Genomic DNA, 67,515 nt, shown 5'->3' with positions numbered 1-67,515 from the left:
CGCGCCCTCGAAGATGATGGAAGTTAGTGACTCCAGAGAGAGAGTCCATTGTGGTAGGGTAAACTGAAGTCCGGGAAGGTGAACCCCGAGGTCATGAAGGCTACCGTATGGTGGGGCAGTGGAGGGGGGGGGTGAGGGGGGCGCGGGCGGGGGCGGGGGCGGGAGGGGGGAGGGGGAGGCTTGGGAGTAGGGACAGTGCTTCTGATTTTGCGCTTCCCCTAGGGGCAAGCATGGGTTACTCATTCCCCGGGGCTCCTGGTCTGCATCTCCCATCACCCTTCCTTCATATATATATATATATATATATATATATATATATATATATATATATATATATATATATATATATATATATAAAGCCGGGCGGTGGTGGCGCACACCTTTAATCCCAGCACTCGGGAGGCAGAGCCAGGCGGATCTCTGTGAGTTCGAGGCCAGCCTGGGCTACCAAGTGAGCTCCAGGAAAGGCGCAAAGCTACACAGAGAAACCCTGTCTCGAAAAAACCAACCAAAAAAAAAAAAAAAAAGCCCTAGAAAACCAAGGCCACCCTGACCTCAGAGCTTCAGCACTGTCTGGGGATAGGGAATTAGTGGGAGAAGGTGCCTCTCTTGTCTTCCCCAAACGGGAGCTGCCCTAATCCTGGCCCAGGCGAGTTTGTAGGTCCCATCCTAGATGGGACAAAGGAGGGTGGGCCAGGACAAAGGGTAGCTGTGGAACTCTGGGGCTGGAAGTAACGCGAGAGGGCGGTGTGGACATGGATGTCCTTTGGCATCTCTGGACACTAGAGTGTCTCTTTGAGGATGTGGGTTCATGCAGTGCGCCCAGATGGGAGGGACCAAATGAAATACCCAGTGGACGGGTGAGGGAGCCTCCAGACAGAGGCTGAGAATTGAGGTGGCATGCACAGACTGTGGGCATGGGGAGAGTTGGGGGCTCACTGGACTTGGCAGCCACTTGGAATAGGATGACAGCTTTGGTGCTGCGGGAGGAACAATGGTCCCATTTTCTCTCTTTCCCAATCCCTTTCTTCAGCCTCTATCAACTGTCACGTCTGTGAGCAAGAGAACAGCCTTAACTGCACGAATCCACAGACGTGTCCTGAATCGAAAAAGTACTGTGTGGTGGTTGCCATTCGTAAGTGTTACTTTGTTCTGGGTCCTTCCTACGATCCTGTGGACAGGACAATACATGCTGTCAGGAATAGGAGCTGTTGGCCGGTGATCCCAGCACTCGGGAGGCAGAGCCAGGCAGATCCCTGTGGGTTCGAGGCCAGCCTGGTCTACAGAGCAAGATCCAGGACAGGCTCCAAAACTACACAGAGAGAAACCCTGTCTCAGAAAAAAAAAAAGGAACTGTCAATCAAAAGTGACCTTAAATAAATAACAACAATAACAAACAAACAAAAAAACCAAACCAAACCAACAAACACACTGAAAGGGAAATGCCCTGAGAAGCAGGTGCAGGCCTCAGTGCTGGGAAGCACAAGCCAGGCAGAAAAGTATGCAACAACAGCTATCAGTCAGCAGTATTAGGATGCTGGGGGAATAATAGAGATTTATCTTTATCTATTTTTATTTTAAAAAAATGATTCTCGAATGATGTCAGATGCCTTATTGAGACTAGCACCTATGTAGTTTTTTATGAAGGACAGTTACAGCTTAATAGATATTCTCGGAGAAGTGGCCATGGCTTGGGTATTTGCAGACTGATCCACTGCAGAAATTCTGCATACAAGAAGGGCTTCCCAATGCGGATCCAGGGAAGCCATAACATTCTACCTGCAGTGAGGTGTTTTGTTTTTTTTTTTTTTTTCCGGCACTTGAGCATTCAAATTCAGTTCTCACCACCACTACCACACACATATTCCTGGTCTCTCTGTGTTCTGGGAAGTTGGTAGGATGGTAAAGCACTAGACAGGACTTGGCTCAGCTAATAAGAGCTTTATTCCTTAATATAAAATAAATATATAAATATAAATAAATAAAAAACACTATTTTTATTAAGGAATTTTTTTATTAATTTTACATACCAGTCACAGATCTTCCCTCCTCCTGCTCCTTCAACCTTCTCCCCCAACCCCCACCTCAACAATCCATCCCCAATTCCCTCCTACAACAAGATAAGGCCTCCCATGGGAAGTCAGCAGAGCCTGGTACATTCAGTAGAGGCAGGTCCAAGCCTCTCCCCCTGCCTCAAGGCTATGTGGGGTGTCCCACCATAGGTAGTGAGCTCCAAACAGCCAGCTCATGCACCAGGGATGGATCCTGATGCTGCTGCCGGAGGGCCCCTTAAGAAGATCAAGCTACACAACTGTCTCAATTATGCGGAGGGCCTAATCCTGTAGAGGCTCCACAGCTGCTGGTCTAAATTTCATGAGTTCCCACTAGCTGGGCTTGGTTATCTCTGTCGATTTCCCTCTCATGATCTTGATGCCCCTTGCTCATAGACTCCCTCTTCTCTCTCTTTGACTTGACTTCTGGGGGAAAAAAATTATCTTGTGCAATGAAAGATGCGGTTGGAAGACAAGCCTCTCAGCTGAGTCTAAGCCAGGATGGTCAGAGGTCCTTCCAATATGCTTCTGTCTGTTTCAGTCACTTGAGTCAATTTTGTGTTTTAAAAGTTGAGGATCAAGGATCCTGTGTTTCCAAATAAAGGCACAAAACCGCATAGCATGTGGAGGACCACACAGTCCACCTTGAAGCAGCCTGGCCTTTTTTCCTCTTGTATAGTGGTTTCTGCCCTCTGATGGATGCTCTCATTGAGTAAAGGTCTCTGACAAGGTCTCAAGGGGTACACATAATTTAGAGAGGCTCTGGTATCAGGACTTCAAACTCATAATATCTTTTTCTTTCTTTCCTACTAGGACTATTTGAACGTTTCTACATTTCATCAAAACAGTGCACCAGAAACTGTCCAGTCACTCCATATTTCCCTTCTTCCCCTGAGGGAAGTTCTAATCCTGCACCGCCCCAGCCTAAGAACTTTGTGGTCCAAAAACCCTTGCCCTTCTTATATTCAAGGTGCTGTAAGTGGGACTTGTGTAATCAGTATGGGCCACACCTCTTATATTACAAGGAGCAGCCTGGGAAAGCCAGTGAGAGGAGACACAGATACACTGAGCTGTTCCTGCCTGGCTTCATGGTCCTTATTGCTACCGGGCTCACAGCCCTCAGCCTGCAGTAAGTAAGCTACAGATGGACCTGGAGCATGCCTTGTGGGGCATGAATTTCCCGTACCCTGCCGGACCCTTCTAAATAAATTTGTTTCCCTTGGTTAGCCTCTTGGCTTGATTCCTGTGGTCTCTGGATGGGCATGTGGGAAGCCAGGCTCCATAGCTGCCAGCCCCAATGGCTCTCTCTTCAACTTCCAGAAGAGCCAGTCGCAGGCCTGGCCACAGTTTGGCTGGCCAGTGCCTCTGAAGTTAAGCCTTGCCCCTCCCTTTTCTGTTCCACTGCCTCTGAGTGCTCTGAGTTGAGGGGGAGGAAGCCCGCTTCTCCTCCACAAACACAACGTGATCCCCCCAGGATCAAAGGGAAGCTGGACTAACCGGAGGTAACCATCCTGAAGGAGAAACTCGGCACCATCTAGCCCTCCATCGGACCCGTGTGTATCCGTCTGTGAATTTCCACCCATGGATTTTTCTGGCATTAGAAGGTTAGACCAGATAGATGACAGCAGGTATATATCCTCCATGTTTGTGAGCTGCAGTCATCCATAGGAGGTGACCTCTACCAAACAAGGACTTCCTGTCAAGGATTTTACCTACTGTCAGAGCAGGGTGTACTTAGGTGCATTTCATCTTCTTTCTGGTCTTAGGTAGCTGGGCAGAGAAGGCCTGGAGAACCTTCTAGAAAATCTCTGTACTATTCCTGAGGCATCTCTGTCATAGGAGTCAAAGTCTATTTGGAGGACAGGAATCAGGAAGGACCCTTCAGGGATGGACAGTATCTTCAGGACTGGACCTCTAAATCCTCTGTCTCTCAAAGGCTATGAGTTCACACCCTGCCTTTGACCCACGCAGTAACAACAGCCAGGCCATTACTATGCCCCTGGGGTAAAGTTTAGGCATACTGCTTTTGTTAGGGCAAACAAAAGTTGAGAACCCTGAAGAAACAGGTTGGGGGAGGGAGTGGTGAAGATATAAGAGAATTAATATGATATCCTGATAAGGGTTTTGTTTGTTTAGTTGGTTGGACTTTTTTTTGTCTATGTGTCAACTTGGAAGAGAAACACCAACTGAGAAAATGCCTCCATCGGATTGGCCAGTGGGCAAGTATGTGGAGACATTTTCTTGATTAATGACTGGTGGGTGTAGGAGAGCCCATCCCACTGTGGGTCCTGGGTTGTATCAGCAAACTGGGCAATCCATAGGAAGCAAGCTGGGAGGCAGACATCCGGATTGGCTTCTGCTTGAGTTCCTTCCTCTAGGTTCTTGCCTTCCCTACATGATGGACAACTGTAAACAGAACTTCACCTTTTCCTTCCCAAGTTGCTTTTGGTAATGGCCTTCCATCACAGCAACAGAGAACAGACTAGGTCACACGGCGAAGTGCTGCTGGAGTTTATTTAAGTCTTCAGTGGAAAACAGGCCTGTGAAAGTAGACACAGAGTAGTCTTCAAGTTGAGACCTAGGGGCCTCCAGCCACATTAGGAAGGACCCTTCTCAGCAGCTTAAGTGTGGTTGTGATTGTCCTGGACTGGCATAGGGATTTCTAGAAGGGTCTCCGCAGAAGGAAGGGGATGCAGAAGTTAGTGTTTAGGAACGCCGGGGACCAGAGTGGGCACTACCTGATGTGAAAGCTCCTTAAGAGCAAGTAGATACAGCCCCGTTGGTACAGGGGCAGGCTTTTATGCAGACTGGGTGGAATGGGGACAAGTCTTGAGCCAGTGACATTCTCCCATCAACCTGGCAGAGCAACAGGAGCACACAGAAACTTCCAACATGGAGGGGTAGGTGGGGGGGGTGAGGGGGGTGGGGGGGTGATGCTCAGTAAATGACCTTGTTAAACTAGATATCTGGAAAGGGGAGAGAATCCCCCTTCTCCTCGAGATAGGGTCTCATTCTCTACTTAAGATTGGCTTGGAATTTGTTATGTAGCCCAACATAGCTTCAAACTTGTGACCCTCCTTCCTCAGCTGCCCAAGTACTAGAATTACAGGTGTGAGTCACCAATTCCTGGAAACTATATTCATTTCTGACAGCCATGTCTCTCCGGTTGTCTCAGAACAAGAGTTCAAACAAGGCTGGTCTTTGAGTAGCATGATAGCAGACTGGAACATTCCTTAAGGCAAGAGAGAAGGGAGGTCACGAGGTAAGAGGCAGGGAGCAGTCAGAGGGGAACCCAGCACCGTGGATGTCACCGAGTACAGACTTTCCTTGGTAACAGTCCATGTACGTTAGTGGGAAACCAGGTGGCTAATGTATCTAACTGGGAACCGCTCCACAAGGCCACAGAGTAAGAAAGAACTGCCCTTGGTTTCAAAAAAGTAGCCAAATGGGTTGGATGTGAGGGTGTAACAGCTAATGCTGTCGACTTGACAGGACCCATGATCATCTAGCAGACAAATCTCTGTGAGAGATCTTCTAAATTAAGCTAATTGAGCTAAGAACTACCTTAAATGTAAGCAGCTCTATTCCATAGGTTGGGGTCCAGGGCTACCATAAAAGGAGAAGGCAAGCCATGCGCCAGCATCCATCTCCCTCCACCCCCTGACTGCGGATGCAGCGTGACAGCCGCCTCACCCGGCTACACCACCTGTTACCTCCCGGGGTCAACTGTATCGTCAAACCATGAGCCAGGATAAGCCCTTGCTTCCTTGAGTTGTTTTTATCCGGTAGTGTTGTCAAAGTAATAAGAAAAGCAACCAATACAAATCAGGGGTAGAGTGCTTGTCTGGTACGTGCTAGGCCCTGTGCTCAGTGCCCAGAGCCAGACAAATTAGTAACTAGAGAGCAGTTAGTTGCTAGACTGTGGAAATATGGCTCAGTGGGCAGAGAAGGAAGTAAAAGCCATGTGGTGGCTGACATAACTAAAGCCAGTCGCTGGAGGCTGAAGGATGGGGGTGGCAGACTGTAGTGGGTAGCCATTCCAGCTTTGGTCTGGAAGTTCCAACCCCCAGTGAGGCTTCGGTAACTGTCACGCCTACAAGGCGGGGCCAAGAGAGGGCCCTGAAGACCCGAGATTGTGTCGCGCTGCCCACTGCGCTCTCTTGTTCCCTGGACCTGGATGCGAGAGGAAGACGAAGGGGAGCCGGACTGCGCTGCGTCTTTTCCAGAACCCGCCACCTACCTATCCCTATCATTTGTAAGTTACCCACTAAACAAATCTTCCTTTTAACTACGTGGAGTGGCCTTAATAATTTCACCAATAGCAGACCCCGTAAACTGTGAGAACAGTAGTGTGAATGAGCCAAGGAATGGACCGTCCAAGACAACACCGTGCAGCCCAGTGGCTGCACTGCTGCTAGAATGCGTGCGCTGTGACAGGACAAGCCACTCCAAGCCATGGTGACTCCAACAAGGCTAAAAGGTGGATTTGCTAGTAAAGGGAGCAAGGAGGTGGGCAGCTGAGGATGGAGTGGTCCTGTTTGAAGGACCTCTCCTTGGACACTCCTGTGGTCTGAAACACACCCTGAAGGCAGGAAGGTACAGGTTCTATAAAGCGCCATTATTCTCAGCATTATAAACTCTCCAAGGAGAAGAGCCCCTTACCAACATGTAAGTTTCCAAACAGAGGCAAGTGTACACTGGGCACAGAGGCATCTGTAGGGAGAGCAAGTGTCCGGAGCCCACCAGTCACTTTACTGCTCTACGGATGAACTTAGAACCTCGTAGCCACACACGGGAAGGATCCAGAGTCCTGAACTGTGAGCAGTCAAGTGAACCACCCCAGGACGCAGGTAATAGGGTTCATAAACTTCAGGCTCACAGGCTCTTGGAGCCTCCACACTGTTGAACAGACATGCTTATCAGCCACAAATGCTATTCCCAGTCAGGAGCATTCAGAAAACTCAGGATTAAGAGACCAGGCTCCTCTCTTCCAGAGGTCCTGGGTTCAATTCCCAGCACCTGCATAGCTGTGGCTCATAGCCCAGCCATCTGTAACTCCAGTTCCAGGGGATCTAGAGCCCTTTTCTGGCTTTGCATGTATGTGGTGCACAGATACATGCACGCAAAACACTTAAACATAAAACAAAAATATGTAAATCTTTTATAAAAAAAAAAAAAAAGAAGAAGAATATAAGAAAGAAAACTATTGCCCGGCTGACTGTGGTGGTGTGTGCCTTCAACCACAGCTTCCAAGAGAGGAAGCATGTGGTGGTTTGAATGAGCATGACCCTCATAGACTCATATATTAGAATGCTTGGTTCCTACTTGGGGGAACTATATGGGAAGAATTATGAGGTGTGGCCTTATTAGAGGTGTGCCACTGGAGGTGGGCCTTGATGTTTCAAAAGCCCCCGCCTACCATGCTGTCTCTCTCTGCCTCCTGCCTGTGGATGAGATGTAAGCTCTCAGCTCCTGCCCCAGCACCATGCCTGACTGCCTGCTGGCTGCCATGCTTTCCACCCTGATAGTCATGGACTTATCCTCTGAAACTGTGAGCAAGCCCCCAGTGAAATGCTTTATTTTATAACTTACCTTCATCCTAGTGTTTCTTCACAGCAACTTAGTGTTCTTCACAGAACAGTAACTGTGAAGACACAGAAGAAGGCAGATCTCTATGAGTCTGAGGCCAGCCTAGTCTACATAACGAGTTCAGCCGGGCGGTGGTGGCTCCACACCTTTAATCCCAGCACTCAGGAGGCAGAGCCAGGCTGATCTCTGTGAGTTCGAGGCCAGCCTGTGCTACCAAGTGAGTTCCAGGAAAGGCGTAAAGCTACAACAGAGAAACCCTGTCTCAAAAAACAAAAACAAAAACAAAAAAACAAACAAACAAAAAGTTCTAGGCCAGTCAGGGCTACATTGTAAGATACTGTCTTAAAAAACAAAAACAAACAAACAAAGAACAGAGGAGGATGTCGTGAATTCCTTTATGTGACTTTTAATGTGAGAGAACTAAGAGCTGAAAGAAATGTCAACAAAGTAATAAAAGTTACCCACATGAAACCTAAAACAAACACCAGAATTAATGATAAAGGATTAAAAAATGATCCACCTAAACCCAAACCACAATGAGCACATCTGTGATCGCCACTGCCACAGAGCATTAAGATGAAGGACTTAGCCAATAAGAAAAATAGAATAAGAAGTATAGAAATCGTGGGTTGTTGTTGCTATTGTTTCCAACAATGTCTCACTAGATCGCTGCTTGAATCACCTTGGGTTACTGTACCAAAATACCTTGGGATGTATAATTTATAAATAATAGAAATTTATTGCCCACAGATCTGGGTCTAGGAAGTGGAAGATTGGGGGCAAAGTTCAAGACTTGATGCCTTGTTGAGAGGTCTCCTTCATGGATATCACCTTCTAGGTTTCTGCACATAGTAAGAGGGGTCAATGGGCCCAGGCTACTCCCTTCATGCCTTTTATATTGGCATCCCATTCATAAGAGATGGGCCTACCCACCTACCACAGACTTCCTCTGTTTAGCCCCTTGGCCATGAGATGGACTTCTGCTTGAATTCTTCGGAGATCTAGACATGTAGACTGTAGCAACAGTTGAGAAAACACCTGTTGTAAATTGCCAAAGAAGTCCAATGAAGAAAATTTAAAATTCTTTCCAATGACATGCCAATCTATTCTGTGCATGTGAGAAGCATAAAATAAAAATAAAGTTTAAAATGATAATAAAAAAATAAACTTTCAAATGATGAAATATGAATTGCGGTGCCTGGCCCTGGTCACTTCCCTCCTGAGGCTGGCAGCTACCTCCAGAGAGTTTGCTTTCTCTGGCTCTGTAGTGTCACATGGAGGAGAACAGGGGCCCTGCTCTAGAAGATGAAGAAACTTGAGTGAAAGCATAAATAAAAACTTTAGGAGGAGACATCCCAAGTTAAGCAATAAAGTGAGGGGAAAACATACCATATACAGAGACTCAGTGTAGGTTATGCACGAGAAAACAATTCACAGAAGTTTCTGTTGCATGAATCCTAAATGGTCTTATAATAAAAACCTGGAGCCAGATATGGGGGCAAATGCTAAAAGATCAGAGAGAGAAAGAAACAGGCCACTAGAGAAACTTCTCACCACTACCAAATCCTCAGGCCAAATGGAGGCGAGATCCTATCTCCACAAATCCTCTGACTGAATGCCTCTGAGTTCTCAGCAGAAAGGCTCTCTAGTTCCTGTCTCCTCATGCCTTATACACCTTTCTCTGCCCAGCCATTTCACTTTCTACCTCAGCCTTCCTAGTGCTAGGAATGTTTGCTTCCCAATGGAAGTTGGGGTTAAAGGTGTGTGTGCCACCACTGCCTGGCTCTGTTTCTCTCCTAGACTGGATCACTTTCATGTAACCCAGTGTGGTCTTGAACTCACAGAGATCCAGATGGATCTCTGTCTTCCGAGTGCTAGGATTAAAGGTGTGTGCCACCACTGCCTGACCTCTACATTTAACTCTGTGGCTGGCTCTGTCCTCTGATCTTCAGGCAATCTTTATTTGATACACAATATATCACCACAAGTTTCTACTGAGAATCCAGAATAATGTGTGACTGTGAGATTTCCATTTCCTGTATTGGTTCAGTCTGATAAGTACAGAAATAAATGTAGACACTAGGGAGATGGTTTAGTGAGTGTATCGGTCCTCTACCTATTGCTGTGATAAAAACCGACCAAATCAACTTGAAGAAGAAAGGGTTTCTTTCACCTTACAGCTTACAGTCCATTTGGAAGGGAATTCAGGGCAGGAATTCAAGGCAGGAACCTAGAGGCAAGAACTGAAGCAGAGATCTTGGAGGAAATCTGCTGATTGGCTTGCCCTCCATGGCTTGCTCAGTCTGATTTCTTATGCATCCTAGAACCACCTGCCCAGAGGTAGCACTGCCTGAAGTGACCTGCCCTCCCCCATTAATCATTAATTAAGAAAATGTTCTACAGACTTGCCTATGGGCCAATCTGATGGTGGCACTTTCTCAATTGAGGTTCTTCTTCCCAGATGACCCTAGCTTGTGTCAAGTTCCCAAAAAATTAACCAGAACAGCAAATAAGAGCACTTGCTGGGCAAGCGTAAGAATTTGATTCAAATTTCCAGCCCCCAGTTAAAAACAAAACAAAACTACAGATGTGGTATAGGCACCTTATGTCCACTCCTGTGGTGGGTGGAGACAGAAGGACCATTGGGGCTTGCTAGCCACCAGCCTAGCTCCAGCTTCAGTGAAAGACCCTGTCTTGAAGGAGCGAGACAGGAGAAGATTGACATCCTCCATTGGTCTCTGCATCACACACACACACACACACACACACACACACACACACACACACACACACACACGGAGATGCAAACACACTCAATTAATCAACTATTGAAAAAAATAAATGTAAGTAGGTGATGAGTTGTTCTCACTCTGCAGACTTGAGAAGGCAGAATATGTCGTCTGGAGTTCCTTAGATGCTCTTACCTAGAAATGACAGAATCTACAGCACACAGCTACAGTCTGAATTCGTCCCCAATGTGCAAATGTTGGAAACTCACTCCCCAGCATGCCAGTGTTGTGTGTTGGGACAGAGGTTTCAGAAAGAGCAGTTAGGTCTGAGGCTCTCCCTCGTGAATGGACCAATGCTGTTATTGCAGGGATGGGCATGCTATAAGAACACTTTTGGAAGCTGTAGAAATGGCTTAGTGGTAAGCATGCTTGTTGCTCCTCCAAAGAACCTAGGTTGGGGTCCCCAGCATCCATGTCTGCCTGTATCTTCAGCTTCAAGGGATCCAAAGTCTTAAGCACCTGCACTCACATAATTAAACATAAAATAATTAATTAAAAAACACTTTGGCCCTCTCTGTATCCCTCTCCTCCTCCCTTCCTATTCTCTCGCCTTTTGGCTGTGGCAGGAGAATGAAAAACAATGAAAAGACCATAGCAATATAAACAAATACAGACTGTATACGCAGTAATAAGGTCTTTCGGGACTTAATCTAGTGTATAGAATTAAGGACTTGTGCAGCACATTTAATAGTGAAAAACCATGTGGGCCTGGTTCATGTATTAGCACACAGGTAGCAGAAGGAGGATTTGGTGTATGCTCATGGACAAGCATTGTACCAAGTGGCCACAGTCATGAAAGGCAATAGACATAATTTGTTCCAATAAAGCTTATTTATAAGACATAAAACTTGGGTTTCACACATTTTTTTCGTGTTTTTTTTTTTGAGACAGGTTTTCTCTGTGTAGCTTTGGAGCTTGTCCTGGATCTCACTTTGTAGACCAGGATGGACTCAAACTCACAGACATTCACCTGGCTCTGCCTCCCAAGTGCTGGTATTAAAGGCGTGTGCCACCACCGTCCGGCGGGTTTCACACATTTTAAGGAAGGTTTATACTCAATTCTGAGACAGTTATATTAATAAAATGCCATTGAGAACCAACATTGGGAATCAGTCTGCAGGCTACAGTTTCCCTATTCATGTCCATCCAGGAAAAGTAGCAAGGATGCGTAGACGAATTCATCAAACTTGAACCTTGGTGTTGTCCAAGAGGCTGGGCCTCTGTGGAGGAGGGCTAGCTGCAGCTGGGGTCAGGTGACCTATGTCACAGGGATGGAGTCTGAGGTATAGGAACCCAGGGTGGATGTGGGCAGAGAGGGAGCCAGGGGTGGAGTCTGGGCTGGAAGGGGCTCAGGTGGGGAAGATAAAAAGGGAGCCCAGCTTCTAAGCTATGCGGTAAGAGGTAGATTTGGACCCTGACAAGGGACACAACTGTGGAGTCTGAGATGGAGAGGTCCGTGGTAGATCTCTATTCTAAAGAGACAAGTCTAGAGTCTTGGGGGTACTGTGAGGCCAAGTCTGGACACTTGCAGACTTCTCTCAATGAAAGAGAAGAAAAGAATATGTTGGGGGATCAGGGCTGGGGAACGGAAGGCAAGGAGCCGCAGCATGCTCCCTGGCCTTGCCCATCTCTACCTTCACCCAGGGCCTTGTAGACATGCTGTTTGCTTATCCTGGGCCCATCATGTGGATATTGGAGGGTGGGATGAGGAGATGGAAGTGAGCCAGCTTAGCGTTTGGCACTCTGTGTAGCCATTAAACGAAAGAAGTCAGGTAGAGTGTCTGCCATCAGTCACGTGGCTGCAACGGGAAGCTTTGCACAGTTGCCGAAGAGTCAATCAAGCAGGGAGACGGAAGCCTACACGTGTCTGCACCAGTTCACATCACCCCAAGATGTGTAAGGCAAGCATTAGCAAAGATGGAAGGGTCACATGGTAGATTTCAACATACAGCCCTAGGATGGAATGAAGCAGAAAATTAGTGAAGATGATATGTAGCATTTGAGCATCCCATGAACCAAGAGATTGACCAAAAGATCTGTCTCAAAACAAGTACAGAACTTTTACCATGGGAACAGTAGCAATTGACTCTTGGGTGTTTATCTTAGAGAGAGAAAGATACAGTCATAGAAAACCCGTACATGGATGCTCACAGTAGCAGCATCAGTAATTGCCCCAAACTAGAAAAGAGCAAGATCTCCTTTGGTGAATGAGTGAGTGGCCAGACCAACCATAGCCCTCTTACACCATGGATAATGAGTCAGCAGAGTGCAGAGGACCCTTGGATGCCTGTGATGGTCCTGGTCAGCATGGGCCTGCTAGCAGGGCAAAAGTACCACTCTCAGAGGCATGAGGCCTCCCAGGCTCCCTCCTTTGTGACTGTGCTAGTTCTGGGAGCTGGTAGAAAAGCTAAGTACTTAAGGTTTAAGCACAGAGAAGCCTCTAAGCTGGAGCAGGTCTTGACTTTGAGGAGGCAGGGCCGGGACCTCAAAAGTACCATGAAGCTGAATCTAGAAACCCAAAGTGTGAGTTTTGTATGTGTGTAGTTGAGTGCATAGTTAGATTTCCTGTTGCTGTGAAAAGACACCATGATGAGGGCAACTCTGATAAAGGAAACCATTTAATGGGGTGGCTCACAGTTTCAGAGGTTTAGTTCATTATCATGGCGGTACATGGTGGCATGCAGGCAGACGTGGTCCTGGAGAAGGAGCTGAGAGTCCTACATCTTGATATGCAGGAAGTGAACTGTCTCACTGGGCATAGCTTAAGCACAGGAGACCTCAAAGCCTACCTCCACAGTGACACACTTCCTCCAACAAGGCCATACCTATTCCAACAAGGTCATACCTCCTAATGGTGGCCCTCCCTTTGGGGGCCATTTTCTTTCAAACCACCACAATAGGTAACAGTCAATTGTGTGTAAATAGGAGTATACCAGTTTGAGTACATGTGTGACTGTGTGCATGCCTGTGTGGATGTATTACATGCGTAGGAGTTTTTAGATATTTATTTATTTTTATGTGTATGTCTGTGTACCACATGTGTGCATTACCATGGAGATCAAAGGAGGCATCTGATTGCCTGCAACTGGAGATACAGATGGTTGTGAGCTGCCATGTGGGTACTGGGAACCAATCCCAGGTCCTCTGGAAGAGCAGTCAGTGCTCTTAACCTCTGAGACTGAGCTATGTCTCCAGTCCCACATGTAAGATCGTGTGTGTGTGTGTGTGTGTGTGTGTGTGTGTGTGTGTGTGCATACGATGTGGTGAATGTGTCTGCATGTGTGAGTGTGTGGTCAGGTGTGGATGAGCAATTGTGTGAAATGGAGAAGAGAACTTCACCCACCCCCATGGGCAGAGATTGATGGGCAGAAGACAAGGTGGGCCTCTCCCTGCAGAAGGCTATGGAATGTCCTTCATGTTAGTTCATACCAACTTCCAGGATTCAGCTGCAAGAGCATTTTGGGAAAACTTTTGTGAAAGATGGGAGGGTGTGAGAGTGAGGTCCATGGGGCGATGATGAAGGTCTGGTGGATACAGGAGAGAGGTCCCTTGGGGGGGGGGCATCTGAGATGTTGGACAGACCCCTGGGGCTCTGGCCAGTTGTCCACAGATGGTTGCATGGCAGTCATCTGCTCAAAGTTTTGAGGGGGCTGCTACTGTTCGGATGCAAAGTACTCCCCCCGACAGGCTCATGTGTTAAAGCCGTGGTTCCAGCTAGTGGTAGATGGATTGGATCTCACGAGGATGCCAACTTCATCAGTGATTAATCTGCTGATATGTTCACAGTTGAATGAGCTGTTAGGAGGTCACCAAGGGAGCAGGTCACTGTGGGTGTGCTTTTGAGGAGCCCCCAGACCCTTCTTCCATATGTCCCCCTACTTTCCTTGTTTCTACAAGGTGAGTGGTTTTCATCCACCATGCCTTTCCACCGTGATTTTATCTTGCCACAGACCTAACCCCCATGCATCCATCTGACTCGTGACCAGTGACTCTGAGGTGGTAAGCCAAAATAAACCTTTGCTTTCTTGAGTGGTCAGTTTGTTTTGGGGTTTTTGCCACAATGATGGAAAATCAATTAACACAGCACTTTGGGGATAATGGGCTGAGTTCAAAGGGGCAGTAGCTGGGATTTCTGGCCACTTTGCTACCAAAGCTTGAAGAGCCATAGTTGCCCAGTCAGTGTGCCAAGCTTGATTCAGTTTTTCACCTGGCCTTTGGACTCAGGTAACATTTCTACAAACCATGCTTCTGCTTGGCCAGCAGGGGGTGCCAAAGGGAGCCTGTACGCTGGTGACACCGCCTGCCCCTCAGCTCTGCTAACTAAGCAGGAAAACCCAGCGCCCTGCCCAGAAGGTGCCAACATTTTTATCTGGCAATGGGGGAAGAAGCATGATGAGTACCATGACTTGAGAAAGGAACTCAGGCGAATGTCCCCTAAGACACAGCTTCATTTACCAAATTCTCTGCCCTGGCTGGCGAGTTCTGTTTATTAACTTCCAAGGCTCCGAAGGAACAGCCTATGTATTAGGCAACTGTCAGGTCACCCCAAAACGTGCTGGGAACTGGGATGGCAGGCAGGATGCCCTTGTTTACACAGCTATCTCCTGCGAAAATACTAGCTGCTTCCCAGTCAGGAGCAGGACTGGTACAGCCAGTCGCCCCAGGCACCCGAAACGAATTATCTGTGTCCTTACCTCCCCACCCCTGTCTCCCCATCAAGAGCCAGCAACGCTCAGAGAGTGGGCAATCAGGACATGCCTGGGCAGGCAGGAGTCAGTATAGCAGCTGTAGCACTGAGTGAACCTGGAACCAAGGCAGGATCCCCCAAGATGGGCTGGGGGAAGCTGGTGTCCACCCTTCCAGGAAGACAGAAGGCAGCCAACATGCAATGCATGGGAAGGAAAGGAGGGGATGGAACAAGTTTGGCCAGGAATAAGCATCCAGATCCCCTCAACTGCCTACCTTTCAACCAACCTCATAATCTACATCCCAGCTACCTTTTCAGTCCTTTGTGGGGTGCTTTACACACCTTTGTTTCTCCCAAGCTCTGTTCTGAGATCTGAGATGACATCTCTCAATCTCCATGACCTAGGCCAGGGCTCTCTGTGACAAGCATAAGGGCCAGTATGTGACCAGGATAAGAACTCAGAGTATGACCAAGGTCAGGGCTCAGCTGTGACCAGGATAAGAGCTTAGGGTGTGACCAAGGTCAGGGCCTGTGTGAGCAGGTCCCAGGCTCAAGCATACCTGCAAGTCAGGATATTCATTATGGATTAATTAGTGATGGCCTGAATTGTGGCCTTCGTTCCATTATCTCAACATCTTATCTGATAAAGCAAACAATTTCTTTGCCTTCTTCGGGTTGCTGGAGAGATCCCATACTGCCTACAAAACAAAAACCACTCCAGAGGCATCTTCTGGCTGCCAGGCCACTCCCGCTCTAGCCTGTTTGAATACGAGAAAGGTGGCCATTGCCCCACAGCTCAATTGAGGACACAACACACCTCGAGTCCCTGGCCTTCCATAGGCATTGCGATATTTTTAATGTCAACTTTCCCTTTCGTAACAGTTGTAGATTCACAAAGAATTTGCAAAAACAGTACCGCTGCATGGTTCCCACGTTCCCCACCCCCAGCTTTCCCTACCTCCATGTCTTAGATTCCTGTGGTCTGTTCATTAAAGTTTAATGACTCAGTATTGGCTCATATTTTTTATGTAATTTTCTTTGGTTTTCCCCTAATGTCCCTTTTCTGCTCCAGAATCCTATTGAGGGCCCCACCTAACACTCTGTTTAACCCACTCTGTTTGTTATTTGTCATTTTGTACAGTACTGGGAATTGACTCCTGGGCCTTGTACATGCTAGGCAAGTGCTCTGCCACTGAGCTATGTCCTGGGTTTAGAAACATGAGCCTCCCAAGTGCCGGGAGTGGAGGAACAGGCCACCACACCCAGCTTTTTATCATTTTCTTAACTGCTGTTCCCTCATGATGATGCATAACTTCATGTGCACAGTGTGGCCCAGTCCATTGAGGGAAGATTACTCTGTTAGAAAAAGGGCTGGTGTGCTAACACATGCTGCAACACGGGTGAACCAAGGTCCACGTGTTGTATGATTCCGATAACATAGAACACCCAGAAGAGGCAAATCCTTAGGGATGCAAAGTAGACCATGGGTTTCCAGGGGCTGAGGTGGGGGACTGTCGATGGGACAGGGTATGTGTCTGGGGCAGACATAGATGTTGGTGAGAGCTGTGGCTACCCAAGGGACTGAAGGGTGGGCATGTGAAGGACATCTGAAAACGGACGTCCGAATAAAAGTGCCTTGTGCTCATCACAGTCTGCCCTGTCTGCCCTCTAGATCCGTCATTTCTCTCAACACAGAGCAGTATCCGGAGTCAAGAGCACTGGGAGGGCTGCTGCCTGTTTGACCAGGTTATCTACCAATCTCGCTGTCCAGTCTGCAGACCCTAACTGGTAGGTCCTTCTATTTGCCATCAGTATTATTATTGATCTTGATCTTTCAGAATACAAAGAGGGGTTGGGAAAACTGGGGACAGACCCCATAGTGTGGGTGCATGTGAGCTCAGGTCTCTGACTGTAGGTATCTCTCGAGACTCTATCTCTCCCCTGAGGAAGAGCCTAGGTCTTCTGATCTTGCTCTGACTGATCCCAGTATAGGCCTTGCATTCCCAGGCTATCCTGCTTTCCTGAGAACAAGGGTACTGAGAAGTTGGCTCACTGCCTAGAGCAGGCAGAGGTGTCAGTTTTGCCCACTCCTGATGCCTCTGCTGCTCAAGCTCCTTTTTTTCTCTCTCTCATACAGAGCCCCATAGCTTTATGGGTACAGGGATAGAGCACTTGTACCTTGACATAGGACCCCCACCCCACGCCTACCTTCTCAAGTCCCCATCCCAGGTAGTCAAGACCTACCTGCTAGCTGAAGGTCCTGACTTCAAGTCCTGATTTCTTGCCCTAACTCACTCGGACTCAGTTTACCCCTTGTGACGGGAGCAGGAATTTTGTGCTGACTCAACTCCAGATTTTTCACTAACTAGACAAGGTCACCCTGCTCAGGTGCCCACTTTCTCCTTACTGGCTTGTTGGCTATGCCTGAGAGGGGACCTGGCAGGTCCAACAGGTACAGAGAGGTCCGGGAGTGTCTTTGGGGCTCAGGGGGTAGCAGGCAGAAGACCTGTGGGCATACAAGAGCCTGAGTTGTGGTTTATAAAGTGCATTTGGCCCTTAGTATCTGTGTCCACAGACTCTACCTCCATGCATGCAACTCACCTGGACCAAAACTCTACGGTGTGTGTGTGGCGGGGCGGGGGGGGGGGGGGGGGGAGCATATCTGTCTCAACACCCACTCTACGGTGTGTGTGTGGCAGGGGGGGGGCAGTATATCTGTCTCATCACCCAGACCTCCTTCTTTGTTACTGTTCCCTTAACAAGGTATAACAATTTTTCGCAGTGTTTACACTGGATGGGACATTCTGAGCAACTGAAGGATAATTTATTGTGAATCAGTGGGCAGGCACGGGTCATGGCTAACGCCATGTTATCTAACATAAGGGGGTTAAACTTTTGAAGCTAGCATGTGGGATGAAGCTCTGGGTGGTTGTGCTGGATCAGCAGCCTGGTTCCCACAGAGTGAGTTCAGACACCGTGAGCAGGCTACTCTGCCAAGTCCCAAGCAGGCAAGGTAGGAGGAAGCCAGGGTTTCCAGACAGAGCATCCAAGAACAGAGCTAGGCCCTTGATTCCCAGGGAGGTCTTGGGCTCTTGACAGGGACATAGGATTCTTTTGAAGTGGGCTTGAACTCCTCAGGACTATCAGGGATGGCTAGCCTATGCCAACTTCTTTCATCTGCCCTGCACTTCCCAGGAGTGGGAGCCCTGTCCCCTGTTGGCATCTGGGAGTGGAAGCTAATGCCAGGCTAGAAAGATAAATGTTAATTATGGGCCAGCTAGAAGAGTCTAGGCTCTAACTAGCACCCATCCAGCTGCACCTGAGTGGGATTCGGGTGGCTCATTACCTTAACGAGAGGCCATCCCAGACAGCTGCAGCCCCTGCATACTCCAGCCCAACCCCAGCAGCTCCTACCCTATGGCTCTCCTCTTCCCGTGGGTGGACAGTGTAGCACCTCACCCAATGGAGGCCACAGAACCTTTGCCCCTTAAAAGCCTTTTGAAGGCTGGTTGGGGTCAGCATTCATCAGTTCCCTCTTAGAGGACACACTGTCCTTGCAGATCTCCAAATTAGTGACCCTGACTCAAGAGCCGCCCTGGTCAATCCAGCTGACATGGCCAGCACCGAGCTCTTGGAAGCCATGAGATCCTGGCCTGTTTTCCGAGTCGCACTGGCAAGCTTTCTCCTTTCAAGATTCCGTTCACACTTTGCAATGCATATGCCTTGCAGCTTCTCTAGGAAGTGCCACTGGCTCCCGGCCCAGCTGCCATCTGACCGTGATCACTTCTGTTAATGTGGCTCCCCACCACGCATGGGCACACGGGCGCCATCACAAGCCCCTCTGCTTGCATTCTGCATCAAGGGTTCCCAGCCTGGTACTGAGAAGTTGGCTCACTGCCTAGAGCAGGCAGAGGTGTCAGTTTTGCCCACTCCTGATGCCTCTGCTGCTCAAGCTCCTTTCTCTCTCTCTCTCTCTCTCTCTCTCTCTCTCTCTCTCTCTCTCTCTCTCTCTCTCTCTCTCTCTCTCTCTCTCTCATACAGAGCCCCATAGCTTCATGGGTACAGGGATAGAGAGGCTAAGAAGCAGGTCGGTCCAGGTTGGGAGGAGAGAGAACAGGGTTGTCCTATCAAATCACTTGAGGTGGCAGTGGCAGCTTACATATTCCTGGAGGTAATATGTCTCCTGCTCTGAGGTGCCCATCTGGGGTCCACCCATAGGAAATGTTAAGCCTGTGGGTACAGCCTTGGGCCTACCTCTTTTTCTCTAGGGCTATGACTGGGGTCCAGGCACCCTGTTTTGTCCATCACACCACTCCTAATGGCCTGGGCGGCAGAGTAGGAGACACCCAGACTTGGCAGATAGCTTGATGATATCCCAGGAGGCTGAGTCCCAGCTCCGGACCAGGGACGGCTGAGGCTGCTGTGTGCAACTGGGCCCTGGACGCTCGCTCACAATCATTCCCACATGTAGGAAGTCCCAGGCTCAGAGGCAACGTGAGCTGGTGGATGTGGATAAGCACCAGGGGTCTCAGCCAACACCACCTCCGATGTGCGGGCTATCGAGGCCCTTGTGGCATGGAAGCGGCCAGAGACCAGTTCCCCCCGCAGCCCTCACAGGGCACTCTGACAGAGGTCAATTCCTCTTTGCCATTGGAAGCTGAGAAAAGTGGAAACAAACAATGCCCCAAACCATGGAGCTTCTAAAGAATCCGAGAAACCATTCGAATAAGACTGCAGAGCTGCCTGGGGCACAGGGAGCAAGGTCAGATTCTGACTCTACAACCCTGGTGCTGAGGTGCGAGTCACTCCTCCACACTCCAGCCTCCCTTCCCCGGGTTTGCAGCCTCACCTCCTCCCTCTGCTTGACCCGTTGTCACTCACAGCCCAATGAGGCCCCCAGCATCTTTATCCAGACTCGAGGAAGACAGAAAAGAGCCCCTTGGGCTAGGATATGCACCAGGCTGGCAGTACACCTTTGCCCTGACGAAGTTCCGTGATCCAGATCAGCCTCTAAGCAGGCAGAGCCTCAGCCCCGACCTGCAAGTTAGAATTAACCTTTTGACCTGGTCCTCAGGAACTGTGCACGCATTGAGATTGAAGGGGCCATATTCAGCCCACAATACTTCAGTTTCTCCCATTAAATTGGGTTTGGTGTCTCTCCGACTGCCTGATGTGAAGGAGAAGGTGCGCGGGGGAGGGGGTGGGGGGGATGGGGATGGGGACGGGACCATGATACTCAGAGAGAAGCCAGTCTTCAGACCCCCAGGGGAGAGCCACGTTCTTCTCAGACTACAAGACAGGGCTGTCACGGAAGACCTCCTTTCTTTTCCCTGGTGTCACTGGGGTCTCTCAGTAATTGCCGGAAGTGGAGGCTTAGAAGACTGGGGACAAAAGGGCAGGTCAAGGGGCACCTTGGAGGTGGGGCTGAGGAAGCCTGGGGGACATGAGTCAGGCCAGCCCTGCCACCCCAAGCTCATCCCCCAGCCAAATTACCAGGTTTCCCCAGGCACTCACTGGCCTTATAAAGGCACCCTCTCCCTGGTGGCTGCCAGTTGCTGGTGGACATCCAAGATGAGGACCCTCCTGGTGTTGCTGCTGCTGGCTGTTGTGTGTGCTTCTCTGGGTAAGGCACTGGCTGCCCCTGGTTTGAAGGGAGGCAGGCAGCCTCTAGGAAGGGGTTCAGGAGCATGGGGGGTTGGGGCTTCTGAGCTGAGCGGGTACCATTTGGGGCACTGGCCTGGTGAGGAGGCTTCAGGGAGTGAGGTGGAGGCTCCTATGGTGGCTTCCTGCTCAGCCAGACTCAGAAACCTCTTCCCTTTAGATATTATGTGGTACCTTTCTGGCTCTGTGTGTGTGTGTGTGTGTGTGTGTGTGTGTGTGTGTGTGTGTGTGTATGTGTATGTGTGTGTGTGTGTGTGTAGGGGGTTAGTATAAAAATTAGGGTGAGAAGCCAGAGATGCATGAAGGGGAGGTACCCTGGGTACCACTTGTGAGTACTGGGACCTGAGATTTATCGAGAGTGGCCCTCTTCCCAGGATGAGCTGCTCCTAAATGCAGGATTCTTGGTGCTAAAAAAAAAGGGGGGGTGGGTGGGTGGGAGGGAAGGCCATGGACAAGACCGGCTGCATGGGTCAACCTCTCTAGAACACTCTGCCCTGACCCTGGTGACCTGGTTTAGGGACAGAAATGAGGCGGGGGAGTGGGAGGGATGGACTTCAGCCTGTGATTATCAGTGGAATAATTATCATCTCCAGGATAATTAGCCCCATCAGCTTCCCCTGAGCGTGGGGAGGGGGCGGAGGAAAGGAAGAAGGGCCTTGGGCAGCAGTCTAGCCATCAGGTACCCATGTGGGAAGGTGGGGGGACAGTGGGAGGGGCCTGGAGGCTGGCCTGGAGAACAGGGAGGAGGTCTGGGTCAGGGTCAGGTTGGGGTTATCACTTAGAAATCACGGAGAGGAAGATACTAGCGAGACCTCAGATCAGGGACACCAATCAGAAACTGCAGTGCCAGCTACCGGGCAGGAGGTTGGAAAGGCTGAGTCAGAAGGTGGAGACACTGACTGGCTGGGGCACTTTTGTCCTCAAGGCTCAGCTTTCCTGAGAGGTTGAGCTTATAGCATTCTGGCAGAGCCATGCCTGCTGGAAACTCGTTGGGGCTCTGAACACTTAAGGAGGAACTCTCACCAGCTTGTAGGGCAGAGGGTCTCTGGGGACCACAATGAGGAAACTGAGGTACTATGAGGTCCTTGTCTAGAATAACCTAGAAGTGTCTCCCCAGCCAAACAGGACCGGAGACGAGTATGCAGAGGTACTGCATGGGGTAGGAGAGGATAGTCAAGAGACGTTGCCAATGAGGAAGCCATTTTTCCTGAGAGTTCCAGAGACCCTGTAACCTGAGAAATGTATATCTCTTATCCCAGAAAGGAGTGCCGCAGACACCTCCCAACTCTCAACACAGGGCCACCACAGCTTCAACACTGATGATTCTTATGTGGGAGGTGTGATCATCTAATTCCAACCAAGCAGGTGTGCATTGCCAAGGGCACCTGTTCCCTGACACCCTTACAGGAAAACCCCTCCAGGACACTCCCCTGTGTGACACTTCTAGAGAACACATCTGCTATTCAATGCCCTTAAGTGAAACTCCTACAAGACACTCCTTACAGGACACCTCCCAAGGCCTGGCCACAGAGATATCTGTCTCCACAGCCCAGCCTCTTGACCAGACCCCCTAGCATGTCTTGAGGCAGCTGAGAGGTCCTTGCAACCCTCCAGGCTGGCCTTGTTTCTGCCGTTCCACACCTTTGGCCAATGCAGCTGTTCCCAGCCACACAGAGAAGTCCACCCGTGTGGGCTCAGATGTGGGGCCCTGCCCTACTGTTTTACAAACCATGTTGTCTCTCAGGAGTCACCATGGAGTAATCCTGGCCTTCTGCCCCAGCCGCCCTTACAGGAGTTTCGCTGCCTACTGAATCAGCCGTGCCTAGGAAGCCTGTGTTCTTTCCAGGGGCCCGTCAGTTTTTTGTGGTTAGAAGCTGTGGCCAGTGACACAGCATCGGCCCATCAATCACCCATCTCTGGAGTCTGCCCACTCACTCCCTAGCACTGGCAGCCTTTTGCTGAAGCCTCTGCCTTCAGCCTGGAGGTTAGGGCCACCAATAGGCCTTAGGTAGAGTGGGGCAGGGCCAGGCTGTTCCTTCCCTCCAGATGAACAGCTCTAAGTACCTAAGGATGCTTAGAGACACAAGTCATTAGAGCCCGCCAGCCCTGGCAAGGAAGCCAGCTGTCTATAGCCCTTAAAGATCCCTTCAGCCCTCTCCTAGGAAGGAGGGGCTAGGAGCCATGTGCATTATGAATTCTGACATTTTATCATCCGAGAAAGCCAAGAACACTATTATTCCCATGTTATAGGTGAGGACGCCATGGATCGCAGTTGGGATAATGAGAATTAGAAGCTCTAAATCAGCCCTCTTTTTATTTCTTCCTTCTGCTTCATCCCTTCTGCCATCCACCTCTACTTCTCCATTCATGCACCTAGCCATCAACCCACCTATGTGTTCATCTAAACATACATCTACCAGTGAACCCACCCATCCATGCACCCTTTCACTACCCAACTCTTCATCCATCTGCCCATCCACCAATCCATCCATTTCTCTGCTCATCCACTCACACACATGCATCCATTCACTCATCTGTCCATCTAGCCATATAACCACACACCCATATCTGTCCATCCATCCATTTGCCCATCTGGGCATCCATGCTTCAACCCATTCATCCTTCTACCCATCCATCTATCTACTCATCCAACTGTACATCCATCCATCTTCCCATCTGTCCATCCACTCACCCCTTCTCCAACCCACCCATCCACACAACCATCCATCCACCTACCCACTCATATGTACATACATACACCCGTCTGCCTACCTGTCTGATCTCCCCTTGGTTTAGCCGACAAGGCTCTCCTATATTCACTAATGTTCTCAGTCTCCTTGACAGAGAGATAAATACAGAGCAGAGAGGCAGATAAGTGTGGGAGTTCATAGGTGCCAGGGAAGCTTTAGGCAGAAGGGCTTTGAGTCTAGCCTGAGGGTAGCATGCCATCATACCCCACACTTGCCTGTCACTCAAGCTGACACTTTGATACTGACACACACAGGGCCAGAGGGGACAGAGGGAGGAGCAGGTCTGAATCACTACCATGGAATTCCTGGCTTTATCGGACCCTCCCAGAGGACTGGGGGAACTCCTGGATGGAGAGGAGGATCAGAGAGTATGACCTTGTGTGGGCCACTAGGCAGGCAGCTGGGCACTTGGCCCCAGCCCCAGCCTCAGCCCAGACTGATGGCCTGTGCTTCCCCCCAGCCCGGGCCCTGTACTGCCACGTGTGCTGTGGGCACGAGAATTGCGAGTCTCTCGTGGAGTGCGCCTTGACGGACAAGTACTGTGTGATCACTCGGGCCAGTGAGTACCCTGGGCCACGCAGGCCCCATCCTGCCCCAGCAGCGCCACACAAGCACTTCCTGGCCCCCTTTCACCTCTGTCCACCCTCCACGTCGGAAGCTCTCGGTGTCCCCACTCCAGATTCTAGGGACACCACCATTCTCTGGTTCACAGTTTAAACTAGGGCTAATCAGGTGGGAGGAGGGTTGGATACAGGCTGGCATGTTGAAGATACTGACGTCACACCCTGGTATTCCAGGCCCCTCTGGACCTTTCCTGCTCACCCACATCCCTGTCTCCAATCAGCTGACCATAGCCTCTGCCCCTGGGTACCCTGCCATGACTCTAGAATTCAATCCTGCTGCTGACCAGAGCTCTCTCTTCCCTGACCAGGCCCTCTCCTTTGTGTCCCACCGTGCACCTGGTTCTCTCCGGAGCAGTGGGGCTGAGCTGGGGCCTAGAGCTTGTGTGTTGGGCTGTGATGGGGTTCAGGCTTGGTGCTGGGGTAGCTGGAGGCAGGGAGTCACGTACTTGAAGTGGCCCCAGAAGAATGCATGGGCGTATCAGACAGGTTGACGAACCTTTCTGACTCTAAGGACAGTGTCACCTCTAGGTCTGGAAGGGTTTGGGGGAACTCTCTTTGCTGCTGCCATTTGGAATTGGATCACGAGACCACTGGTTCCGGTGAATGGGAGTTGCTATGGTCACTAGGCAGCTTGCTCCAAGATCCTATTCTGGGAGGAGGGGAAGGAAACCAGGTGGCTTCACGGTGGCCTGGTCTGTCCATCAGAACACAGTTGCCCACAAATCCCAGTGGTAACCCAGGCACTTCTAGCTCAGACTTGGAGCCCCCCTAATTTATGAAGAGGCATTGTCCTGGTAGAATCACGCATTCACCCAGCCCAGACCCTGCGTGATACTCTGGTCTGCACCCTGGCTGGTTCCTGTGATGCTCGGTCAGGGGCTCTAGGAGGAATCATCAGCTACTCCTCCGCTGCCTCCAGGACCCTCCTTGCTCTGCAGAGGAGCGTCCTGCCCAGAGGTAGCTGCTGTTAGCTCTCCATAGTAGTGTGCTGCAAGAGACGAACAGCTAATGGGATGCAGGCCCAACAGTTGCCCAGGGCACAAGGCAAGAACAGTGAGGATGGGATCTTTGCCCAGCAACGGGTGAGTGCCACATCAGGAGCCAAAATTCAGCAAAAACCCGAGCAGGAGGGGGGGCCCTGCTGAGGCAAAGATGGTCAACAGTGAGGGTCAGCAGGTAACCAGCGCGCCCCATGGTTCTGTCCCTGCTCAAGAGCTTGTCTCCTGGGCTCCTGCCCTGTCTTTGTCCTTGCTGGCACTTGCCCCTTGCTGAGCATGTGTCTGTCTATCCAGCCTGTAGTCTGTCCATCCATCTCCCCAAGTGTCTGCTGAATGCAGGAACACTGAGATATGTGGGGGCATTCCTACTGAGCATGTGTCTGTCTATCCAGCCTGTAGTCTGTCCATCCATCTCCCCAAGTGTCTGCTGAATGCAGGAATACTGAGGTATGTGGGGGCATTCCTGCTGAGCATGTGTCTATCTGGCCTGTAGTCTGTCCATCCATCTCCCCAGGCATCTGCTGAATGCAGGGACACTGAGATATGTGGGGGCATTCCTGTGCTCCAGGACCTCAAAGGTCACAGTCAAGCAGAGTTCAAAGATAGCCCTCAGAAGGCAGCAGGAAGTTCTCTGGAGAAGCAACATGGGTTGGCCTTGGGTAGGAGAGTCCACTGTGGGTAGAAAGAGGCTTCTGTTCCTGCCCCTGTCCAGTGAAGTGACAATGGGCAGACCCAGGATCTCCCTGTCCCCGAGGTGAGGAGGGAAGGGGGACACAATGACATTAGCAGCCTGCGGCAGGCCCCATGTGTGAGTCCCCTGGGGTTAGGAGAAGCATCTAGCGGCTGAGTTTCCAGGGAGAGAGACCAGATGGAGTACCAGCGCCAGAACCTTCTCTCTAGACCCTGCCATGGCGTCCATATCTCCCAGCCATTTTTCACACACAGCCACTAAGGCTGCTTCTCTCCTGCTTCATCTGGGATGGCAAAGGCCCCTACCTTAGACTTGGGCATTTACCGTAAGATGTGAAGAAGTCTAGCGTCCCTCTTGCCCTAGGAGGAGGCTGTGTCCTTACAGTGCTTCCTAGGTCTGGACGAGTCCCAGCCACTAGCAGCATGTGCCCATAGGGTTAGGTTCTCTTTTGTCCAGGAGCAGCTGTGATCCACTCTGGACCTCCGTTCCCTGTGTTGCCAAGGCCAGGGAAAGACTATTCGGAGGTGGTACTGAGCTCGGCCACTAACTACTGCCAACTAGTGACTAACATGTAGCCATACTCTCTTCACGCCAGCACAGCTCTCAAACAAGCCACAAATTCCTCATTACTCCAAAGAAGGGCTGGGGCAAAGGCTAATTCCACCTTTGGTCTGTGTTCTCCAAGTGGGGAAACTGAGGCATAGAAAGATCAAGCATCCTGAGTACTTATCTCACCTCCGTCATACAAGTGTCTGGGCTAACTGCAGGGTAGAGGCCCCTGCTCACAGGTCTGGAATCACAGCTCCCAGGACCTCTGCGCAGTGCGGATTAAGGGAAATTACTTGCTTTTCCTGGGGCCGTGTGTTCTCAAGAGTTCTGCTGTCCCCACTGTGTGTGTGTGTGTAAACACAAAGCAACCCATCCCTCTGATGAGCATGCAGACAGAGAACAAGTCTTGCACACTGGTACTTCCCGAGACAGCCCCAACTCAGGTCAACTTCTCCTCTCCCAGGGGCCCTTGCGAGCCCTGCCTCTGACTTTCTCATGGATTGTGAAACCTAGGGGCTGCCATGCAAGCGTGGGAGCTTTATGGTCACTTAGCCTTGTCCAGGGCGTCCCAGTCCCAAGAGGTGTGAGAGCTAAGTGGGGCCCAAGCCTGTCTCCTGGAGGAGATGAGAAGGAAGGGGTGGGGAAAAGAGAGGAGAGGATTGGAGAACCAGATATCTCTCAGGAAAGGGAAAATGGAGCTGAGGGACTCAGAGACTGAGGGAGGGAGGGAGAGAGGGAGGGAGGGAGGGAGGGAGGGAGGGAGGGAGGGAGGGAGGGAGGGAGGGAGGGAGGAGTCTTCAAGTCAGTCCCTGGCCTCCGGTGTCACAAAGTCCAGTCCATCATAAAGAGGATATGTCCCCAGAGTCACCGAGGAAGGACACTCGTTCACAAGGTCCTTTGAGACGCCCCATGCTGCCACTTCAAACACTCAAGAGTTCCAGGAATTACCTCCGAAGCATGTGGCCCCAGGCTGCGGGTCCCCCAAGAGCTGGCTGGGCAGCGACAACTGTGGGCACCGTGGCCGCGACACCCATGGCCATTCCTCCTGTTTCCACAGCCAACCCTGGTGGCATCCTGGTCATGAAGTCCTGCGCACCAACCTGCCCCAACAGCACTGTGTCTTCCGACGGCCGCGCTCTCTCTGTCTTCTGCTGCGAGGGCAACCATTGCAACCGTAGTGCCGCCTCAGGCCTGACCAGCAGCCTTGGGGCCCTGTGGGCCAGTGCCTCTGCCAGCCTACTGTGGGCGCTGCTTCGAGCTGCCTGGTGAGGGCCTGCGTGGCCTTTCCCAGCTGTCGGGCGCGGGGGGGCGGGGGGGCGGATCTGTTTGCAGCCTCAGAAGTATCCTACCCCCGCCCAGCCAGGCTGTTAACCTCTCTTCCCATTTCCCCCAAGACACACTCAAGTCTTCCCTTCTCTCGCAGAAAGGAAGTAGCAGCATCTGTCCCCAAAGGCTCCAGCTCTCTTCCTTTCTCAGGAAATGTTCCAACAGGGCACAAGGACACACCTCCCCAAGAGCTGCCCCCCCCCCTTCTATGAGACCTCAGCCCTTTGCTGAATCCTGGAAGTGCCTAGCAACCCTCAGTTTGAAGAGCCGCTGTTTCCCCAACTCCCTCCACCCACATTTCAGGAGCATCCAACAGATATTAGGCTTGGCTTTTGTATTACCCGCTCCTTGCCTGAGGACCCTGTACATGGCCATCTGGACCCCTGGGCCTCTTCTATGCATGAAGTGACCCTGGTATGGACATGATTGTAAAGTTTGGGCACTGGATCCTTCCAGCTCTTTGTACTCTATGGCCACCAATATTCTCTCTGTCCATACAACCATTTACTCACCCATCCATCCTTTCATCCATCCATCCATCCCTTCATCCACCCACCCATCCATCCATCCATCCATCCATCCATCCACCCACCCATCCATCCATCCATCCATCCATCCATCCATCCATCCATCCATCCATCCATATATACATACATCCAAGCATCTAGTTGTATAATCCAATCAAAGTCTGCCTACTAGGGCCTTCCAGGGTCTCCATCTGTTAGCCAAGTTCTACAGCCCAGGGACCCTACTAGTTCCTGTCCAACTGAACATAAGCTTTTAAAAGGTCTCCTAACTGCCCATTGTGTGTATGCGGGGGTGGGGGTGGGGGTGAGGCTGGTTACCTTGGGCATTGGAATAGGTGTCCATCCTCTCTAGGCATGGGGAAATCACTTTGTCTCCCTGGAAGCACCATCTTGCCAACCCTTAACTGATGCTGTCCCAAGAGAAAAATAAATGTGTCAGTCTGTTCGATCCAAGGTGTTGAGTCTTGGGGATTTCTGGTCCTTGGCCAGCCTCATCCTCAGAGGCAGGCAGGGTCACTTGAGAGAGGGCGGAGTGGGATTCTTACTGCAGAAGCCTGGGTATAGGAGCAGTGCCTCTGCCTTGCACTCTGCCTCTTGGGTTTCCTTGGCCAAGACAGAGGGAACAGACTTCTACAACCTCCCAAGTGGGGGGACTCACAGGGATCCCCTGAGAGCCCTCTGAGCCGTGATGTCCCTGATACTGCTACTGGCAAGATGCTCACACCCTTCACAGTGCCCCAGGAACCCCACAAGTCCGTACCCCTGGGTGGTGGCATGGGAAACCCTCATCCTTATGGACAATCACCAGGACTCTGAGGCCACCCAATGCCACATCCCCTCTGGGGTTCTTCCTGAAGGGTAAAGCCAGAGCCTTTCAACTCTGGAGAGTTCTGTTCCTCGCCCCTGCTGTTTTTTTCCTGTCGCTGTAATGAAATACCCTGACAAGAGCAGCTGGAGAAAGAGTTTACTTTGGCTCCCAGTTCAAGGTCCAGTTCATCATGGTAAGGAGGTCAAGGCAGCCAGAGCTTAGAGTATCTAATCACATTGCACCCATAGTCCAGAAACAGAGCTCAGTCTCCTTTCCCTCATCTGCTGTATCCCTAGGCAACCGGCCAGGACACACCCACTCATTCCCTGCTTGCTACCTCCCAGCTACCCCCAGAGCCCCTCTACCTCCCTGTGTGTCTTCACACGTCCCAGAAGACACCTCCTAGCTTCACAGAGCCACAGTCCCCTAGTGTCGAGACTCAAGTGCCCTGCCTTGCATGCCCTCAAAGACTGCTCAAGTCAGAAGTATGCACTGGGCACTTGGGAACAGCAAGCTAGGGCGGTGGAGATGGAGTCCACCTTATCACCCACCTGCAGCTGTAGAGGACAAGAAGGTAGGGAAGGAGGAGCACACCGAGTGAGCTGAGGGTGCTGAGCAACATCCTCCCACCGGACCCTGGACATACCTCATCCCCTCAACCTCTCAGTATGCCTTCCTTGAGTGGCCAACTTTCTTCTCCAGAGTCTGGAGGTCTAGGGCTGTGAGGGGCAGCCATCCAGGAACATGGGACCGTCTCCTGTCTTGACCAGCTTTCCTGTCATCTAACCAGGTGGGCCTCACCCTTCATGGCAGCCAGTCCCCATTGTGTGGCTATAAGTGTCTCATGCCAGGGTTCTGCTTTCAAGAGCTGGGTAGGGCAGGGGAACAGGTTGTTACCAAGCCAAGAACCCTTCTTAGTCTCAGAGGAGGGAGCGGTTGTGCACAGAACTTTCGAGAGGGCCCCCAACCAACCTCTATGGTTCCTGGGGAGGTAGACGGTATCGGCAGCCTGAGCTCTCTCCACTCCTCAGTGTGCCCACAGGTCTGGAGTGAGCACACTCGGGGAGCCTCTTGCTACATTTGGATCCCTTCATGACACCAGGCTCATCCCTGCCCCGTGGCCAAAGATGGCAACTCCCATCCAAGCTGCAAGTCCATGTCAGGGGTTGCCGGAGCAGAGGGAGGAGCAGGCCTGCGGGGCGAGAGTGATACAGACCGCCGTGGGAAAGCATCGGAACTCCTGACCCACGGTAGCAGAGCACAGGCAAGGCTTGGAGGCGGCCTTCGGGGGCTGCAGGAGAAAAGAAAGTGTCAGGAAAGGGAAACAGTGAGCAGAAAGTGGAGTGGCCAGCCCAGGCACTATTCACTGGCAGGGTAAGGGAGACTGGGCTTGACCCTAAGAGCAGCAGGAGAGGGACTCCATCCAGCCATGTGTGGGGCCAGGGCCTTGGCTCCTGGAAAGGAGTGAGGGAAGGTGGTAGAGCTGGGGATGTAGCCACAGTGTCCCCAGCTTGGGAGACGTGGGGTTGGCTGAGAGGTAGAGACAGCTGGGGAGGGCCCCAGGGTCTGGAGATGGTGTGGATGGAGGAGGTTGATGCACACACACAAGGGAGTGTCGCTCTTGGCACCGTTGAGGCCCTGGCTCCCCGGCACAACATCGGGTGGGGTGGGGAAGAAGCAACTGGAACTCCCCAGGGCTCAGGCCACGATAACAACTCATAGTGGAGCCAGAAGTGGAAGGCTGGCTCTGGGGTTAAGCCCCTTGTGACAGCCGATGGAGAGTTCTGGAACGAAGTCAGTGCTGTCTGTGTCCTTTGCATCTGCCTAGCTGGCCGTCCGACCTTGCATGGTGCATCCTCTACTCTGGGCACTGGTATCTCTGCACCCCAAGGACCTACCCATTCCTTGCTCTTATGTAACTCTGGGTACAGACAACACGCCTCTTGATCTCTTAAGCTTGCATGGTTGTGGTAGTAAAGCTCCCTGGCAGAGCAGTTTAGGACCCTCCTCCCTGCCCTGGGGCTGTCTCCACACCCAGAGAAGACAACAGCACCATGCAAACTCCTCTCAAGCAATACACCCTTGCCACCTAAGGATGAAGGAGTGGAGCCCAGCCTTCCACTCCAGTCATGCCACATGAGGACAGCCACCTGCTCCAAGGGTAGCACAATGAGGCATCCCTTTCCCTCTAGGGTAGGGCTGGAGATTCTCTCCTCAAGTCCTCTCCCATCCCCCAAGTTACCTGTGCATCACAGCCCCCCTCCCAGCTGCCACCCTCAGCCTTGCTGACTTGGACTCCCACCCCTGGCCATCTCAGCTTTCTCTTGTCAGGGTAGCTTCTATTCTCCCTACAGCAGAGCACGTCAATGGAGAATACAGGCTAGGGGCGAGGACGGGAGGGCAGAGATGCTGCAGATCCAGTAGCCCTCTCCTGGGACAGGCTGAGACCTCACTTCCACTGTCCTTTGTGGGACTCCACTGTGAGCAAGTCTACACTGAGTCATAGAGGAGGGGCTCCTGGGTGAGGTAGGAACTCACTCAAAGACTCTGGGAGTATCGCAGGGATAGTCAAGAGCTCACCCTGCGGTTGGGGTACAGGTGAGAAACTGGCAAGCACTCAATGTAATCACCCATCCTGGAGTTATGAGTAACTGCCTTACCCTACAACTGAACTCATCACAAGTCTCTCCTCGTTGTTAACAAAATCTGGCCCACTGGATATTATTCCTGGACCACTCAGTCTAGCACAGCCTCCATCACTCCACCTGATGCCCTAACCTAATTGTCTTCATAGGCCTTGTTCATACTTGATGTCTCAAAATTTAGTTTTCTGTTTTTACTGAATGGTGGCCTGAAAATCTGAGCTCTGTCATATCAGGACTCTGCCTTGTATGCATCTGTATTCATGTTTGTCCAGCATGGAGACATGAACATGGCTGGTACTCTGCAAATCATATTTATGGTATGCATGGACAGATGAGTTGATGAACAGATGGATGGACAGATGATAGATGATGGATGGATGGATGGATGGATATGTAGAAGATGGGTGGATGAGTGAATGGACGGATGGGTGAATAGGTGTGGGAGCCCACAAAGGTTTTCAAGTGAGATCTGAGCTTGTTTTACACAGCAGAGCTGCATTAGGGGATGGCTTGACCATGAGCAAGGTCACCAGATGTTTGGGATGGTCTACACTTGGCTGTGCTGGGGGGAGGTCTTTTGCTCCACCCCTTGGCATTCCTTTAAAAAGCCCTATAGTAGAGACAGAAGGGGCTGATTGGTTTGGACCCAGGCCCTCCCAGGGCTATCCTGTATTTTCTAACTGTCTCTCTCTATATATACTTCTATCTACAAATTCCTCATGTCTTCCTGCTCAAGAGTACCCTGAGGGAATAAGAGGGAGCTGGTCTCCCTCAAATGGTTCCAGGAACAGGGACCCAGAGTACTTGATGAAAGCTTGTGGAGAAAGCCCCATGGGGAGCAGTTGGACTGGTCCAGTTTTGTAGTGAAAGTGAAGGTGGTATGTGTGTGTGTGTGTGGGGGGGGGGGTTATTCTCAGGAGGAAGAATGAGGGGCTGGAAGATGCTCTACTAGTAAGGCTGTAGCATTTTCTCTATCTAGGTTTCTCTCTCTCTCTCTCTTAAAATTCTATATATGAAAAAATAAGAAATATAGTGTAAGAAAAAAGCTAGGAATAAAATAAGCTACAAGACAGAGAAACTGGGTCCTTAATTTTCTAACTATGGGACTATGAATGCAAACTGGGAAAAAAAAAAAACTATCTTCTTTGAGCTTAATAGGCAGAAAAAAGCTCTTCTTTGAGCTTAATGGGCAGAAAAGATTCCTATGGAAGCTTTTTGGCCTGGGGACAGCTAGAATGCTAAGTCCAAGTAGCAGAGACAAGAGATTTCCCCTGAGGCAGATACAGATGGAGAATTAGCTTCCTCTTGACCATGAAGTCAAAAAGTTTAGAGAACAGAAGTCTTGGGAAAACTTGGTAGTCTTTCTCTCTCAAACTGAAAGCTTTCTTGGAAAAAACTTAGTAATCTCTCTCTAAAAAACTAAAAAGCCATTTAGAACTAACTTGCTCAGATTTTCTCTTTCAGTAAGGGCAAAATTAGATTTACCTGGAAGAATGCGGGAATTCACTGTGGTTCACTCCAAGAGAAAACAGAAAGACCTTTTGAAAGAGGGCAAAAGGCCCCTCCTAGCCAGGAAAAGAAGCAGTCAGAATCCCTGTGGAGGCAGGGAACCACAGAGAGCCAGTGGGGCAGGAAACGGCTGGCTCAGAGGATGCAGTAAAGCCGGGCTTCTTGGCTGTGAGCATCTGCCATGTCAGGGACTTTATAGCTGGGGGAGGAGTTAAGCCATGACAACTATCCTGGAGAAAATCACTCTTTTCTATCAGAAAAAGAGAGCTTTTCTGAAAAACCTTTGTTTCTATGGGGAGAGAAGCCCCTACCTTCAGACGCAGAGAAAGTCACCACTGTGGCATCGGGGGCTGTTTCTGGGGGAGAGGGCATGAGCTGAGACTAAACCCGGAGCTGTCTGGGAGGGCGTCTCTCTGATGGACCTGTGGAAAAGCTCTCTTTTAAGTGCTTTCATTTTTTTTCATTGACTGGCTGGGGCAGATGAGAAAGCCCCTAGGGAATTTTGCTTTGGGCATGGAGGGACCTGCCTGCATGAGTGGGAGGGTACACTCAGCTCCAGGAACAGTGTCAGCAAGGGAAAACACCTAGCAATGCCAGCTCAGGGAGAACAGAAATCTCCCAATCTCCTGTGACGAAAAAGCAAAAAGCTCAGTTCAAACTTCCCACTCTGAAAGCAGAAACTTGACTTTGGCCATGTAAAGGGAAATGGAAATGGCAGACCTGAAGGGAACTATGGGAAATGGAGTCTGAAAGGTAGCTCGTAACAGCAGGCCAATATAGAGAAATGCATTCTGGGAAAGGTAGTTTTTCAGCTCAAGATGGCGATACTGTCCAGAAACTGTTTTTTTCAGCTCAGAATGAAGTTTCTTTTCAAAGCTGTGCTAAAAAGCTTAGCCTTATCTCTTGAGAACTAAGATGAAACAAACAGCTTGCCTCTAAGGAGTTAATTAAAATGCTAATACCGTTTGTCAACAAGCCACTTTAAAATCCTTAAAAAAGCAAGGGAAAGCAGTCCATACATTGAACATTGTTTTAGATATGAAGAAATTTATGGGCAAATAAAAAAGTTCTTTGCCTCTTAAACAAACAGCCTGCAATGAGTGATTCCTTTGAAAATCTCATAGGGAGACAAGGAAACTGGCATTCAAAAGGATGACGGCTTTATAGATGGGGATCAAATTCCAAAACATTTAGCTATATCACAAAATAGAGTTGCTTCACTTGAAAGTTCTCTATAAGAAAACAATGCTAAATCAGAATGCTTGCTTAGTGGATGCACTGATGTTTGTGAGAAGCTAGTGAATGAAATGAAAATACTAAATCAAGAAAATGTTCTTCCTCTGAGTAAGCTGATGAGAAATGTGCTTCATGAAACAACATCTATGTTCCTGACTCCTTTTGAAAGACCCCCGCTCCATTATGAGGACATGGGGCTTTGGGCCAATGAAATGCTCCCCCCCATAACTTAGCCTAAGAAACGCCATTCTGCAGGAATCAGAAAAACAGGAGTTCACAGCCATAGCCAGCTACCCGGCCTTGACAGAGATAGCTATGGCCAGCCTTGAAAAAGATAACTGTGGTCAGCAGCCTTGGGAGTAAGACAGTTGATATTTTATGGCGGGCCCCTGGCCTTGAAGAATAAGCAGCTGGCCTGGACAAGGCCAAATCAGCCACACACATGCGACCCCAAGTTCACCCTGGCCTTCTTTGAAACAACCAATAGGGACCCTGTAACTATGCTTCTCGCTTCTGTAACCGCGCCTCTGCCCCTGGGATCCCATAAAAAGTCCCCCTTGCCCTAAGAAGGTGCGCAAGTCCTCCAAGAGACTTCGCCCCAGGTACCTGGTCTAAATAAACCCTCTTGCTTTTGCATCTGATCTGTGGTTTCGGTGTGTTCCCTGGGTTTGGGGTCTCTCCCGGAGAAAGATCTCAGCCGGGGGTCTTTCATTTGGTGGCCCGTACGGGGATTGAGACCCCTCCCTGGGACCACCGACCCACCATCAGGAGGTAAGCCGGCCGGCCTTGATTTATGTCATCCCTGTCCAGTCTGAGGGTTGTCTGTTTGTCTGAGTGTTAAATGTTGTTTGTTTGTCTCCGCGCCTGCGTCTGATAATCTGTCTGTGTCAGTGGATCTGAAAGGGGGGACCGACGGGTCTGGACTTCGCCACTGAACCCTGGGAGACGTCCTAGGGGAATCTGGGAACCTGGAAGACGTTCCACGGTTCATCTGAAGTGCCCTCTGTGGCACGGTCTGAAGACCCCTCCGGGGGCACGGTTTAAAGACCCCTCTGGGGGCACGGTTTTTCTGGTTTTGCTTTCGGTTTGGAACCGAAGCCGCGCAGCGAGTGTTAGTCTTATTTATATTGGTCTGTCGTTTTTTGTTTTCTGTTTAACCGTTCTCCTCCTAGAAACAGCCATAGGACAGACTGTCACCACCCCCTTGAGCCTCATGCTTAAACACTGGTCAGACGTAAAGACACGAGCCAACAACGAAGGAGTCGTAATCAAAAAAAAAAAAAAATAGATATAAGATGGCCTCATCAGGGAACCTTTAACCTCAGTCTTATTTCACAGGTGGAGAAAAAAAAGTTTTTGCTTCCAGTCCCCATGGCCACCCGGACCAGGTCCCATACATTGCCATGTAGAGACTCCTGACAACAGAACCTCCCCCATGGGTTAAGCCGTTTCTCTTCCCCTCTGCCCCCCCCCCCCCGGCGGCAGCAGCGCTCGCCGAATCCCGGGGCCGAGGAAGCCAGATCGGCGGATCCCTCCCACTCCCTGTTCCTCCCTAACCCCACACCAGCAAGTCTTTTCCTCTCCCCGCAGGCCGCTGCTCCGGCGCAGGCGGGCGCGCGGGCAGGCTTGCAAGCGGGTGCGGGAGAAGAGAACGCGCAGGCGGGTGCGCAGGTGGCAGCAGGTTATGGCGCCGACGCGCAGGCGGGGCCGCCGGGAAGCTAGGGCGCCGGGACGCCCCCTGCCCAGTCCCCGCAGGCCGTCAGCGGTGATGGCGGTGGCGGCGGCGGGTGCCGGAGCTCCCCGCGCCTCCTCCCGTCCGCGCGGCCGCGGTGCGGTCGCGGGGGTCCGGGGCGGCGCTGGGGGGGGCTCCCCTCACTCCCCGCTCTCCCCGGCTGTCCATGTCTCCCGTGCGGGCGGAGGAGTCCGCCCCGCCGGGCCGTGGTTTTCCGCGTGGCGCCTAACAGCCGACTTAGAGCTGGTGCAGACCAGGGGAATCTGGTCGCGGGGACCCGCGGCGGCGCAGGCGGGGCCAGGGGCGGGGCCGGCGACCAGCCGCCATGGAGCGCGGCGGCCCCCGGCGCGGCTGGCCGGGACCCGGGCGGCGGAGGCCCGCGGCGGCACAGGCGGGGCCAGGGGCGGGGCCGGCGACCAGCCGGACCCGGGTGGCGGGGAGCCTGCGGCGGCGCAGGCGGCCTCGGTCCCGGCAACGCCCCACAGCCGCTCGCTCGGAGGGGCGGTGGATAGCGCGGAGGGCGGCCGAGCGGCGCAGTCGGCAGCGGCGGCGCAGGCGGACATGGGATGTAGCAGGGGCACGCAGGCGGGGCCGGGGATGGGGTCGGCGAGGGACCGCCCCCTGGCCGGCGACCCGCAGCGATGTGCCACGACCGGCTCCGGCCCAATATGAAAAAGGTGACTAGGGGGCGGCGTCACCCATGGACGCTGAGTCACCCCGCCCCGAGTGTTACAACCCCCCCGACAGCGCCGGAGGGACCGGCGGCTCCTGCAGCGGCCCCCAAACAGCGGAGGATGAGTTCCTGCTTCCTCCCCAATTGCTGGTCGCCTACGAGGAAGGCGGGACAAAGCAGCGAAGGTAGGGAACGCCTACATCTCTATGGCCAGTTGCTCTTAGCGGGTCTCCAGGGGCTCTAACCCCCTACCGATTGGGCTCAGGTTACCAGAAAGAGACGCCGGCAGCGCGTTTTTAAAAAAGACTTAGAGAGACATGGAGGGAGAAGAAAAACAAACAAAAAAGTCCTGGCCACTGTAATGTCTCAGGGACAGGTCAGAGAGGGAGTTAAGACGTTAGGACGGGAGACTTAAAAAGGACACTGCTTGACAAAGACAAAGTGCTTACTGTAAACAGAGAGGACATTGGGCTCGTGACTGATCAAAAAAAAAAAAAAAGCCTCAAGGGTCTCGGAGACCTAAGCCAAGGGTCCTCAATCTGGAAGATTGGGAAGGTCACGGCCAGGAGCGCCCCCCCCCAGCCCAGACTAACTCTCAAGATGGGGGGGCAGCCAGTGACCTTCCTAGTGGACACCGGGGCTCAACATTCAGTCCTGACCCATACCGAAAGCTCTCTCAGTGACCGCACAGCTTTGGTCCAGGGGGCCACAGGTAACAGGAGGTATCAAAGGACCACCGAGAAAAAGGTTCAGCTGGCATCTGGACAGGACCCAAAGGGACCCCCCTACAAGTCCTAGCCCTTTGAACTGTTCGTGGACGAGAACTCAGGCTTTGCAAAAGGAATGCTGGTACAGAGATTGGGGCCATAAAAGCCCGGTAGCTGCAGGATGGCCCGCCCCCCTGTCTGCGTGGGGAAGCCGCTATTGCTGTTTTGCTCAAGGATGCAGGGAAACTGACTTTGGGACAGCCATTAACTGTGTTATCCTCCCATGCGGTAAAAGCTCTGGTCCAGCAGCCCCCAGACCGAGTGATGTTCAGACCAGTTGTCTCCCTCAACCCCGCAACCCTGCTGCCTGGTACACGGATGGGAGCAGCTTCCTCCAAGAAGGAGAACGGAGGGCCGGAGCAGCCGTCACCACCGAATCGGAGATAGTTTGGACCTCACCACTGCCACCTGGAACATCGGCCCAAAAGGCAGAGCTGATCGCGCTGACCCAGGCCCTCCGGATGGCGGAAGCCCGGAGGACCAGGAACTAACAAAAAAAATGGGGGCGGAATGGAGCCCCGAGCGACAAGCTTACATCATAGATGGACAGAGGCCTTGCCTACCAAGAAAAAAGACCGCTAACGTGGTAACCAAGAAATTCCTGGATGACATCTTTCCCAGGTATGAAATACCCCAGATATTGGGGTCAGACAATGGGCCCACCTTTGTCTCCCAGGTAAGTCAGGAGGTGGCCAGGCTACTGGGGATTGATTGGAAACTTCATTGTGCATACAGCCCCCAGAGCTTAGGACAGGTAGAACGTACAAATAAAACCATTAAGGAGACTTTAACCAAATTAACGCTTGCAACTGGCACTAGAGATTGGGTGCTCCTACTCCCCCTAGCCCTTTACCGAGCCCGGAACACTCCTGGGCCTCATGGCCTAACCCCGTTCGAGATCATGTATGGGGCTCCCCCACCAATTGTAAATTTCCTTTACTCTGATATCTCCTCTTTTGCCACTAGCCCTCCAACTGATGCAAAAGACGGTGTAAAAACCCCTGCCTGCCGGGAACAACTGAACCGCCCGGTGGTGCCTCACCCATTCAAGATTGGGGACTCTGTCTGGGTCCGACGCCATCAATCTAGGAACCTAGAGCCGAGGTTGACGGGACAGCGGCTTGGGTCCACACGTCGCATGTAAAGGCTGCCAAGGAACCCGACGAAGCTGAGGGCACCGAGACATCTAGTTCAACGCTCTCCAAACCCACTAAAGATAAAACTCACCCGGGGGTCCCCTTGATCCCCCTAATAGTCCTCCTGACATTGGGAGGGGCATCACCAGAGAGCCTGTTTCCCTGACGCTGGCCCTGTTACTGAAAAAGAATTACCATGGGCGGAATAGCTGCTGGGGTAGATACAAGACTGCAGCCCTTATAGAGACCGGCCAATTCAGACAGCTCCAAGTAGCCATGCTCAACAGAAAAGATTTAAAAGATAGTTCCAAAGGTCACCATGGTTTACGACCCTTGTCTCCACCATTATGGGCCCCCTAATCGTCCTCCTGCTCATTTTATTGTTTGGGTCATACATCCTCAACAGATTGGTGCAATTCATCAAGGATAAGGTTTCTGTTGCCCAGGCTTTGATCCTAACCCAGCAATATCAGAGGCTCAGACAGTCAGAGATAGAGTTAACCCCTTATTCTCCATCCTAAAATGAAAGATTTCATTTGGTACAAAAGAAAATGGGGGAATGAAAGACCCCCGCTCCATTATGAGGACATGGGGCTTTGGGCCAATGAAATGCTCCCCCCCATAACTTAGCCTAAGAAACGCCATTCTGCAGGAATCAGAAAAACAGGAGTTCACAGCCATAGCCAGCTACCCGGCCTTGACAGAGATAGCTATGGCCAGCCTTGAAAAAGATAACTGTGGTCAGCAGCCTTGGGAGTAAGACAGTTGATATTTTATGGCGGGCCCCTGGCCTTGAAGAATAAGCAGCTGGCCTGGACAAGGCCAAATCAGCCACACACATGCGACCCCAAGTTCACCCTGGCCTTCTTTGAAACAACCAATAGGGACCCTGTAACTATGCTTCTCGCTTCTGTAACCGCGCCTCTGCCCCTGGGATCCCATAAAAAGTCCCCCTTGCCCTAAGAAGGTGCGCAAGTCCTCCAAGAGACTTCGCCCCAGGTACCTGGTCTAAATAAACCCTCTTGCTTTTGCATCTGATCTGTGGTTTCGGTGTGTTCCCTGGGTTTGGGGTCTCTCCCGGAGAAAGATCTCAGCCGGGGGTCTTTCACTTTGAATAGTAGCAGTTTTAGTGAACAAATCATCTTGCCAGAAATATTGGGCTAATAAAAATCTATCAGAAATATCAGCATTATTTAAAAAAAAAACTCATGGCAAATACAGCTTTAAAAAAAATTAAGAAGGAGGAAAGTTGTCTGAGTTTGGTGATGAGTGTGGAACTGAAATGAAAAGCAGCTAAACCAATTTTCCTGATATTAAGGTTCCATCTCACAGTCTTGGGATAGTAGGATAATAAGCTTCCAGGCTGCTGAGGAGTCTGGGATGAAGTTTCAACAATGTTTTTCGTGTACAGAGGAACCTGCTGAAAGCTGCAGGTCTGGAACCCCACTCCGACGCAGACAGTCATCTTCTCCTGATGGGAAATTGTCGAGCTGCCAGCCAAGCAATTTGGGAGCAGAATATTCCTTAGGAGGTTTTTCTTCTCATCTCTTTTCTTCCTTTTTGAGTTTGCTGTAAACAGAGATAATTCTTAATAGAGTGCATAAAGTACTGTTTAGCAACAGCATTCACTAAATCCCAAGTTTGGGAGGGAGTCATTGATGAATTAAGCTCTTGTTTCCAACTGTCAGAAGAACTTTCAGAATGATATCAAAGCTGACTATAAACTCTGAACTTTAGAAATGATTTGTGTACTTCCTGTCTTGTTAAGAGAGTCTTTCTAATAGTCTTAAGAAAGTAGTCCTATAGAATGTAAATTTATATTAGGGTAGATATTGTGTGAGTCTTTTTAATAGCTCTAGGAAGTATATGTGCTAAGGTAGTCCTATGGAGCTTAGAGAGTCTTTCTAATAGTCTTAAGAAAGTAGTCCTATAGAATGTAAATTTATATTAGGGTGGATATTGTGTGAGTCTTTTTAATAGCTCTAGGAAGTATATGTGCTAAGGTAGTCCTATAGAGCTTAGAGAGTCTTTCTAATAGTTCTTCTTAAATTTCTCCTTAAGAATATAAGCTTGTAAGAAATATTAATATATTTGAATGTGAGTTTGTGAGAAGTGTAAATGTTGAATGTAAGTCTAAGTGTTTATTATAAGCTTATAAGAAGTGTAAATATGTGTAGTGATAATAGTTAAGAGCATTGTAAATATGTATGGGGATGTTTATACCAGAATTATGTTAAGGTTAATGAACCAGAGTTTGGTAAAAAGCTAAGGGAATCTTTAAGTTGGATATAGTTTATTGGATGCAGTTTGCATCAAGAGTTTTAGTTGACAAGGGGGTTGGCACAACTAAAATTGTTAAGGACATCTTAAGACCCATTCCAAAAATTAAATGCCATCTCTATCATCCTCTAATCTTGTACTGGGAGGTGTAGCAGCTATAGAGATCACTTTGAAGGTTGTAAGTGTTAGAATTCTGCCCTTACTCCAGCTGCATGACTGCACATGTGCAGTTCAGGAGTTAAGCAAAGGGTCTTGTGTCTTATGTCATCAGTGTGCACTGGAAACTACGTGCACTGCATGGTCACATAATCAGCACATGCATAGTGTAGCTCTGTAAGCCCACCTGTGCATGTTCACCAGGAACCCTTAAAGAGCCATGACTCAGACCTCTCTCTCTCTCTCTCTCTCTCTCTCTCTCTCCTGCTCTGTCTCTTCCCTCTCCCTACATGTGCTCCTTTCCCAGGCCTGGTTCTCTTGTACCTCCACTTCTTCCTCCTAATAAAGTTGTCTGCTACTAGGCAGCCATGACTCATGACTTGTGACCTTTTTGTGCCACAACCAATGCCATTTATCATTCATTTCAGTAAGCTCAATATGAACCTGGGCCAGAGCTGAGTTAAGCTCAATACTCCCTTCTATCAGAGGCTGAGAGTTAAGGATGGGCAACTTTCTCTTGATAGCTTCTAGCCTAAGATAGAGTATGCTTGATGGAAAGCATATCTCCATGACGGGTAATGGAAGAAATAATTATAGAGAACGACTTAAAACCGACCTCAGTCTATTCTGTGGGGCCTCAGGGGCTCTTTAAAAAATTAAGAGGAGGGACCTTTGGGAGCCCAGAAAGGTTTTCTAGTGAGATCTGAGCTTGCTTTACACAGCAGAGCTGCATTAGGGGATGGCTTGACCATGAGCAAGGTTACCAGGTGTTTGGGATGGTCTACACTTGGCTGTGCTGGGGGGAGGTCTTTTGCTCCACCCCTTGGCATCCCTTTAAAATGCCCCTTAGTAGAGACAGAAGGGGCTGATTGGTTTGGACCCAGGCCCTCCCAGGGCTATCCTGTTTACTTCTATCTACAAATTCCTCATTTCTCTCTGCTCAAGAGTACCCTGGGGGAATAAGAGGGAGCTGGTCTCCCTCAAGTAGGTAAGTAGGTGGATGGATAGGTAGAGGCATAGGAGGGTAAGTGAATGGAAGGGTGGATAAATGGGTAGTTTGATAGGTGGGTAAAGGATAGGTGGATGGATGAATGAGTGGATGGATGAATGGTAGGATGGGAAGATAAGTGGTTGTGTATATAATGGATGCATACATGGTGGGTGGGTGGATGCTAGGATTGATGTATGAGTGGATGCTATGATGGATGGATGGATGGATGGATGGATGGATGGATGGATGGATGGATGGATGGACAGGGATAGACAGATGATGGAATGGTGTATGATAAGCAGATAGATAATAAACTGGTGATGGACAAGTGGATGGGTGAATGAATGAGTATATGGATAAATGAATGAATCGTGAGTGGATGGTTGATTGATGATTGATAGGAGAAGGTGCTTTTAGAGAATTGTTACTGGTGGCCAGGGTCCCAGGGAATAATTTAAGGTGTGGCGGGCCATGCCAGGTGCCAGACAGCCGGTGAGCAATACCCATGTCTAGATTTGTGGCTCCATGTGTAAAGGTTACTCTTGTGCTAGAAGAAAGGGGTGTGGAGGAAGAGCCCCGGGCCCAGAGGCCAGGCCCAGCTATGGCTCCTCTTCCTGAGTGACGATGACCGAGGTTCTGCCCATCTCTGTGTCATCTGAGGCTCTACCTGTGTCATTAAAGACAGAACAGGCCTCGGGGAAACAACGCTCTCCCCGTTGCCTGACTCACAGAGCATTTACATGGCTTTGCAGAAGAGGAGATAGAACCAGGGTGTGGCATGGGAAGCTGAGGCTCTGCTGCCCTGGTCTGGCATCCTCTCCACCAGCTGATGGCCACCTACCCTCAGGTCCCAGCTTAGACAAATCTACTAGGTCAGTCCTCCTACAGTGCCCCAGCGCCCCTCACCCCCTCTCCAGTGGTCACACTCATGCAGTGCATTCCTCACAGCAGTGAGTTATCTGTGTCCCTCTTTCCTACTCGTCTGTGGCACAGGCCCTGTCTCTCCCCTCCCTCGGTGTCCCTTATCCCAGTAGTGACTGGAGTACAGGAGGTCCTTCTAAAATATTAGGAATGAGTGAGTGAAGGGCTTTGAAATGCAGGGTAGCTTGGGGGCGGGGGCTGGGGTGTGCCTATCCTTATACCCCAAGGTGTTTGGACCCCTCCAGCCTGGGGATATAACTTGCCTACTGAGTGCCTACTTCAGGCTTGGAAAGGACCCAGGGCTGTGCTTTCAGAAGGGCTGAGGTATTGCACTGTGCCTGTGCTCACTCATAGGGCTTCCCTCTGGGCCTCTCACACTCTCCTGATCTCCGTGTCACAGACATGAATGCAAGGGGGAGGGACATGAGCAGGGAGACCTCTGCTCCAGACAGAGGTCCAGGCTTGTCCCTCAGCTTCCTGGCCAGCCTGCTGAGGTCAGGGAGCGGGCAGGCCAGAGAGACGGCATTCTCTGCCCTGCGTCCCTTTATTCCACTTCCTGGGCAATATTCTTCTGTCAGCATCTCAAAGGTGGAAGTCATGTCTCAGCCACAGCCCCAGGAGCTATGAACAAGATCTGGAAGGACTTGTGCTCTCAAAGCAGTGCCTATCCGCAGGAGAAGAGGTGCAAAAGGCAGATAGATATAAGGGATGTGATGGCCCCTGTGCTCACTTTATCTTGGCTTGCCTTCATATCCTGGCCTGGCCACCCCCAACAAGACCCTTGCTGACTGCCCCGGTAGCCCCAAGAGCGCCTGCTGCCAGAATCACACACTCTCCTAAGGGTAAATTTAGTATGTTTGACACTTCTGCTGGGACCCAGCTGGGGATAGGTGGCTGACACATCCTCCTAGCGATCCTGCCAAGGACAAGGGACCTTCTCACCGTGGACCCCACCATGGACCCCACCATGGACCTCCTACGGCCTCCAGCTCCAAGATCGATGGCCACCATGAAGCCTGAGGTCCCCGGGGGCATGCCAACATGCAGATGCCTCCTCCTACCCTGGGTGTGGGTGTGAGGCCTGTTGTACATTGCTCTCAAACTCAGGCCCAGACCCCCCACTTCTATTCTTCCCTTCATGCCCAGACCCCACAGCTCCATCAAGCCCATCAGAAGCTCCAAACCTGTTTTTCCAGAAGTTTCCATACCTCTCCCAATGAGTCATCTTCCCACCACCTGCCCACCCCACCGTCACCACCCTGTCATGGAGACCTACGTTCTGCTCCCAAGGCTGGAAATCACACTCCCTAACCTCCACCCACCCATTCTCCCTGTAGCTGATGTATTCAGGGAGGCCCTGGAGGGGGGTGGGCCTTTCCAAGAAGGCCAGGACCCTGAATTTCAGGCCTTTCCCGTGACATTCCAGCTGCCCTAGGCAAATCCCAGGGAGCCAGGCACTATCTAGCAAAAAACAGGGACGGCATGGGACAGAGATGGGCCTTCTTCAGGGGCTCCTATCCAAGCCTCTCCCAGATTCCAGGTCCCGCCAAGACTAAAATTCACCTCCAGGAGAACCACATGGAAGTCCTCAGGGTGTTTGGTCCAGTCCTGGCTTTACCTCCACTTGATTCAGCTCAGGAGAGAGCTAGCCCAGGGAAAAGCAGAGAGGGGAGCCCAAGGTCTATAGGGCTTCTAGAACTTCAGCCTGGCCCAGGCCAACCCTCCCTGAAGCAGGTCCTGACCTGCCCATCCTTGTTGGTGCTTGTCCATCTGCTTTGCATGGATAGCGATGGGAAAGGCCCAGGACTGGTCTCTGTCTGAGTCCAGCCCATGGCTAATAGCCTGAACCCCCCAGGACAAGGGCAGAAGGAGGACTCTATAGGGCTCACTCACACTACCCCCAGGTGAGTAGACAGAACCAGGAGCTAGGGAGACAGTTACCTTTCTGCTAAGAACTGGAGTCGCGGCAAAAAAAAAAAAAAAAATGTCTCCTATGCATACAAACAGAACCAGGGTGGGGCTCTGATTGCGTGACAGAGACCTGCATCAGCACCTGCCTAGGGCCTTGGCATCAGGCCTGAGATGCTCTCAGCCACAGGGGAGCAAGGCAGAGAGGCAAAGCCATAGTTGTAAGGTGGGAGACTGACAGTTCTCGTTACCATTGTGTGAGGGTCGGGGGTGGGCATTTGATGGGAATGGAGCCTGAGGCCCAAGGACGAAGTGGAGGGACACTTGTATCTCTGCAGCAATGAGAGGCCCCCACAGCCTGCTGCTCCTCAGTTGAACCTGTCCTACCCTGTCATCGTCATCCCCCCCAGTGTCCTGGGATGGCCAAGCTCCCATGGTCTAGAGTCTTCATAGCCCTAACCTGGTTATACCCAATACATGCATAGACCCTCTGCTTCCCACCCCCCACACCCTGCACCCCACAGTCACCTCCACATCGGCTGCAAGGACTATTTGCTTCCCTGGCGTTCCTTGCTCCAAGGTCCCACTGGATCAACCCAGCGCTGAGCTCAGAGCAGAGAGGAATGTGAGCCCTGCGCCTTCCTACCTGTGGGTCTCGAGATAGCCAGCATGGGCTGTACCTGGAGGTAACTGCCCAGTGGTAGGCAGCAAGGAGGTTAACACAGAAGGGGAAAATCTATGACAATGCCACCCAGAAACAGGCAGGTAATCAACAAGGAACTGAGAGCCAGAGACAACCGTGAGAGAAATGGAGACTCAACAGCATCTGTTGAGAGGGTCCCGGAGTGGGAATCGGAACCACCTAGAAGACTTCTGTCCACAGCCAACCCTGCTCAGGGAGTCCCCAGAGGTGAGGGGGTTAGGAACCTCAGTCCTTCCAGGTGGCAGGAAGCAGAGCTCTTCTGGGCTTCTGGGCTGGGGCCAGAAGGGTGGGGTGCGCCCTGATTTGCATGCTGCTGGCTGGCCTGCCCTGGCTCCTCCCACAGCTCCTCCTGCCCCATCTATAAGGTCTGGGGAGAGGAAGAGCCCCCCACTGCTTCCAGACGACGCTGAGGATGAAGACGGCTCTGCTCCTCCTCCTCGCCTTGGCTGGGGCCACTAGCCCAGGTGAGAGGCTGCACCTGGGGGGCTGGGAAGGGGTGGGTAACTTTGTCTAGATACTGGACCCTCAGCCTCCCGTAGCCCATGCCTGGCAGAAGGTCATCAAATACTAGAAACTGGAATTCAGGCTTAGGGAACACTGGTGTTGAGGGATGCTTGCCTCTTCAAATTGAAAACAAAATGACTTTCACATCTTAACTCGGTGAAATCGTAAAAACCGCAGTATTTCACAATCAGGGAATTTTAGCACTGACCCTTAGAACTGGGGGTGTTTTGAGAGGGAGGAGCTATTTAAGAGGATCCCCCTACCGCCATCCCCACCTCACACCTGTCCTGGATAGCCCTGGGGTGGCCAAGTCCCTCTTCCTCCAGGCTCTTCAGGAATTCAGACCTTTGAGGTGGGGGCAGCTGCGTCCTTAGCAAAGACCAGGAACGTCCTGAAGTCCTCGGAGAAGGGCCCTCTCCACTCTGTACTCCCTCTGCTTCCTCACCTCTTCCCGGAGGTGGCATAGAACCACCCTCTCTAGGGCTCTGAGGGATATCCAGACTCCCCTCTGAGCTAAACACAAGGCATGAGCCTTGTGGGGTCTAGGACAGGCGTAGGGTAACAAATGAGAGAAGGCTCTGTCATAGCAAAGACCTTTATTCGACTGACTCTCTGACCTCCTCATCCTCCAGCCTGGGCACTCCGATGTCACGTGTGCAGCAGCAGCACTAACTGTAAGCAACCTCAGACCTGCCCAGCCAGCTCCAGCTATTGCAAAACTGCCACCACAGGTGAGTCTCCGTCCTAGACCTTCAGGGCCAAGAGAGCGGCCCTAGGCATGTTAACTGGGGATGGGTGGTGATGAGGACATGGTGATGAGGACAGTCTAGAGTGGAGACTGCTGTGTGGGAGCCAGGGTGCATGGTAAGCCAGGCCTGATGCCCTTTCCCCTCCTGTGTGCAGTGGACACTCTGACTGGGAACCTGGTGAAGAAAGAATGTGTAGACTCATGCACTTCCAACAACAGCCAGCAGGGCCAGATCAGCAGCGGTTCCTGGGTCGTACAATGTTGCCAGGGTGACCTGTGCAACGAGAAGCTGTACAGCGCTGCACCTGCACGTGCCCTGTTCAGCAGTGCCACCCTGGGGCTGGCAATGAGCCTGGGCCTCCTCGCCCTTACCATTCTTGGCCTGTAACACGATGCTTGGTATTTTCCTCGCCCCGTCCCAGGGACCCCATGGCTTCCTCCTTGGCCATGATGGAGGCACTAGATGCTAAGACTGGGGCCTGGGTCATGGAGGGCACCAAGAGCTGATGACATACCACAGTGCCTGCCCCAGTGCAGGAAGGTTTGGCCTGCTCCCCAGCATGGAAGGTGGGGGACAGACGTGACTCCTCCATCCCCTCTGATTTTGTACTCGCTCCCTTTATTTTTCTACCTGAACCTCTACATGGAAATAAATGATTTAAAAACACTGTAGCTGTGTGGAGTGCTGAGTGGGACGGTGGAACTTCTGGCACATGTTACCCTGGACAAGCCTCGGCGGCATGTAGCACCCCTTAGCACCTGGCCTGAAAGACATCTCCATCCTGGAAGGGGCAGACTCTCCGGAAGTCCCATGTGGGGAGGAGGGACACTATACCCCAGGCTCCAACCCTGAGATTCTGCTTCCCCCAGGCTGTAAAGAGACCCCAGTCGTAGAGTTATGAGGGCACTGCACACAGCCCTGGCCCAAGGTGAGTCTAGCTACCAGGATGATCTCATCCCTTGGGAGGGCTCAGCTGGAACTCATCCAGATGTGGATGTTTGGGGTGGGAGGTGTGACTCAGTACAAGCCGATAAGAGACAGTCTAAGAGGAACCTAAGCAGAGCACAGCCTTAGGGACCCCAGGAAAGCTCACTGCCTACTTTTCCATCCCATTCAACGGGTTCCTGCTGCTGCCTAGGCTCCTGTGTGCTACTTGGATTTAGACAGTTTCCCGAGTGTGGTGAGGCTGTGAGGTTGAATGAGGGAGAGGCATTCAGCAGGCACCCAAACATGGAGTCCTCCTTGCCGGCAAGCAGGCTAGCCTATTCCTCTGCAGCCACTACCCTGCAAGCCCACAGGGGTGGACACAGTGTTAACACCCTGGCAGACCTGCATGCCAAACCCTGCCCTTTGCAGACGTCAGAGAGATGGTGAGGGACCCTCCTCCCTTCATGCACCTACACCCTGAACCTTGAAGGATCCTCACCACCCTGCTTCCAAGAGAGGGTTGTGAGAGGTGGAGTGTGATGCAGCCCCCCTACACTGAGTCTCAACGTCCAGGTAAGGCACTGCTTGGTTTGGGGTGAGCCCTGCTACCTCCACCCACTCAGTCTCTTTTCTGGGCCCCTCCAGGTCCCCATTGGGAACAAGGTGCTGGACCTGCTGAGCCTGGGTTTTTTTTACATAGACTCCCACACCCAGTCACCATTGATTGCAACTGGGGGGGGGGGGTCTGCTGGAGAGCCACGACCCTGTGGGAAGGCAAGGAGGAACATGCTCCAACCCCAGAAATCAGGAAGTTTTCCAGGAGCCACGGGTGATAGATACCCTGAGCTGGCTGCTGGGTAGCATGCTGTTCCCTAGGGCCACCATTCCTGGAGCTGAGGGCCAGTGCTGGTGCCAGCGCGCCTCCTAGTGGCCAATAAGTCAGGCAGCAGGAGACACCTAACAGAAGGGAATTCTTTGCTATTCACGTTCCATCAGCCTCCTCTCTACAGGTGCCCCGAAATGCCCTGGTCATAGAAAGCCACTTGTACGTGGGAGTCACGCAGAGAAGAGGGCTAGGGGAGCGTAAGCTTAAATCCTAGCCATTTCCAAATATGGAAATAGTCTGGGAGCAGGCTTCCCATGAGACACAACAGCATCTGAGGCTGGCAAGATGCCACAGAAAAGCTGAGAACAGCCAAATCTCCTAGCCCAGCTCTGTCTTTTAATCTGCAGTCTATAGGCATCTCAAACCCAGCTCCCTGTCTGCCCCTGTATGGTTCCACTGGACAGCTTCTCTGGTATGCCTAGCCCTAACCTAACTTCACCCCCACTGACTAGGACCCACCTGGTCACAGCCCTTGGCAGGGTATGCAAAGACGGGAGCCCTCTCCAGCTACATACAACCCTATGTGTGTGGACAGACTTCCAGGGCCCAGGGGTAAGACAGCACTCCTGCCCCTCATTCCTAGGGTTCCTCCTGCAGGAGCCCAGTCCCAAGGCCTGCACAGCAATTGGTGAGGTCATGACAAAGACAATAATAGAGGTAAGAGGGGCCCCAGTGGTGACCCTAGTTGGAGGCAGCTGCAGGACAGTGCCTAGGAGCAGCAGAGTCTGAGAACTCCAAGTGCAATCCCATCTGCAAAGCCGCAACCCCACTAAAGGTCTGGGCCGATCCCTGACCCACCTAGGACAGGGAGAGACACCATTCCCTTTGCATTAGCAAAACACACGCCCCGTGTGGTCGTTTGAATGGAATTGCCCCATAAGCTCAGAGCAAGTGGCGCTATTAGGAAGCGTGGTGTTGTTGGAGTAGGTGTGGCCTTGTTGGAGGAGGTGTATCATTGTAGAAGTGGGCTTTGAGGTCTCGTCTGTATATGCTCAAGCCACGCCCAGTGTCTCAGTGCACTTCCTGTTGCCTTTGGATCATGATGTAGCTCCTTTTCCACTCTCAGCTCCTTCTCCAGCACCATGTCTGCCTGCACACTGCCATGTCCCGCCATGATGATGATGGACTAAACCTCTGAAACTGTAAGCCAGCCCCAACTAAATGTTTTCCTTTATAAGAGCTGCTGTGGCCATGGTGTCTCTTCACAGCAATAGAAACCCTCACTAAGACACCACCCATCCAAGCACAATTTCCAGATAGTGGTTAGGGGACTTCAAAAAACAGCAGCTCGTGTCCTCTGAGAGGGCCAGCCTACCCAGAACATCCATTGTCCTCACCATCCCAAAGAGTGTGACCTATAGCCTCGCTGGCAGCTCCGCCTAATTGCCCGTTTCTTACAGAGGACACAGGACTGCCTATTGCCTGTTCTGACAGTCAGTCACTTGGGTCTGTCTTCTGATAAGCCCTCTCTCTGGTCGGGCCATGGACAAAAAGGGACTGGGATGTACCCCTCCTGGGCATTCTCCTAGAACTGGCCTTTGAATTGATCAATTCTCTTACTGTTTGGATTTTTGTATTTCAGCGATTTCTTCCCTTTTTTGCTTTTATTATGTGTGTGTGTGTGTGTGTGTGTGTGTGCATGTGTAAAGCAGAGAGGCTGACGCTGAGTGTTTTCCCCTATTACTCTCTACCTTTTTCCTTCCTTCCTTCCTTCCTTCCTTCCTTCCTTCCTTCCTTCCTTCCTTCCTTCCTTCCTTCCTTCCTTCCTTCCTCCCTCCCTCCCTCCCTCCCTCCCTCCCTCCCTCCCTCCCTCTCTTTCTTCCTTTCTTCTCTTTTTTTTTGGAGACAGGTCTTTCACTGAAAAGTGGAGCTCACCAATTTGGCTAGACTGGCTGGCCAGAGAATCCCGGTGATCCTCCAGCCTTCACCTCCCCAGCACTGTGATTTCGGGCAGATACCACCCAGCCCAGCTTTTAACGTACTTACTTTCTGAGCAACAGAACCTGCTTTGTTTCATCAAATACAGGAGTTTGTGTGTCTCCAAACATCACTTCAGAGTAGCATTTTCTTCCGACAGCGCCTTCTGTTCTAATAGTGTGTCGACAGAGGTCAGTAGCCACAGTGTTTAGCCCGGCTTTTCCATGACGCTGGGGATCCGAACTGAGGACCTCACACTTGCACACTGAGCCCTTTACCCGCTGAGCGCTCTCTCCAGCTCTGTTCATGTTCTTGCTGTATTTTGCCTCCTCGGGGTCTGATGTGCCCCTTTTTGTTCTAGTTTCTGAAGGTGGAAATTCAGGTCCTCATCGGGGACCTTTCTTTCTCCTACAGCAGCATTTCTGTGGACTCTCCCTCCTGAACCGGCTGTCACTGCGTCCTATGCTTTGGGGGCCATTATCATTCACACCTCTGCCTGGTCTTTATTGATGAAGGTCTGGGGAAACAGGCGTGTTTTCCTGGGGACCAGAGTGTATTGGTTACTTGTCTCCGTTTTTTTTTTTTTTTTTTTGTTGTTGTTGTTGTTTGTTTGTTTTTCTTTTTTGTGTTGTTTTATATTTTGGTTTTTGGAGACCGAGTTTCTCTGTGTAACAGCCCCAGCTGCTTTGGAACTCAGACTGGCTTTGATGCACTGTGTCTTTATCATCTGCCAGGAATGTGTCTGATGGATGCCACCTTTGCCCATAGGTTATTTAAAGTGTGTTGTTACCCAGACGCTGTGCATTTGTAAATATTTTGCTGATTACTTTTAAACCTTGGTTGTTGTTGTTGTTGTTGTTATTGTTATTATTTTATTGGGGGTAGTGCAGGCACACCCATACTGCAGCAGAAGTATCAGAGGACAACTTTCAGGAGCTGGTGCTCTCCTTCCACTGTGGGCTCCAGGAATCAAACTCCGGTGTCAGGCTTGTACAGTAAGGGCCGTTGCTCACTGAATCTGGCTAGCCCCACCATGCTGCGGATTTCCAAGTCCATGGCCGTCCAAGAAAAGTGCCGTTTGGTTTCCATCCTTGCACAAGTACGCACTGAGATTCATTTGAACATGGTCTGTGTTAGTTCCTTTTGTATTGCTGCAACGAAACACCACGACCCAGGCAACGTGTAAAAGACAGTATTTAATTCGGCTTACAGTTTCAGAGGGTCAGAGCCCACGACTGATGGAGCAAAGGTGTAGCAGCAGGTACAGCTGAGAGCTTAGCCTTGATCCCCAAGCAGGAGGCAGAGAGCTAACTGGGAATGACGTGAGTCTTTCGGAACCTCAAACTCTGCCCCCAGTGGCACACCTCCTTCAATAAGAGTACACCTTCTAGCCCTCCCCCAAACAGTTCCAAAAAACTGGGGGCCAAATATTAAAACAGATGAGTCTATGGGGGCCATTATCATTCACACCTCTGCCTAGTCTTTATTGATGAAGGTCTGGGGAAACAGGCGTGTTTTCCTGGGGACCAGAGTGTATTGGTTATTTGTCTCTGTTTTTTTGTTTTTTGTTTTGTTTGTTTGTTTTGTTTTTCTTTTTTGTGTTGTTTTATATTTTGGCTTTTGGAGACCGAGTTTCTCTGTGTAACAGCCCCAGCTGCCCTGGAACTCAAAGAGCTCCTCCTGCCTCTGCCCTCCAGAGTGCTGGGATTAAGGGCGTGCGCCTCCAAGACTTGTGTTTGTCTCAGCTGTAAGGCCCCTTGTATGTGCATGCATGGGAATCGGCTGGAAGACTGACCTGTGCACTCTCCACCGTCACTGCAAGTTTTCTTTATCTTCTTCCTCACAAAACGGGATGGGGGAGAGTTTGTGAAAACCTACTAAATTTTGGCTGCTTGAAACAGAATAAAAATAAAACGAATTTTAGAGACATAAAGTAATTATTTAGTGGTGAACTTTTGATGGTGAGAGCAGCCTGTGAGCCATGGGATACCTCTAAGACTGGCTCGAAAGTCTTGCTAGTGCATCCCATGTAAAGGACAGAGGTGCAGTGAGGTCCCTGCCCAGGTGGTACCTCTTCCCAGGGTCAGCATGCCCACCCATCAGTTTGGTCTGTGGGAGCAGGGCAGCAGGAGTGAGAAGAGCTTCCATGAAACCTGAGGAGAATGTCCAGGAAGTATACACTCACCTCGGGATCGCTACTGTGTCACTTTTGTGAATCTGCGCATGAGTGGGCGCATTTGGATGGCCACAGGATGCCCAGGCTTTGCTCACCAGGGCCATAACCAGAGGGCTCATGACTGAGCCTACAGAAGTTAGCTTGTGGGCAGGGTTTGGGCGGCCTCGGGGGCGGAGCGTGTGGCCGGGAGGCGGGGTGGGGCGGGGCCAGTAGTGCGCTGGCACTGCGGGTCGGTTGCGGCTGCGGAGCCTACCCGGCCTGAGATGCCGTGCAAACGCAGCACCAAGTGTGCACAGACTCACGGCCAGACCGCGGGAGGGACCTGGGAGCGGCCACGGGTGAGTTCCCATGGCGACAGGGATTGTGGTGGTGAAGGGCAAGGGCGAGGTCACCCCGCACCCAGCCCGCGCTGGGAGCCCTCCTGAAGCAAGACTGCAGTCTTTCGGGCGGAGCTCCCCGAGAGGGCTCAGGAGGGGCCGGAGCCTCAGGCCTGGCCTGATTCAGGACCTCAGAATCCTGGGCTGGCACCAGGGAAATGGGTCATGAAGGATGGGTTGTCTTCCGGGGAGTGTATTTTGGTACCCTCAGCAGGGGCCGGATCGCATCTGTAGGCAGGGAGGAGAATATTGGTCCACATCCCCCCAACAGTCCCAATCATCAGACCCAGCCTGTGGAACTCGGTCCTGGCCAAGCATCGTCTGGCGTGCATCCGAAGAGTCTTTAGGTAGGAGCTGGGTACTCATCATGGCCCCTTCCGCTGTGGCAAAGGACTCACGCAGCGGAGGAGTCTACACTTTCCTGGGGGGAGGGTGGAGAGTCCACGCGGGGGAAGCAAATGCGAGAGGGACCTCTGCCCCAAGAAGAGACCCAGCCTGGGTTCCAGTCTTCTGCAGAGCCTCCTGCACTCTGGAAAGAAACTGCGTGCCAAGTTTCCATAACCCCCTCAAAAAAAAAAAAAAAAAAGATCCGCTGGGTGAAATCCTCTCCCTTTTTTTGGCATTCAAGGACCCCAGAGCCTCCCCATTTTCTTTGATGCTGCCCGTTCCTCCCCGTCTTTAGCTCCCTCCACCTTCACCTTTGCTTGCTTTTGGTCTTCTGTTGGAATGTCGCATATCCTGCTCCCTCCTCCCATCTCCAGGTAAATGAAAATCAGTAACACCCACTGAGCAGGGAGGCGCTTGCGCCTGGCTCCCCCCCCCCCCCCCCCCCCCCCCCCCCCCGCCCAGCTGTGATCACTAGTCTCTGTCCTTGTCTGTGCAGGATTACTTTATCCTTAGGAGAGCAAGAGCTCAAGCAGGGAAAGAGCCTGCCCTTTGGATCCAGGACCAGCCGCTGTCCACCCGTTCACTTCCACACTATCCTCACATCTCCATCATGACACCCCTGCTCCCGGTGTTCCTGGTGGTTCTGGTGGGCCTGCCTGTGGGTAAGGTGGACAGAAGCTAGAGGGACCTTGTGGGACAGGCACGTAGAAAGTCAACCAGCTGGCCAGAGTTCTCCTGCCCTCTAACTGTCCTGACCTGGTGGTGCCTAGTGGGAGGGGGAGGTTAGCTGGAGGCAGCTGGGGTCTGACTGGTAGGAAAAGGATTTCTTCCTGTTCTCTGACCCCCATCATGGCCCACAGCCCAGGCTCTGGAGTGCCACGTGTGTGCCTACAATGGAGAAAACTGCTTCAAACCCATGCGATGCCCAGCCATGGCCACCTACTGCATGACCACACGTACTTGTGAGTTTGGTGTCCTGGAGCACTGGGATAGGAGGAGCACAGGGAGGGAGGCCCCCACCTGTCCTGGTGGACCTACAAGCTGTGACTGAGCCGTCCAAGGTCCTGACCCTCTCTGACTACAGCCTTCTTGTGTCCTGTCCCCTGTAGACTTCACCCCATACCGGATGAAAGTGAGGAAGTCGTGTGTACCCAGCTGCTTTGAGACTGTGTATGATGGATACTCCAAGCATGCATCTGCCACCTCCTGTTGCCAGTACTATCTCTGCAATGGGGCTGGCTTTGCGACCCCAGTGACCTTGGCCCTGGTCCCGGTACTCCTGGCCACCTTCTGGAGCTTGCTGTAAAGCTCCGTTCCCCTAGGCAGACCCCCACTCAAACACAAAGCTCTTAAAAGACACAGTTGCATCCTCTCACCCTCTTGCTCCACCCAACCCTTTTCCCTCTGAGACTCCTCAGCCACAATGAGGACCCATGGCTATCTACAACAAACTGATGACACCCAGATACCTCACTCCAAGGCCATAACCTTTTGTTTTCAGAAGGCTGATATACGGATCTAGATCTCTTTACCCAGGATCAGGGGCATCCGGGAGAGTGCTGTTTGCAGGGTGAGGGGCATCAGTCAGTCAGTTAAGGAACACTGATTTGAAGGAATTAGTGGCCAAATTCCACCTTCATGGCATCGGGACCCTGCCTCAGTCTACCCAGCAGAGGATAGGTCTGCTAGAGGGGGATGAAAGATCATGAACTGAGGATGTCTCCTACTGAGTCTAGCAGCTACCCAGGGCAAGTATGAGATGGAGGCCATGTGAGAAAGCCTTTTGTCATTTCCAGCTAGCTCAGGAACTCTGCCAGACCTGGTTGTCAGGACAGCTCTTGGCCAAGGGTAGCTAGCAATGGCTTTATTTCCACAGGCCACTAAGATCTCTCCAGCCCCAGCAGCTCAGCAGGCCCCTTGACCTCCACTACACCCCCCACCACCCTCACACCGGCTGCTGGGCCTTGAGGCTGGCAGGGACATGGGGGCAGGTGGCCCATGCTATATTTTGTCTGGCCTGTACACTGGCCAGAGCTATTCTGGGCATGGGAGAAAGGGAACAGAGGCAGGTCAGAGCAGGCTGGTTGGGGTGACTGGGACGCCAAAGCAGACTTCAGCAGGCTTCCCAGGTCCTGTAGGCAGCTTCCGTATCCTCTTGTCCCTTGGTAAATTATGGGGAGACAAATTCACAGGGAGCCAGCCCAAGTCCTGGGTGACTGCCTGTGAAGTTGATTGTGACTGAAGACTTCTGGGTATCAAGACTCCAAAGAACCCATCCCCAATTTAGGAGACACCGATCTGCCTTTCATGCCAGTGTAGTGGACCCAGGGAGCCTTACCCTCCTCTCTGGCTCATGTGCCACTGAGGAAACCCCTGAAGCTGGCCCAGCCCAGGGGTCAGGATGTTGGCCAGTGTCCATGTAGTGGGATTACCCATGGCTGGCTATAGGAGAGTCTTATTGGTCACCACATCCTACTGGTCACACATCCTGAATGCTTTTCTCAGACCAACCAGCTGTAGGAGCTCAGAACACAGAGGCCCGTCCTGGGGACCTTCCTCTCTGTTCTTAGGCAGACCTGAGCTCTGCTGCTGAAACTGATGTCGTTTTCTGCCTCCGTTTCCTCCTCTGGGGACAGGCTACTCTATGGGGAGATAGAATCCTGCTGGTGGGCTTGCCCAGATCCTCAGGGATAGGAACTGCGCAGCTTTATTACAAAGGTGAATTGGGTGGGAAATGGCCCAGAGATGAGGAGACATTGACTACCCAGAAGGAATATGAGTCTCACGGGAGGTCACGAGTAGGGGGGGCAGGGAGAACACGTGCATATGGACACACAATGACAACAGAGCCCAGAAGGCAGCACTGGTTATGGTGTCCCCTGAGGTCCAGGCAGGCTGCTGGGAGGAAGCCAGTGCTGCCCCTACCCATGCTTACATACAACACACACACACACACACACACACACACACACACACACACACACACACACACAGCAAGCAGCATTGGAACTGACCTATGGAAGCCACAGGGTTCTGGTAAGGAAGGTCAGAGGCGGGTCCCTGACTCAGTGGGTGGGGCCTGGGAAACATTACTCCGCTTGTGCAAGCCCATTGTCCCCAGTCAGGTGGCATCCTGGGGCAGAACTGGGCCAGAACTGGGAGGAGGCCCGAGACCAGGTCCTCCCTCCCACCACAAGGGGGTGATGTGGAAGAGGCCCTTGATTACCTGTGGTTGAGAGCGTTGCGGTGGTGTTGGGGGCAGTTTCACATGTCTCATGACACCATCCAGGCAGGCCCCACAGTGTCCACACTGCCACCCCTCCCTAGCCTGTCCTTGGTGCTTAGCACAGAGCCCCAGAAGGTGCTCACTTAACACAGGGCCAAGCCTGCCAGTGGGAGGTGCACATTCGGGGCACAGTGCCAGGTGGCTTGTCCTAAATCCTGTCTGCAGGCGACTCTGCACCCTCCACAACAGTTCTGCAAAGTGTGTGTGTGGGGGGGGGTCAATACTGCACCCCTTTGACAGATAAAGAAACTGAGGCAGAGAGGAGTGAAGTGCTTAGTTTTCCTGGGCCACCTGGCCACCTCATCTGCTTAGTACCAAATCATTCTACTATGGGTGTTCTTCCAACAGCTGGGGGGGTGTCTTTGAGGCTGCAGACCCTCGGGATGACCATGGCTTCATAAACCAGAGAATCTCAGAATGCCAAGTTGTGAAGGCTTACGGAACTGAGGCCTTAGAAGGGGACCTCAGAACTGGAGGCTTGAGGGGCTGGAGAGTAGGCCAGGGGTGCCCAGTCCTGTGTGAGGGTACATAGAGAAGGGACGCAGGATGGAGTGTGACAAAGCAACCAAGTACCATCAGCTGTCACAGGCTGACCTTGCCTCTGTCAGGCACTAGGGCTCAAGGCAGTGGGTGTTCTCACACCAGGGTAGACAGCAGCCCTTCGACGTGGGTGGTGTCCTGGACGGCTGGCGGTGGTTATCTATGGAGCTGCATTCTGGAAGCAGCTGGGAAGTCACTGGAGAGAGGCTGCTGGATGGAACTGTGATACCACAGAGCGTATGAGTGCATGTGCCTCTCTGGGGTTTGAGGAAGCCAGGTCAACACGTGAGGCTAAGGCATGCCGCAGAGGTGTCTGCTCTAGCCCACCAGAGAGAAGCTGCCAGCAGTCACGCTCTGCTGCCTGCCGTGTCTGTGGTTGGCTTCCCCAAAACGGATAAGGGGAAGCGGGGCGGGGGTGGGGTGGGGGCGGGGGACGGGGCAGACCACCTCCGTCTTCATCTTCTGCTGCGAGCGTGGGAGTTCACATTCTGAGAGTCTAGAATGATTTCCAGGAGTAGGGCGGCCCCTTGTTTCGGGGCTTGGTTACTTTCTAGCAAGTACCATGGCATCCTGCAGCATGGCTTGCCCTGGGTTCCACGGGCACAGGCTCACACTCCAGCCATCTCACTGGCGAAAAGACAGTGACAGGACCCACTCAGCTGGCTCTTGGAGGCCAGGGCTAAGCCCGGGGCCTGCACAGAGGAGGCCCCAAAGGATGCGTGGATACATGCTGCCTGGCACTTCCCTGGGTTGTATCTCTGCCAACCCTAAGCTCTCACCCAGCAAGGACATGGAATCCACTTTTATGCCACAGTTTACTCCCCGCCCCCCAGCCATCCCCATGTACCTGTATTTCAGAGTGGTCAATGTCAATGTCCCCCCACTGAATGAATAAACAAATGAAGGACATGTGTCTATCTTGATCTCCTATCCGCCTTCTCCCTGAGTTCAGACCTCACCCACCCAGATTGTCTTGGTAGGCCCTCCTGACCCTGAAGGTCCCTGTCTCCTGCCCTCATGTCAGAGCCAGGCAAGGCAAGAGAAGTATTAACAGGATTCCAGGACCTTGATGAAAGTCACCCGCCCCCCACTTCTGTGGAAAGAGGCAGACCCACCAGTTCCCATCCATCAGCTAACAAGCCCAAGGGTAGGCTGGGGAACTGGGTGGGAAAAGACAGGACCCCCCTCTCCCCCAACAAACACACACCTGGCTACTTCTGCCGCCTTCTGGCTTTTAAATTTCTGGTCCCACTTTCTTGCTACTTAGTCCTCGGGAAGAATTCTCAGCCCCTCTCTCAGGATCTCTGGCCATTTGCCCTGCCCAGCACCCATGTGTGGGGGCCCCATAAAGCATGGAGGTAAATCAAAGCCACTTGGACAGCCAGAGTAGACACGTGGGGCCTCCCGCCTGGCCTGAGAGCCTGTACAGCCAGTCTATTGGCAGATGATCCCTGCCCTACCAAATGTCACTTTGGTTTCTTACCCCAACCCAGAACCTTTTCAACACCAAAGGCTTTGCTTCCCCGTCCCTGCTGCCACTGGGCATGTACCACAGGACTTCGTTTCCTTGGTACCATGTCAGTACAATCCCTGGATAGGAACACTCACCCCTTGTCCCCAGGACTATGTGAATAGCCATACTTCTCCTGACTTTCTTAGTCTCGGGAGGGCCAGGGCAGGGCTGAAGCCTGCTCTGGCAGATGAGAAAGCTCCGACCTCTCAAAATCCCGGCCGCCGTGCTCCGTGCAGAGTGAGCTGCTGAGGAAGACATTGTAGTTTCATCTGGACTCCGCTCCATTCACACTCGCGAGGGGAGGGGGAGATTTGTTTTCTTCTGCTGTGCCCTCCATGCAGCTGCAGGGTGAGATGGACCTGGACTGAGCTTCCAGCCTGAGCAAGGCCTTTCTTGAGAGCCTTGGGCCTGATGATTGGGACATCCCTACTCCATGGAGGAGGGAAGAAGGCTTGTGAAATCGTACCAGGCTCCCTGAGGCCACGCAGCAGCAATCTCTGCCAGCACCCATCTGAGCCGGGTTGCAAGTGACTCAGGCCTGGGAGCCAGCAGCACTGGGAGCCAAGGGTGGAGTGGGAGCCACAAACAGGTATAAGGGGTGGCCAGGGAGTCAGCCTCATCCTTAACACGGAGAACATGAGGCCCTTCTTCTGGTTCCTTCTGGCCGTGGTCTTGAGCATGGAGCTAGGTGAGTTGGGGGCGGGGAGGGTGGCCACTTTTTCTACTGCCCTTACTTGTCACTGTCCTTCCAGCCTGGGCCATCACTCGCCCTTGGGGGTACCCCTTTCTTGTCCCCTCTTCTCATCCTGGGCACTGAGACCCTCTCTACCCACCAGCTTCTGTGCTCTGCCATTGACCTTCATAGATTCCTAAACCCTCTTCTCTGGACCCCACAACATTCAGCACCATCCTCAGCTTACTTCTCAGTTTGAAGTCCACCCCAAGGCCTCTCCGGTTCCATAGCAACACCCTTGCACACACACAAAGCAGAGCACACCTCTGCTGCTTTACCCTTCTCCAGCTCTAGAGCCCCGGCTAGTCTGCAGCCATTCTCTCCCGATGCCCTTCTACCTCCTTGCTTAGATTCTATCTGTTCCGCCTTCCTTGGGCGACTTCATGCACTTGACTTCAGTCCCCTCAGATGTCTATACCCTAGCTTCCTTGGCTTTAGTAACAGGAGCTTTGGCTCCCAGTGCCTGTGGATGGCCTTCCAGGGACAACCTCAAATATCACTGCCTATGCCTGGCCTCGACATCACTTAGCGGGGCCCAAGTTGTTCCTATATCCAACCCCAACCAATGCCTGTGCAAAGAAACAATTGCCCCGTTGTCTATTAGCAACCTGTGCTCCAAACTCAGCCAGCCCCAGCTCCCAGAGGCCTCACCTAGTAAAACCTCGGTTTCCATCCATGGGTGGGAATGCTCTAGAACCTGGGGTCCTCCTGAAGTGAGGTGGGAGGTCCATGCATACATCTCTGGCTAGAGTTCACCCTTCTTGGCTTGGGCCTCATGGGGGATTCTGTGACCTGAGAAAGCCTGAACTATTGTCCCCAAAACCTTTAGGACAGACCAGATCCACTTTGATGGTCCTGAGCTCAAAGTTGAGAGAACTGCCACTGTCAGGGCTGAGGTTTCAGAGGGAGTGCCCAGTCATGGGCCAGTCATCCTCTCTGTCTTAACCAAGACCCTAGTATTTCGGGAGTGTCTGTGAGCCTGAGACCACACTCTACACTGGGACCTCCCAGTCTCTTCCTCCATGGAAATCATACCTGCCCCTCAAGACAAAAGCCTCAAGCCTGGACAGTTAGAAGTTGGAGGGAGCCAGGCTCCATGTGCCTCTCTCAGCATATCCCATGTCCTACATCTTTTCTGGGTGCCTGCTCTGTCACCCATGGGTAATGCCATCTCCCTGGGGCTCAAAGCAGCCTGGGAAGGGTGGACTGCATCCTAAAGCTGACCTCAGAGTGAGCAAACAGGATCAGAGGGAGTCAACTGTACCTGGTAACATTGCAGTGGGACTGGACCTGGTGGACTCCGCTGTCCCAAGACTCAGCCCATTGTCTCTCTCACTCTCTTCTCCAAAGCCCTCCCTTTCTCTCTAAGCAAGTCTTGACCTGGGGTCATCCCCATGACCCTATCGCTGCACCGAGAGCCAGTTTCTTTTTGAGAGCTAAACCTTCCTGGCCTCCTTGATGAAAATACAAAAAAAAAAAAAAAAAAAAAAAAAACCCAAGAGGGACGGTTATTGTTTCTGTTAATGACCCAGCTCTTGCTCCAACTCCTAGAGCTTATTCATTTGTTTTCTAAACATCTCCTGTGACCCATCCGTGGAGTGCGGTGTGATGGATGCTTGGGGGCACTGGTGAATGGGAAAGGATCCCCATTCCTCTCCAGAACCCTGGAGAATAGGAGTGCGGAGGCAAGTCTTAATCATGAAAATAACAAGGCCACTGGGCAGTAGTGGCGCACGCCTTTAGTCCCAACACTCAGGAGGCAGAACCAGACAGATCTCTGTGAGTTCAAGGCCAGCCTGGTCTACGGAGTGAGATCTAAGACAGGCACCAAAACTACACAGAGAAACCCTGTCTCAAAAAAAAAAAAAAAAAATTAAAAAATAACAAGGCCAGCCCATGCATTGAAGGAGGACCTCTGCCCAGAGCTGAGAAGCTTGTTGGGAGGAGACGGCCTATGAGCTGGGGCTAGCTTGTGCAATATTGATGATGGAAAGATGAGTCTGGACAAAGCTAGGAGGCATGGAGAGGAAGAGGAACGGGAGGTGGTACCGGTCCTATTCTCCCCAGCACCTCACCTGATCCTTTGGTGTCCCATCCACCTGTTCCTCAGCCAGCTGCGGTCTAAGCCCTTCTCTGTCCAGAAAACCCATGTGCAGTCTGTCTTTATCATCCATGGGACAGCTACAGGCTTGGAGGCTTTTGCTACCTGCTTGTGTCTCTGGCAGAGTCTCAGCTTTCTCTGCAGGGATGGTAAACAATCAAGGCAAGGGATGGGGACCTTGCTGTGGTATGGACTTCCTGTCTATCACCTGTTCCATAGTTCATAGGATGAAGGACTGGGCTTTGAGGCTGCCCAGAACTGACCAGCATACTTACCTGTGAGGTCTGGAAGAGGTGTGGCTGTAGAGGGACCCCCCCCCCCGGGGGGGGGAGCTCTCTTCTCCAGCACTACTCAGTGGCCTAGGCAGGATGGGACAGGGCCTAGGAGCTTCCCCACGCGGTGTCGGCTCTGGACTTGCACAGAGCCATCATGCATCAGCGTGATTGGTACTGGAAGGGGCAGGCCATGGGGTTAGGGATTTTATAATCCAGGGAAGGGAGCCTCAGGAAGCAATAAAGAGATGCGGGGAGGCAGGGAAACAGATGAGGGGATCCAGGGAAAGCAAGAGAGAGCATGGTAGGCCACTTGCCCAACTGGCAACCCCTGGGCTGGATGCGAGACGAGTGATGTAGTATTTGCCAGGAAAATGGCAAACAGAACTCAGTGGGCTCCCACCTTCCTTCTGTCTGGCCTTGCCATGGACTCCCTACTAAATGGGTAAAGGACCCATTGTCTCAGACCGCACAACATTTATACCAAGGGGTATAAATGATCCTTCTGGGGTCCCTGGAGGTAAAGAGGGCATGGCTAAAGTCTCAGGCCCCCACCCCTCCCCCACCCCCGTCTTCAGGAGCCCGAACCTGCACCCTTCTCCCCCAGGAGGTCTCACCTCTGCTCCATCCAGCCCTTGGTGCTCTGAGCAGAAGGACACAAGCTGGCTGGTTCCAACATGATCACTTGTATCTCACCCAGTGGTAGGCTGAGCCCCAGGGTCTCACTTAGCCCTTCCTCCAAGGCCTGAGAGGGGCTCTGTGCCCTAGATGAGGGTTGGGAAGCTGGGCTACAGAGACGTGGGGCTGGCGGAGAATGGAAGCGGGGTGCTGCTGGGTACAAGACGCTGCAAGCAGAAGTTGCTCACCGGCTTGCCCCTCTCTCTGTCTGCCTGTAGCTGTAACCCAGGGCATGCGGTGCCACCTGTGCAAAGGCTTTGGAGGCTGTTCCAAACCGTCCAACTGCCCAAGGAGCTCCACCCACTGTATCATCATTGGCACCCGTGAGTGTGGTGGGAAGGGTGGGCTGGACACGCCCTCCTTGCACGGAGAGCTGGCGCACTGGGAAGGCAGAGCCCAGAGCCGATGTGGTGTGGCCCGACAGATCAAAAACAGAGTAGACACATGTCTGGCGACCTCTTACTAGGGCAGAGACCAGGCAAGGGCTCTCCGTGCCTGGGGGTGACTGACCTTCAGCGCCATGGCTGAGGGGGCGGAAGTTTGGGCAGCTGGGAGATGCAGGAAGCGTGGTCTCTCTCTTGTCCCTCAGGATCTCCCATCAGCTTTACAGACCTGCCTCTGGTGACGAAGATGTGCTACAACGGCTGCCCCGAGGTCTCCAAATTGGGCTTGGGCCCTCATGTGTCCCTCGTTTGCTGCCAGTCCAATCTCTGCAACAAGGACTGACGACACTCCGCCACTACCAGCTGACCCCACAGAACCTGACCCTTGGAGCTTATTCCAACCCGGTCAAAGCACCCCACCCCCGACTCACACTTCCTCGGGAAGTTCTAAGTGAAGTCCTATGTGAATCCACGGTGGTACAGACTTAAGGCCCTAATTCACTGTGGGCCATTCTCAGTGTCAACAAATCTCCCAATAAAAAAAAAAAGCAGCTGGATCACATGGTATGAGTTGTCCAATGGAAGCAGCGTGTCGGGCACTGGATTCAGGCAATTCCTTGGCCCCTCCCCATCTCTTGTCAGCAATGGCCTCCTTGCCCCAGGCCGTCTGCAACAGTCCCCACTGATCTTTTCTTTTTTACCAAGTGCCTGCCTATTTCCAGGTAGACACAGGGTCTGAAAGGCACAGGGGGCTGCAGATGGCTGCTACTGCTCTTGAGCAGGCTGTGAGGGGGAGCTGAGTCGGTAGGCACTTGAGAAGCACCCCAACTTGAGTCTAGGGCACCTGAGTATCACCCTGACCTGGGGCTGATGTGCAGAGGAGTGCCCCAAACTTTGGACTTGGGGGTGAAGGAGCACCCAGACAAGGGGCTGAGGGCTAGGGAGCACTCCATCTTGGGGATGAGACGACCCTTGATCTGGGGTTTGGGACACTTGAGGAGCACCCCAACCTGGGCTTGAAGGCTGAAAGGAACTCTGACCCAGAGCCAATGAGCACCTTTACTCTGAATGAGACTCCAGAAGCCTCCTACAGACCCACAGTTGAGCAGGTGGAGGAGGAGGGCCTCTACAGAGGAGGATGGTGCTCACAGCCCTTTGGGGACTATCTGCCTCTGTTGTCAGTAGCTCCTGGGGAACTCTGCTACCGTCTTGGCCTTATGTTTCTGGCACCTTGTCCTGTTCTATCTTTCCTACCATGTCCTTGCCCGGTTCACCTTGCCTTTGTCTCCCAGAAGGCTGCCCATCTATCCAACCCTAAGGGGATAATTCCACCAAGTCTATTTGATAGTCAAAGGAATTTATTTGGGGTTTAACTCACAACAAGAATAAAGGAGTTGGTCTCAGAATCCTGGAGGTGTGGAGCACTGCCCAACTTGGTTCTCAGGAGAGCTCTGCCTTAATCCACAGCACCAGCATCCAAGACCATGAGGTAGCAAGAGAGAAGAGGGGTACACATATGTGCATCCCTGGTTTTAAGGGTCGCCATCTGGGCCACACTAGGGGTGGTGCACAACCACCCACTACACAACCCTGTGTGGCCCTGGATAGGAACTCTGCCTCTAGGCACCCGTCAGAAATCTGCAGTGGGAAAGCTGTGCCCTGAGGCAGTTAGATAGAGCTGCCCAGAGAGCATAACCACTCATCTTAGTATGGACACAGGGGTTAGACACCCAGAATTTGTGGAAGCTACTTGGTAAATATTTACCCACTGGCACCCAACCAGGCCTAGAGATAAGTTTCGGGCTCTCAGTTTTGCAGGCACAGAGGTAAGTCACAGTTGATACCCAACAGGAAACACGGAGGTAGGCCCTGACCTCAACTTGCCTATTCTCAGATTGGCAAAGTTCTCATGAAAACAAACACTTCTAAAAGGTGACACTCATGAGGAGGGCAATGTCCAAACAGAGAGAGTCACTGACAAAAAGCTGGGACCTCAGCATCAACCAAAATGCAGAAAAGAGGAAGCTCATGCTATCGATGCCTGAATGAGCAATGGTGTTGCTCAGGGCCAGGGCAAGGACAGCTGGCAGCTTACTGGTACCCAGATGTAAAGTCAAGAAGAGATGGATCCAGACCTCTCTCACCAGTTCAAAAGACATTTCAATTGAATCAGAGACTTCAAAGTAAAAACAAAGACCTTTTGTTTGTTTTGAGAACTGGTCTCACTGTATAGCCCAGGCTGGCCCGGCTTCCTGCATGATGGAAAAGAAATTCTTTAAATGCTAACCCATTTAGAAGAGAAAAGGCCTCCAACATGACTCTAGGCTCACAAATGATTAATTGGATCATTAAACCCAGGTAATGGTATGACTCAGAAGGGGTGCCCCTGGACTTACACACAGTAGAAACAGGTCCACCGAAACTGGCCCACAATTGCTCAGCACAGAGCTATATTCACACACAGCATCCACAGGGTAGAAACCCACAAACCCATCACTGTGAATGAACACATGCAATATGACATCCTTCAGGCCACGAAATCCTAGTCACCAACATCTAGGGGCAAGGCACTGACCCACACTCCTGCAGAGTTGACCCTTGAAAACACGACAGAATACTGCATTCTCTAGGACTCTGCATGAAATGGCAGGGATTCAGGGTAGACTGGAAACAGATGAGGGAGGGAGGGGTACAGGGCAGAAGGAGACTTACTTCCAAAGCATTTCCTCCTGCTGCACCATTCAGCATCTCTGATCACCAAAATGCTTGTACATTTCTTTGGTCACTCTGGATATCAGAAAGATTCTCCAAGAGTAGTATTTATCTGGGGGATGACAGAGCACTGGGATGGGGACACATGTCCTAGTCCTAGTGACAGAGGCAGAGAGACAGGAGAGTGGGAGAAGTGTGCCTACGCTGTCTGAGTAGCCGCCTGCTGGTTTGGGAAACATGCGAAAGGGCTTGGCCACTGTGGTCAGCGGTGACTCTGCTGTGATGGCCAAGGCACGTTGTCTGAATTGCTGCAGTTACCGAAATCTGTGTGTCTTGTGCTAGGTGTGCAAAGTACTGGCGGGCTCTTGAGAAAAATCATTGTCCCAGACAGGACAGGAGCCTTCCCGTCACAAATTCCTGCCTCTATCTAGTTTTACTAGGCCTGACAAGAAAGTTCCCATCCTGGGATCACTAACTTTCAGGCTCTTTGCCAGCCAGCAAGCTAGCCCATCTCACATGCTTCACTCTCTATGTCTTTCCATATGGTGTTTTTGGCATCTTTGGTCATGGCCTTGATTTAAAAAAAAAATGGGTAAAAGTGTCACTTGAATTCCTGGGGTCCACTAAGGAACATCAGAGCCTCCGTGCCTCTCCAGGCATGAGTATTTCCTCAATGTTTTTCCCAAGAAGCCCAGAATCTCCTGTGTTAAGCAACCCAGAGGCTGAGAGTCCTGTCCCTTCAGGGTTTTATGGAGGTTTCATTATGTGGGCATGATCGATGACATCACTGGCCACAGGTGATCAGCACAACTTCCAAGCCCTCTCCTGTCTCCGAAGGAGACTTGGGGTGGGGATAAAAGTCTCCACCCTCTAATTTGCGCAGGTATCTCTTAGGTGATCGGTCCCATCCTGGAACTACCGAGGGGCCTCCCTCCACCGGTCATCCATCAACTTATAAAGGACACTCTTATTGCTACAGGGTTTCCAAGAGGCTTAAGGAGCTGCGTGACAGGAAACTTGGCTGAACACCAACAGTGTCTTTCACAATGCTGCAGGAATGGAGGGATGGTTCAACAGCTAGGCGCACAGGCTTCCTTTCTGAGATAAGGGGACGTGTCCACCTAACTAGTGGCATTTGCAGCTGTCTGCGGCTATGCCAAAACCATTGAGTTCAGTAGTGGGATCTCCCCCAACTCTCTCTCTCTAGCATGTCACTATGTATCCCAGGCTGGCCTCGAACCTATGGTGATCATTTCTCAGCCACCCAAATGCAGGGATTTGCAGGTGGGTATCACCATACTCAGCAATTGCTACACTTTGAAATGTGTGAGCTGCCAGGTATGTGAGCTATACTCAATAAAGCCGCTGAAATTTTAAAAGAAAAAGATAGCCAGGCAGTGATGACAGACACCTTTAATCCCAGCACTCCAGAGGCAGAGGCAGGTAGATCCCTGAGTTCGAGGCCAGCCTGGTCTACCGAGTGAGTTCCAGGACAGCCAGGGCTACACAAAGAAACCCTGTCTCACGTGCCAGACTATCCACTATTCATAGTAGCTCTGAACTGGAAGTTGCATTTGTTCACAGTAGGACTGATCCGTTACAGTCTAGTCACAGCATGGAATAATATGTAGGAAATAGCAGGAACACTGAAATCTCATGTAACAGGAG

The 67,515-nt window shown here is 51.8% G+C and overlaps 7 protein-coding genes across 12 annotated transcripts in view; all 7 read left to right on the top strand.

The window, feature by feature from the left end:
- Positions 1-3,277, top strand: part of Ly6k (lymphocyte antigen 6 family member K) — a 3,773-nt gene extending 496 nt beyond the window's left edge. Inside the window, exons 3-4 of the mRNA XM_042265047.2 lie at positions 1,034-1,135; positions 2,865-3,277. Of these exons, the coding sequence (XP_042120981.1) occupies positions 1,034-1,135; positions 2,865-3,184 (422 nt within the window). The 3' untranslated portion in view covers positions 3,185-3,277. The remainder of the gene's footprint in view (positions 1-1,033; positions 1,136-2,864) is intronic.
- A 17,410-nt stretch (positions 3,278-20,687) lies between these two features.
- On the top strand, positions 20,688-27,667 carry LOC121824438 (secreted Ly-6/uPAR domain-containing protein 2-like). 2 transcript variants are annotated; one of them, XM_042265164.2, is made up of 3 exons: positions 20,688-20,739; positions 23,988-24,086; positions 27,446-27,667. In XM_042265164.2, the coding sequence occupies exons 1-3, from the start codon at positions 20,688-20,690 to the stop codon at positions 27,655-27,657; spliced, it is 363 nt and encodes a 120-aa protein (XP_042121098.1). In that variant the 3' UTR covers positions 27,658-27,667. The 2 variants fall into 2 exon arrangements, with proteins under 2 accessions (XP_042121098.1, XP_076411817.1); XM_076555702.1 differs by lacking the exon at positions 23,988-24,086.
- Positions 27,668-30,205: 2,538 nt separating this feature from the next.
- Positions 30,206-39,785, top strand: LOC143269676 (uncharacterized). The gene is made up of 3 exons (XM_076555682.1): positions 30,206-30,299; positions 35,885-36,848; positions 38,578-39,785. Exons 1-2 carry the CDS (start codon positions 30,206-30,208, stop codon positions 36,841-36,843), a joined length of 1,053 nt encoding a protein of 350 aa, XP_076411797.1. The 3' UTR covers positions 36,844-36,848; positions 38,578-39,785.
- Positions 36,855-39,785, top strand: LOC143269763 (uncharacterized). The gene is made up of 2 exons (XM_076556094.1): positions 36,855-37,029; positions 37,847-39,785. Exons 1-2 carry the CDS (start codon positions 36,872-36,874, stop codon positions 38,100-38,102), a joined length of 414 nt encoding a protein of 137 aa, XP_076412209.1. The 5' UTR covers positions 36,855-36,871; the 3' UTR covers positions 38,103-39,785.
- A 6,285-nt stretch (positions 39,786-46,070) lies between these two features.
- Positions 46,071-47,625, top strand: Ly6d (lymphocyte antigen 6 family member D). The gene is made up of 3 exons (XM_006989270.4): positions 46,071-46,170; positions 46,843-46,941; positions 47,114-47,625. Exons 1-3 carry the CDS (start codon positions 46,119-46,121, stop codon positions 47,344-47,346), a joined length of 384 nt encoding a protein of 127 aa, XP_006989332.1. The 5' UTR covers positions 46,071-46,118; the 3' UTR covers positions 47,347-47,625.
- Positions 47,626-53,031: 5,406 nt separating this feature from the next.
- On the top strand, positions 53,032-58,364 carry Lynx1 (Ly6/neurotoxin 1). Of its 5 annotated transcripts, none has more exons than XM_042264634.2 (6): positions 53,063-53,203; positions 53,514-53,589; positions 53,925-54,003; positions 54,143-54,291; positions 54,490-54,591; positions 54,739-58,364. In XM_042264634.2, the coding sequence occupies exons 1-6, from the start codon at positions 53,129-53,131 to the stop codon at positions 54,933-54,935; spliced, it is 678 nt and encodes a 225-aa protein (XP_042120568.1). In that variant the 5' UTR covers positions 53,063-53,128; the 3' UTR covers positions 54,936-58,364. The 5 variants fall into 5 exon arrangements, with proteins under 5 accessions (XP_006989330.1, XP_042120568.1, XP_076412205.1 ...); XM_076556090.1 differs by having other exon boundaries at positions 53,871-54,003; XM_076556091.1 differs by having other exon boundaries at positions 53,137-53,203; positions 54,126-54,291.
- Positions 58,365-59,288: 924 nt separating this feature from the next.
- Positions 59,289-63,677, top strand: Slurp2 (secreted LY6/PLAUR domain containing 2). The gene is made up of 3 exons (XM_042264637.2): positions 59,289-59,656; positions 62,971-63,075; positions 63,342-63,677. Exons 1-3 carry the CDS (start codon positions 59,605-59,607, stop codon positions 63,476-63,478), a joined length of 294 nt encoding a protein of 97 aa, XP_042120571.1. The 5' UTR covers positions 59,289-59,604; the 3' UTR covers positions 63,479-63,677.
- The last annotated feature ends 3,838 nt before the right edge of the window (positions 63,678-67,515 follow it).

Source organism: Peromyscus maniculatus, chromosome 20, assembly GCF_049852395.1.
Source record: "Peromyscus maniculatus bairdii isolate BWxNUB_F1_BW_parent chromosome 20, HU_Pman_BW_mat_3.1, whole genome shotgun sequence".
Lineage (NCBI taxonomy): Eukaryota > Metazoa > Chordata > Mammalia > Rodentia > Cricetidae > Peromyscus > Peromyscus maniculatus.
This window is presented reverse-complemented; position numbering and strand designations above follow the sequence as displayed.

Bases quoted from the DNA above. Each gene is read 5' to 3' on its own strand.
- LOC121824438 (XM_042265164.2), top strand. From the start codon at position 20,688: ATGAGGACCCTCCTGGTGTTGCTGCTGCTGGCTGTTGTGTGTGCTTCT. The intron at 20,740-23,987 runs GTAAGGCACTGG...GCTTCCCCCCAG, and splicing joins TGTTGTGTGTGCTTCTCTGG to CCCGGGCCCTGTACTGCCAC. The intron at 24,087-27,445 runs GTGAGTACCCTG...CTGTTTCCACAG, and splicing joins CTGTGTGATCACTCGGGCCA to CCAACCCTGGTGGCATCCTG.
- LOC143269676 (XM_076555682.1), top strand. From the start codon at position 30,206: ATGTCAGGGGTTGCCGGAGCAGAGGGAGGAGCAGGCCTGCGGGGCGAG. The intron at 30,300-35,884 runs GTAGCAGAGCAC...CCATGGGTTAAG, and splicing joins ATCGGAACTCCTGACCCACG to CCGTTTCTCTTCCCCTCTGC.
- LOC143269763 (XM_076556094.1), top strand. From the start codon at position 36,872: ATGGACGCTGAGTCACCCCGCCCCGAGTGTTACAACCCCCCCGACAGC. The intron at 37,030-37,846 runs GTAGGGAACGCC...ATGCGGTAAAAG, and splicing joins GGCGGGACAAAGCAGCGAAG to CTCTGGTCCAGCAGCCCCCA.
- Ly6d (XM_006989270.4), top strand. From the start codon at position 46,119: ATGAAGACGGCTCTGCTCCTCCTCCTCGCCTTGGCTGGGGCCACTAGC. The intron at 46,171-46,842 runs GTGAGAGGCTGC...CTCATCCTCCAG, and splicing joins GGCTGGGGCCACTAGCCCAG to CCTGGGCACTCCGATGTCAC. The intron at 46,942-47,113 runs GTGAGTCTCCGT...TCCTGTGTGCAG, and splicing joins TTGCAAAACTGCCACCACAG to TGGACACTCTGACTGGGAAC.
- Lynx1 (XM_076556090.1), top strand. From the start codon at position 53,129: ATGCCGTGCAAACGCAGCACCAAGTGTGCACAGACTCACGGCCAGACC. The intron at 53,204-53,513 runs GTGAGTTCCCAT...TCCCCCCAACAG, and splicing joins GGACCTGGGAGCGGCCACGG to TCCCAATCATCAGACCCAGC. The intron at 53,590-53,870 runs GTAGGAGCTGGG...TTGGCATTCAAG, and splicing joins TGCATCCGAAGAGTCTTTAG to GACCCCAGAGCCTCCCCATT.
- Slurp2 (XM_042264637.2), top strand. From the start codon at position 59,605: ATGAGGCCCTTCTTCTGGTTCCTTCTGGCCGTGGTCTTGAGCATGGAG. The intron at 59,657-62,970 runs GTGAGTTGGGGG...GTCTGCCTGTAG, and splicing joins GGTCTTGAGCATGGAGCTAG to CTGTAACCCAGGGCATGCGG. The intron at 63,076-63,341 runs GTGAGTGTGGTG...CTTGTCCCTCAG, and splicing joins CTGTATCATCATTGGCACCC to GATCTCCCATCAGCTTTACA.